At 37.8% G+C, this 72,089-nt stretch overlaps 1 long non-coding RNA gene across 2 annotated transcripts; it reads left to right on the plus strand.

Moving 5' to 3' along the window:
* Nucleotides 1-16,082: 16,082 nt before the first annotated feature.
* Nucleotides 16,083-57,588, plus strand: LOC148183154 (uncharacterized). Of its 2 annotated transcripts, none has more exons than XR_015773791.1 (3): nt 16,083-16,190; nt 56,608-56,722; nt 57,526-57,588. It is a non-coding gene; the product is annotated as an uncharacterized LOC148183154 (long non-coding RNA). The 2 variants fall into 2 exon arrangements; XR_015773792.1 differs by having other exon boundaries at nt 16,083-16,185.
* The last annotated feature ends 14,501 nt before the right edge of the window (nt 57,589-72,089 follow it).

Consider the following 72,089-nt stretch of genomic DNA (forward strand, 5'->3'; position numbering starts at 1 on the left):
AAAAGTGGAGACCTTTTGAGATTATTCCTCATTAACATTGCCTAATTGAAGCTCTTTGATCTTTAATTCCCTTGGCCCTCTCACCTCCTCTCCTCACTCCATTAATGGATGCTCTGGCCCTGGTTTGCCAAGGCAGGATGAGCCTGTTTCAAATGCTCAGAGCTGGCTGTTAACAGCCATCTGTTGCACACAGGACTCTCTTGAAGTCACTGCATTTGCAGATTGATTTTGTGGGCTTCAGGCCATACTTTCTGTACCAGACTTTGCTGCAGCCCTTTCAGAGGATGGGTACCAGCAGTACCAACACAGAAATGGACACATTCACATATGTATGGAAGTGTTCCTGGGCTTTTGTTTAATTAATCTACACCAGTGTCACAATATTAATGGTTTCATTTTTAATGTATTTGCATTCTGGTAGTTCCATAGGAACAAGAACAAAACAAGAAATTTATGTGTGCATTTATGTGTGACAAATAAAAAACTGTTATTTTTGGTGCATCTTCTTAAACTATAGAGAATCACCTCCAAGACCCATTCAAGCATTCCAGAAATAAATCCTATGATGACAGGTGACCCTATAAAAAGACTTCTAGCCCCATACCACCATGGTTTACACTTTTAAACTTTGTTTTCTGTTTTTTCTCTCTATGGAAAATGGGACTCAAAAAATGAATTAGTTGTTAATGCAACTTCTGTGTAAACCAGGGCCAAGGTCTAGCCAAAACTGATGGGAAGGTTTTCAGTAGATGTGCTTTGGTTTGACTCTGTCTCAGGTGCTGGAATATCACCTTACTGAAACAGGGTGATTTCCTGGGTGAATCCTCATAAAAATAATTGTTTTTACTTGTATTAATTCTTTCACTTTTATTCCATGTTCATTTCTGCTCATCCCAATCTTAAATCTATTCAGCATTCCAGAGGAAATCTTCTAATGCAGTTTGAGGAAAAACTTCAATTTGCATCAAAGGTCATATGCCGATTAGAGGAAATAATGTGACCTGCCTACTTATCATTTACAAACAGTTCAGCTAAACCACATTTCTAGATTTTAAAGGAAATTCTGCAATATAATAATTGTATCTATTCATGCTATTTGTAATTTCCAAATGGTAAATCATCATCTGTAAGAAATGCTCTCAATCAAGGGAGAAAAAGACATATAATTATGTCATTTATAATGAATTCTAAAGGAAACAAAGACTTTAAGGGGAAAAACTCTGGAGAAAACCAAGGAAGAAAATCCACACAATAATACCAGTTGCTCCTAAGAAGATGCATAGCTGATGAAAAAATTTGCATTTATTATATGAAACTCAACATCAAACACATCAGTGAGGGAACTGTCAAAACTCTGGAGTCTAGGCAAACAAGACCTGACTTTTATTAGATGAATTACATACTCTCCTTCTTTTGTAAGCATCAATAAAATCAACTTTTTGACAAATAGCTATCTCCTGGGTGCGAGTTCTGAGGATTGCTGCTAATCTTCACCTTTTGAAGCATCCCAAGGATTAAAGGCATTTGTCAATAACAGTGGCCCGTGACCTTTGTGTGGAAGGTACCAGTGTCTCTTTGTAACAGCTCAGTCTGTGATGTGAGATGATGTGTACAATGCTGAGAAACCATGGAAGAACCCTTGCTGTGCAGAAATCTGTAGACTCAGGAAAGATGTTTTCATACTGTAGGGCTCTTGAGTGGCACACGTTGTCTGGCAGAATTGGGCTTAATCCATTTACTTTTAATGACAACTTTAACAAATAGCATTGATTGAAAAAAACATATATCCTTTAAATAAAGTAAGTAGGAAGAGAAAAACAAAATAAAATACCCTGTTTTCTACTGACATTTCTGTCTGCTGTCTAGAATTACTGCAGACAGAATTAATTTTAGTGCAAACAGCTTCTGTGCAAGCACTAATTGGTCTTTATTCTCATTTTGTAGATATTTATTATATCTACCAAGAGGCCAGACTCTTCTCATGCTAGTATAAATCAATAACTCAGTTGAAGACAATGTGATTACATCATCATAAACTTGGTAAGGGAATAGCTTACTGGCTAAATGAGATGACAATAATAATAAGAGCAGTAGCAGAAATGAAGTGGAAACTCAGGGGTTAGGTTTTCTGTTGGCTGTGGATGTTAAATACTTCACTTTCTCCTGCCATGGTATGCAGGGTACGATCAGGGCAGAAAGTCAAAAATCCCTCTGAGGTTGTTGGATGGACCTGTATATTTGTATATGATAGTGAAATTAAGTCCTAAACCTCTCCTTCTACTCCTGCTGCTGACATTGATTCCAAAGGCACACATAGCTCGGATAAAGAGCAAAGATGTAACTGCCTTCTCTGTAGTCCCTGGGACATCAAGAAGAAGCTGCTCAAACTAGCAAAAACAAATTTGAGATTTCCTGTCCCTGAGAAAGGGGATTGGGTCATTCCTGTAAAGGAAAAAGAGAGAGTGAAGAAAGGGACACATCTGAGGCTGCAAACTGTGGAGCTGGTGACAGTGGATTTGCAATCTTTGCTGAACAGGGGTCCCACAGATGTCTGCACCTCCTGCCAGATCCTGACTGCTCCTGTACAGCGTCTGTACTGAGCCTGGTTCTGTAGGGTTCAACTCCAGAAGTTGTATTAGCATTCTTGTCCTGACACCACATGTAGTTTTCCATCATTCTGATTTCACCCATTATGCTGTTTTGGTGAAAGTGCAGTTGTCCTTTTCTGGTAATTCAACACATCCAAAATGAAAGTTCATAAAACTGAAGAAAAACTGAAAAAACACCTAAAAAACCAGCAGGAAACCTGTAGCCTACCTGGGTTGAACCTATGTGCATCCAGTGTCTTTCTTACCAGTGAATGGAAGTTCTTCAGGCCACCATACAATTCTGAGTGAGAGGAAAATGTTATCATTACTAATGCTGGGGCTGCTGGTTTCCTGATGTCATTAGAGTTCTGCCTATCAAGATAATTCATCCTGAGAAATTGCATATTGTCAGTGTTGGTTGATGTCCTGAGAAAACAATTCAGATTGTCAAAGAAAGTCTGGTCCCTCCTCATATCTCATGGCACACAATAAAAAAATGAAGCAGACATCCCATAAGGAAAATAAGTAGAATGAATTGAAGCAGGAGCTGTTCAGGTGACTGCCTATACTCTCAATCTTATCAAAGCTCTCATTCCTGCAGAATTACTGAGATGTGCTTTGCACAAAACTTACAATTATTAGATGTATGGAAGTTGGTGGATATTTTTTTTCCACTGCCAAATATCATTAAAAGCAATTAATAGATATCAAACTGAAGCATAAGGTCCTTGTTGTGTGCAAGAAGATAAAAGGGGAGAGAGCTTATGCAGCTGTGTCTGGCAGAGGGCAGAATGTAAGAGAGAGTTTCACTCAGAAGTGGGGAGAAAACGATTAATAAGGTGTAACCTGGATCACAGGCTGAGGAGTTTTTAAATATATGCAAAAAGTGAAGGGAAGTGAAGTCTGTGCATCTGGAACTTCATAAATATCTTTCAAGTTCTGCCCTCAGACAGTGATGTTACACAGTTTCTGCTTTGTGGAATAGCTTGAGCATTGGATAGCTTTTCACAGATACCCTGGTTACCTCTCCTCTGATAGCTGACAGGTTATTGACAGCTTAAGGAGGTGTTTTCTCTTATTTTGAAGTTTTAAGAACTAAGTTTTTGCTGTCCAAGGGTGCCATATGTGCTGTACAGGTGGAACACAGTGTTCTGTTGTCTTGGCACTTGTAGTGGAAGATAAAGTCAGTTCAAGGCTGCAAGCAAAGGCAGCAGAGGTCTATCCAGCTGCCTGAGAAGTGTCCTTTCCTTTGGGAGAAGAATTTTTCCATTAGAACTAAGTGGAATTCTAGAATTAATGAAGCAAAAAGCAGAACTTCACAGAAAATTGAATGGTTATTCCTTCAGAAAAAAAATATTTTCAGAATTTTTTTGAAACATTGTTAACCACCATAGTGAAGGGCATGCATGTCCTTAAAAATAAATGGTGAATCATAAATCAGTGTCAAGTGCTCACAGACATTGTCTCATTCTACTTCATCTGCCGTTAAAAAGATTCTAAGATGATTTTCTCTAGATGTGAATGGAGCCATGACTGTCTGGGCAGTTTGGTTCCACCTGTCTGGGTGATCCTGAAAGTCATGAGTGTGGAAGGTCACTGATATGACGTTAAATGAGTGTGCCACAGACAGAGTCTCTGAGAAAGAGGTGATGATCAGTGGGGATGTAGAACTTTTTGCAAGAGAGCTGCCAGAGGACAGCTCCTTCCCTTTCTATGGGATAACAATGGTGGACTTCCCCAAAGCATCTGCCTGCCTGAAAACACAGCCTTAAAGATCTTTGGGCCAGATATACAATTGTGTGTGGGTTTGTCACTCTTGAGCCCTCTGCAGCATATGCCAAGTGCCAGGGAGGTTTGAACTTCTGGATCCCATAACAGGCAGCAACTTCACAAAACAACACCAAAGACTATCAGAGAACATTTGCCAGCTTTTTTATAGAGTGGTTGTGTGATTTAGGGTTTATAGGGTGTGGCTTCCTTATTGCTTCTTGGTCACAGTGAGCCTGGGCAAGGATCTGACCCATAGAGGCAGAGAGAAGGAGGCTCTCTCACACAGTTTGTCTTCAGAATTTATCACTTCCTTTGCTCACTCTTCCCAATTTTCATCCTTTCCAGTAGTCTAAGATTTGTAATGACAAATATTATTGACAGAACGTTGGATTTGACAAACATTTTTTACTACTGTTTTTGGTCTGCACTGTAAATGAAAACACTTGTACTTTCCAGAGTTGTTAACTTGACAAGGATTTGGTATTGCTGATTTTAGCAATCCTGACAAACACTTTTCTTTGCTGAATTTCTTTCATTTTTGTATTGTGCATTAGTATTCCACCACCCAAGGGTTAACAGGCTCAGAATTAACTTAGTATTAACTTTGTTTTGTATATTGCTCAGGAATTTTTCACAATATATTGGTTTTGATATTGAGAATATTTTTGATAATTGAGCTCTAGAGTACAATAAGGATTTTTTTTCCCCCTCTCTCTCTGTTCCAGGCCTGCAGTATTTTTGCTTTGGCTTATCTCATTTTACACATTCTCTCACTGAACTGTATTCCAGTGGTTTTAAAAACACATCACTTTTTGTCAGGAACGATCTGGCCTCTCTTCTTATAACATGATATAGTACCATTTATTGTCATGGGTATGACAACTAGGCTAAGTAAGACTGAAGTCTGACAAAAAGTGGGGCCAGTAAAACCTTTAAGAACAAATAGAGCTTATGTAAGCCAACAAATATTGACTAAATTGTGATGAAATCATGCTTGATCAGGCTGTACTTGAATTTAGCTGTTATTCCTTTCTAAAATATATGTTATCTCTTTCTTAATTTATTTTTCAATGGGCAAGGCTTAGAGACTTTGAAGACTTTGAATTTACTCTATTTCTACCTTCTTATTTCCTCTAATGGAATCAAGAGCCTAGTATTATCAGGTTTTGCCAAATAATTTCTTTTTTTTTTTTGCATAATTGTGTTTCAAGAATAAAATTCACTTGATTTTTTCACAATTTCTGCAGTTTATGAGATTATTCATTTGATGGACTCTCTCTTAAGTGGATATATGTGTTTGTTCTGCAGTCTTCTCCGGAGGTGTGCTGTTAGCTTTTCATAAACGGCAAAAGTCCTATTATAAGTAAATACCTTTCTAGATGCCACTGGCTGAGACTATTTTGAAAACTAAGAAATGCAATAAGAAGTTAAAGTTCTGGGATTTTTTGTTTTGTGGGGCTGGGGATTTTTGTTTGTTTTTTTTTTTCAGATGCTAAACTCTTTTCCAAGGCTAGGATATGTTCTGTGTATGAGGACCTGTTTCAACATTTATCACAAGCAAACCACTGTGCTATTCCAAACATGATATATTTCACTTTAGTACTGCTGACTTCAGCTTACTAATTGCCTGACAGCATTTCCTTTGTTAAGCTTTAACTGTGATCATCACACTTTTGTTGTACTGACAGTAGAAATATTCAGTAACAGACGACCTAAATACATCATAAGCACAACTGTACTAATCTTTCATAATGGGTGTGCTTTTGCAATTATATGGAACACGTGCATATAATCATTGTCAGGAGCTACATGCATTCAAGTCTCCAAAAGCATCAACTGAAAGCATTATCTGACAAAGCATTCTGATGCTCAATGCACATGACTTACAAAAAAGAAAACTCAAAACACAAAAACCAAAAAAGCAAACAAAACAAAACAAAAAAAAACAACAAACAAACAAAAAAACCCCAAAACAAACAAATTAAAACCCAGACCTATAAAGATGCAGTTTTTATTTTATAGCCAATTGAAGCTGCTTATTATATCAGAGTCAGCAGGACAGCCCTATCATCACCTGCATATGGTCTGGTTCAAACTAGTCAATTCCTTTTGTGATGATATGAGCCCACAGAAATCCACAGGCCCTTTTTCTGCTGAACTGACTAATGTTTCTTGTTTTTTAGAAAAAAGGCAAACTGCATACATCACGTATGCTTGGGGAGATAGCGTCCGGAGAGATCGAATTTTGCACAAAGAGTTCTGTAGCTTTGGTTGAACAAAGACTGATTTGCTGCTACTATCACTTTCTAATTGTTTGAAAGGGAAGGTTCAGTTTCCTGGCATATAAGCAAAGGTGTGGAAACTCAAAGGCCTGTGCTACGTATCTGCTTCCACACCAGCTTATTTGAACTCACTTTGCAAGTTTTTGTTCCTTCATGTTCTATACTCAGCTAATAAAACTGCATTTGTGAGAGCTGATATCAGCTCCTATATGTCAGTGAGGAAACCTACATTATCAACCATGGTGTAATACAGAAATTTGGTAGTCCCTTAGCAGCTGTAGCAGCCTCTGGTCCACGTTCCCTCAGCTGCTCAGCAAACTCCTCTGAAGCAGGGAAGGGCATCTCTGTGACTTCCTGCACCCAGCAGCTTTAGTCCTTCACCAAAGGGCCTGCATTTGTCAGAAGATGAACTAAAAACTTCAACTATATTTAATAAACATTAATATCTCTTCCTGACAGTAATATTGTGCTAGCAGTCTTCCAAGGTTGAATTACAGAATCAATGCTGATTAGATGCAAAGGCTGTTAAAATGCTCAGGCATTTGTTGTGTTCAAGCACACGGACAGGGATTTTCAAAAGCACCAAGGATTTAGTTAGTTTGGAATATCTCATTCAGTTGGTTTATTGTGTCATCCTTGTCTATTCCTAATGATCTCCTGTATGATGTTTAATGAACTCTCAGAAATAGATATACACCATGGAAGATCTGCCATCTCTCTCTGCTGACTAAATATTTCCAAAAGGAGCACCTCTGTGTTCACAGACCTACCCTGTATATATATCAAAATAAAAGGGTTTTGGAAAAGATACCCTTTTCCAAAATATATGAGGAGGAGCTGTTCATGAACACCTCCTTCTGCCTTTGTTCTTTTTTTTTAAAAAAACTGTATTTTAGTGCCAATGGAATGGATAGAAATAGTAACTCAATTCTATGGTGACAATTCGTCAAGAATCTTTATTTTTATAAGGCCCCAACAACATTTTATGTATAAGATTCAGCTTGGTGTGTGATAAAAATGTCTAACGTCAGCCAGTGACTTCCATCTAAATGAGTACTGAAGGAACAAAGGAAAAATAAGAACGTTCATTAAATGCAACTCACATACAAAACTGAGCAGACTGAAATTAAAAAAATTGGGTGAATTTGCAGTGAGGTTCATGGTTTTGCATATATTGCATCACAATATTGGGAGACAATTTTTAAAGTGAAGATTTTTAGAACCATTATAAAGATGAGAATTATTTGTGCATTATAATGGACACAAAGCAATGATCCTTAGTTAGAATTACCTGTAAAACTTTGGATACAGTTTTACACTGTTGATTTCCCTCTAGGCATCTTATTTGCAGTGTATTATTAAATGAGCTGATTAATGATGTTTCTTTTTCTAAATATTTATGCATGGAGCACTCTAGTTGTGAGTTGTGCATATGTGTATTTGTTATGCTGTAGCCTTCTTTGAGAATAACTCTTTTCAGGTCCAGGTGTGTGCACTTCAAATCAGTTCCCTTCTGAAATAAAGTAAGTATAGATGTAAAAAATCATGATATTCCAGGCTGGTTTGACAGATCATCAGAGACCGCTTAGGTTGAGATTTTTAAATTTCTGTTATGTTTCTAGTTGTTTATTAATATTTTGTTTTATTTCATATAAACAATAATTTAATATTAATTTTTAACTTAGAGAAGAACTAGGAATTATCAACTTTGTAAGTAGTATAATTGACTTTAATTCTGCTGCTTATGAGCAGAAAAGACACAGGTGTCAAGGCAAAATTAATACCAGATTCATGGAGAGGAAAGAAGAGTCTCCACAATTATATTAGTGCAGGGGAAAAGAATAGTAATTTACCTTTGAGATATTTGTTATCAATTGATATTTCTGACTCTGTTCATTTGAACACTGGTAGATATTTTTACTATTTATAGTTTGCAGTTAATACCTTTCTTAGTTGATATTCAAAGGAAGATCTTATGTTTTTCATATGCCTTGGTCTTTTTATAAGAAAATTAATAATGGATAAATTTTAAAAATAGGAGCAGCAGTAAAGTTTTAAAGTTTACAACAAAGCGACTTCACACAGAAATGGAAATTTGTAGTGATTCTTGTGCAGTAGATCATTATGGCACTGGTCCTCTTGCCAAGCTTACAGAGCATATTTCAGTCTGTGTGACTTTGAAGTATGTGTTCTCTTAAGGCTTAACAATGTCAAGCTTCATAACACAAGAGCTAGTTTGCTTACTTCCTACTTTAAATTGCTCGTAATTTGAGACATGCAAACATTTCCACTTTATAAAGCAAGGCTACTAAACATATTATTGCTCCAACCTGCAAGTTTTATAGCCTCTGTATATTTAGAAAGCTGTGCTTTATTAAAATAAACTGTAAAGAGGCTTAACTCATTATGGAATCTGCAAGTGTCTAAAATGAAATATCTTCCATTTATTACAGGGATTTAGGAAAGTTTGAAGAAAGACTATAATACTGTTGTTGTAGAAATAGGATGTTAGCTATTTTTTTAGGCCTCTGAGGTTTGTAGCTGGAAGTACAATTTATCATGGGATAGGTCTGTCTACAGCTAGCCTGAAAAAATCACAATTTTGCTTTGTGCTGCCTTCAAAGCTTGAAAGGTGTCATCACCTTGAGTTTGAGCAGAAATCCTTTCAAATACTTCAACAAACTAGGTTTATGTAGGGCTGCTTAATTTTAGATTTAAATAGGTAGGGTACTCACTTTTTCATAAGTTTGTTTCTCAGGATGAATCCACCCTGGAAACCATAAATGCAATGTAGAACTCTTGACTCCACAAAATTTTGCAGCTTTTGCAAACACATACTTGGATGAAAACGCAAGACGATTCTAGTTCTGTCTTTATTCAAATAAATGGTACTTTAACTGTTGAGTTTTTGGCATTCATATTTTGCTATAACTAATTTTTTTATTCACTTTTGGGCACCGGATCTATAACTACTGGCTATAGATAATAGTTCCAAAGGGGAAAATTGCTTTTCATTTTCACAAGGATAATTCATGGTCTGTATGTTGTCTCTTTAGATGTTAACTTATGCTATCTGAATATGTAATGTACTCTTTATTTTTCAGGGCTGTTCCTATTCTGAACAAGAACTACCATTTCTGAATTTTGGTAGCTCTTGTGGGAACATCTCAGAACAATTTTTTCTTTGGCTTCACTATAGGAAGCTTGGCTCGTCCAACCAGAAAATTTTCAACAGGAAAAAAAAATAGAGCTCAGGCCTTAATGGTTTGTGAAGACCTTTAAATTCTTGAGTCTAATAGGAGCAGAACTGCAAGACCTTACAGTCTGCAGTGAGTTTTCCCAGCAGAGATGTCTTCCCTCTCTAATCTTCCAGTACAGCTGGTTGGTGGCACAGAAGTAAAAGCACCGATGGGATTCTGAGGCTGGGGAGGGACTGTGCATATATGCATTATTTTGTTTAGACAGACATATGTTTTGTGCTAGCCAGAATAAAAAAAAAGTGGCTGGCTTTTAGAATTGCTGCAAAGTGCCTGGTTGTTCCAAATACTGTATGTCCTAGCAGATATAAACAGTAAATCCAGCGTGCTGACACAGCCAGAGATCTGGAAAAGGGGTGAGGTTAGAAGAGACCTGCTTTGCTCTCGTGGGCCTGTGGCAGCTGGACTTCCCCAGCTGCCTGTGCAGAGATGGACAGTCTGTTGCAAGAAAAGCTTTGACTGGATCCAAAGCTGCTGCACACTCCTACAAAAGAAGGTTTAAATCTATGTGGGTGGTGCGTAAAGGAACACAAGCAGCAGCCTGGAAATAAAGCAAGGCCTAAAGGAAGGGAAGAAACTTTGTCTTAAGGGAGATTGCAGAAGGGTGACAATTTTAGAGACTGAAAGGACATGGGAAGTTGTCACTGTCGTACATGAAATGATCCACACGGACGCAGCTCGAGGTGTGGTGAAAGAGGAAGAAAAGTTTATTTATTCTTTCAGTATTTATAGGTTTTTGACAGCGACCAGGGATTGGATAATCAGGTCACCACCTTCCCAACCACACTGGCTGTGAGAGATGTCCATCAAAAGGCATATCTTTAATGGAATGTATAAACACCTATGTTTATAGTGACTTTCCTGGGAAAATGGCTAGAATTTATGAAAACAATATTGAAAGGCCTGATTCTAAGGACAGAAAGTTCTTCCTTTGCTACTTGCTACAAAATCAAATACGTGTGAGAAAAGGGGAAAGCATTAGATATGTTGCAATGGAATACATAAAATATGTAGCTGATACTTAGTGTTGCTTCTATTAACCTTTTAATTACATAGCTCATGTAAATTGGCCAGAAAGGCCAATCATGTACCAAGGAAGTTGGATAAAATATATCCATAAAAATATTTGAAGTAGTGTTTACTACTGTGAGATGCACAGACTTCCATACATTTCTGAGCTGCTTTTTTTTGTTAAAATCGATATTTCCTATTTTCTTTTCAACCTCTTTCCTTATGAATGTTGAACAAATCTAAGTAAATTAATTATCCTAAAGATAAGAAAGCTGCAGGTATCAGCCAGTTTCTAGTGGGCATAAAACACCATTCATCTGTCCCACTACCAGTATTGATTTACATGATTGTTACAGGTGCACATATTTTACGTATTTTAAATCACTCTTAACTGCCACTTTTAGGGCAGTTTTAGAAGGAAACGGCATCTCCACAACTGTATTTCCAATAGCTTTTTCATGACTAAAAAACTGGAAGACAAGAAACTTCTTTGGATTCTCTCAGATTAAGGAAGGCTTTGAGCATGAGGTCATTAACCTATTGTATAAAGATTGAGATGTGTTCCTCTTTGATCACCTTTCTCCTGCAGATGTGCATTGGACAGGTTCTGATAACCCCTGCCAGGCTGCTGTGCTTTGGAAGCCTTGGTTCTTAGGGAACATAAGACAACTTCCTTCTTGTTGATCATGTCATTTTTAGCTGCTCAATAACCTCAAGGTACCTCCTTCTGCTGGTGAGAAGGCAGTTTCATCAAGTGTAAAACAGACCATTAAGCACTCAGTAAACATTATTAAGGGACTTGTAACCAATTATAGACTTCTAGCAACTGTGGGGTCAGGGAGGAGTTTGAAGAATTCCTTTACTGGCTGTAGAAGCCCGAAGAAGTCCTCTCAATCTCCTTTTAGATGCTGAAGTTCCTTTGTAGATTTTAGCATTAACTCCCCAAGCATATGGAACTTAGGTACTTAAAAAGAATCATCTGTAGATTATATTTTGTATATCCTTGAACATATCCTAGCTCAGTTACCCACCAGGATGATTTTTAAACCACCAGTTTCTTACGCTTTGAAGTGGCGATAGTGGAGCTAACAGGCATAATTAAGAAGTTATTCCAACTATAACATACATGCAGTATTTCTTTGTTTTGTACTTGTTGCTCTTTGATGGCTGTTTTAATGAATGGCATATGCTAAGCAGTTAATTCTGTACCACTTTACACCCTTAGTCATAAATCAGCTGAAGTTCTGTCTGGCTCCTTTTCCACCCTCTTTCTCAAATACTTATTACAGTTTCCCCTCTATTTTCCTTGTAACACACAGTGAGGTGCATAACCTGATTCAAGGGCTAAGTTTTTAAAAAATAATTAAATACAATAACTATTGTTATTTAAGCTTGTACTTTCAATGAGAATCTGCCACCTAACCCAGAGCCCAGCAGCAGCTCTCTGCAAAGTCTGAATGACACTGGCTCTGAAACAGGGCAGTTTTCACTACCTTTACCCCATGTGTCTCTGTAATTGGGAAGGAATTGATTGTGGCCCTGCAGGGATTGCAGTTCCTTATTCTGTCTGGAAAAGACAACCTGGTTAGAGTGGTTCTGGTGTGGGAAGTGGTAAAAGCATTCTTGGAGACAGGGAGCACTTAGAAGAGCTTTTCATGTGGTGTGAGCAGTTCTGGAAAGTTGTTATAAACCTTCTTTAGAATAAAAAAAACTTGGTTCATGGTGCCAAGGGAGTTTGGGTCAATAGAAGATGGAGTAGTGGCCAGTGCTACTCTTAGGTGTAAGAGGTAACCAGTCTTTTCTGTCCCTGCAGCCCCCGTAGTGCCACCTTCAGATCCTTACCTGTAGCCATCTCCTTTGCCTTTCCTTTTTCTTGCCAGCCACTGGTTAATACAGCTGGTAATCACACTGGTTAATAACACTGATTATCAGATTAATCCTCCCTCCAATAACCAAATTAGGGAAGACTCTGTACTTTTGATATGCAAGAAATTATGTGTTCCTGATGTTTTCTAGTACACCTGAATATGGTTTCCCGACTTTGGCTGGATGGGTTTGTTTGTTCAGCTTCTCTTCTTTAACCATTAATTTTCTGTTCATTTGCATGCCTTTTTCAATTTTCACATATGCTTAAGCTTTTGCAGCTCTGGTCAGGAAGGGGTCAGAGAGGTGACTACAAGTTGTAAGATGACCTTACCAGTAACTCTTTAAGCATAAGTAATGTTCTGAAATTGCCTAAAGCAAAAACTGCCAATTCAGAGCTGATTGTAATGAATCAGGTTCTTCTATACAAAATAATGTGATCAATTTCTCATTTCACTGAATAAATAAGCTGGAAGATAGGGAACTATCTATGACCTGCTGTTAACCTTTTCCCTCATTATTCATATCAAACCTATGACATGCATGTAAGAAATCTCTGGTTCAATTTTAGCTAATTATTTGTTAGAAGTGAGGGTTCTGTGAAGTGTTACTGATTGTACAAGTACCCAGGGACCTTATGACATCTGATGAAAATAACGCCAAAGCAGCCACTCAGGCCTGTATGCTTTTTGTCTGGCTATCATTATAACTAGAAATACTCTATTTCTAGGCAGCAAAACCTGTGTGTCTGTCAGTCCTGCTTCCCTCAGGTACAAGATACTCTTACAATTCATTATAGCTCAATTATCGTTGCAATAAGGGCATCAGAGAAATAAAAAGTGGGGTATGATTGGAACAAATTCTAAATTTGTGCATATACTTTGTTAATACTTTGCAATTTAGTGTCTGAAGTGCTTTGTCTGTAAAAATTAATTTTCGTTAATTAGCTGCTTTTATTTTATTGGCTGGCTAGGATAAAACAAAAATCTTTGCTAGCATGTGCTGAATACAATTAATTTCACATGATCTTTTTGGTGTAACTTATTGCTATTTTTTAAAGGTTGATTTAAAAGCTTGATTTTCAGTGCAGTGCAATGTCTTATAAAATGCAGGACAGATTTATAAATATAGGGATTTGTATAGAAATATAGAAGTTAGTAGCTCAGACACTGTATTCCCCATAGGCACAGGGTTTTCAGAATGGCCACTGATGTCACCAGTCAGGTGCACAGAAATTCTGCACCAAAATCTATACACAAGGCAGAATTTTTCATCACAGTATTCCTAAGAAATTTCTGACGTCCATCCTGCAGGTGGGAAAGAGAAACCTGGTGAGTTTCATCTCTTGCTGCAATTTACATTAGAGAAATATGAGTGCTGGAAACCTTCTAACTTTAAAATACATTATTTTTAAAGGACAGAAAAAGAATTTATTCTGAATCAATGTATTAAGATCTCACAGAAGAAAAAAACCAACTTTTCTAATGCCACACATAAAACATCTCTCCTTACTGATGGAATAGATACCAGGAAAATAGAATTTAAAGTTGGTTGACAAAACATGAACTGTTTCATTTATAATTCACAAATTTTTGTCTTTCTAGAAATCCAGTTTATATCATAAAATATGATTCTCTGTGATACAACTTTTACATAATTTCCAGTATCTGCAGCTTGTACTGAAAACTCAGTCTCTCAGGCCAGCAAATGAAAACTTCTGAGGTCTGGGGACTGGGAGGAGTGTTGAACACTGTCCAGAGAAACTCTTTGGAGTCTTTAATTTATGTATTTATGTAGGTTTATTATTAAACATGGCTCGTTGTGTTAGCTGTCGTGGCATGAAGCAAAATGAAGTGAAAGAGAAGTGAACCCTCTCAAGTAGGCTGGATGCTACTACTGTGTGTATTTTCAGAAGAAACTGGCAACAACAGCATCAGGAAACTTTAGAAGGAACATCATGGATGATGCCTCTAATGCCTGGAATGACACTGTGTTTGATTCCAACTTTTCTCTAATTTTGCACATTATAAATAATGTCACAAGCTTCGAGGTATGGAGGTTCAGCCCCATGAGGTTATAGCCTTGAGGGAATGTTTACAGCTCAGAGAAGAAGCCCTCAGTACATGGGTTTATCAAAAAAGTGGTGGCAGACTCCTGGCTGCGCCCAGTGCCACCAGGCACAGTTAAAATGAAGTTAGAGAAAAGACAAATGAAGGCTGCTCTCTTTTCAGAGAAGTCGGTCCATGGTCTTCCTTGACCCTGGGGCTGGAGATTGCTGACTGGAATCTCAATGGCTATTTTCTAGTGACAATTTCAGTGTCTGAGCTCATTAATCAATTTCTATTCGGCAGAATCAGTTTGTGGAAAACTTGCAAAGGTTACTTAATCCAGAGGGAACGTGTACTGTTAGACAGAAGACTTTTCAGGCACGGCATTAAAACAAAATTTTCCAAATCTCTGTCTTGTATCACATTTTCCATGGCCATATCAGTTACTGATAGCAAAGAGCAAATCATCAAAATCATTCACAGTGATGTCAGGAAAACACAACCTCTGCCTGTGTTTTCCTTTAGAAAATAAGTCTTTCTGCATCATAAAATCCCTCACATTTCTTTACCCCATGGCTCCAGCATGAAACAGGAAACAACAGCCCTGAAATAGTAAAAAATGAAAATGTGAGAGGGTTTTCTTTAACTTTGTCCAGTAATATCAGTTATCATCCAGTCTAAGAATAGGATTTCAAAGCAAATTATAGAAATCCACAATCTGTTTAAGTCCTTGAAACGTTAATCCTTGCAAACACCTGGCATAGGACTTGAGTGACTTAAAGGAATTCCCAGGACTTTGCAGCCTTGCACAAGGGTGCACACACACTATAGCAGGACACCCAGGAGGGAAAACACATATAGTAGTGGCTTGTGGAAATAAAAAGTGCTTTAGTGTTGAAGAAATTGGCTTAATACTTCCAATATGAAAGAATAAAATACTGCTTTATTTCTTAAATATGGTAAAAATATTTTTAAAGCAAAACTTCAAATATTTGGGTTTAATCTCTGTTGCCCATTGTGTGTGAACGGTTATTAGCTGGCCATGGCAATACCTGGCAAACTGCCTTCTCAGTGAGGCACAATGCCAGTGTTTGGTGTGATTCAAAGCTCAGTACTGTTAGTAAAGTCATTTTGTGCTCAATGTTTTGGTTTATTTTTTCTTTTAAGGTTTTAAATTTTTTATATTTTAATATTTTCTACTTTATTGTTTCCATGTGTTTTTTCCTGTGCTTATATGGGCCTTCTCTTACAAGGGATGATGAACTGCTTTGTGATCTCTCTGGAGTGTGGAGTCTGATGGGGTAACTGGACAGTGTCAGACACAGTACAGCAACTTTGTGCTCTTCTGCTCAGACCAAGAAATGAGGTAAGGTGTGTACCACAGCCAGCTTTCATAATGCAGCTTTAAAAAAAGTGCTGTGGCCTTTCAAGAATTGAAGGGGGTGTGTAAGAAAGATGGAGGCAAACTTTTTAGCAGGTCCTATTGTGATAGGGAAAGGGGTAATGGTCTTAAACTGAAGGAAGATTAATTTAAATTGGATATAAAGGAATATTTTTATAATGAAGGTGATAAAACACTGGCACAGGTTGCCCTGAGATGCCCCGTCCCAGGAAACATTCAAGGTGAGGTTAATGGGACTTAAAGTAACCTGATCTTGCTGAAGATGTAACTGTTCATTGCAGAGAGGTTGGATTGGATGAGCTTTAAAGATCCCTTTCAACCTAAACAGTTACATGATTTTAAGACCACATTGGTCATTAATTTTGTTTTCCTTATGGAGAAAACCCCACAATTATTTCTTTCCTTTACCTAAACTTTTCTTTGATTAATTTTTTTCTGGGGCCTGATCAGTTTTTCTGCCATTCTGCTACTTAGCAAATCCCAGAATCCCAGAATCACTAAGGCTGGATCACCTCTGGAGACCACCCAGTCCAAGCCCTGCCATGGCAGGGTCACCTGGAGCAGGTTCAGAACATGTCCAGGTGGGTTTGGGATGTCTCCAGAGAGGGAGGCTCCCTGCCCTCCCTGGGCAGCTGTTCCAGGGCACTGCCACCCTCAGGGTCAGGAAGTTCTTCCTCATGTTGAGGAGGAATTTGCATTGCTCCTCACCTGTCACTGGCACCACCCCCTCAGCACCCTGGACATTTGTTCTCAGCAGAGCTGATTTGAGAAGTGTGGTCAGAAAAGACAAAGAACATGGCTGGAGTAAGTCCCAGATTTACTCACTCCACAAGATGGCAAATTTGTGGGGTTACCTTTGTTTATGCAAGGATCTGGTCTGAGGTCACTTCCATGGAAGGTTGTGTGTTGCAGAGGTTCACATCTGCCACAGGACATGCCTGGGTCCCTCCTGATTATTTAGCATGGTATGAAAATGTGGGGAAGGGAAGGACTTTTCTGTACTAAGGACCAGTGTAACTTCTAGGAGGTGCTTAAATGTTGAGACAGTAGTGAATTTACAGAGGAGTCCAGGCACAAAAATGGAAGTCTGGTCATGAACTATCCAGAGAAGAATCCTCTTTAGAGCTGATAAACTCTTATACATCATTGTGTGATTTCCATAAACATGTTCTTCTATCAGGTTGTTATTTTTTTTTAACAGCTTACTCAGGTGGTTGCTCAGTCATGTGTGTTTTTCATGGAAAATAATTCTTTGTTTTGCGAATTTTTCAAGTATATTAACTAGTGGAAATCTTAAAGTCAGGAATATACTCCTCTTTATGTCATTTCCATCTGTACATTCAGTTTCTGTGGTGTCCTGATGGACTCCCTAAATATTAATAGCAATGAGCTGGCACAGAAGTTGGTGTATTAGTGTCTAGAAAGATTTATTTTTCATGGCAAAGTTTTACAAGGAAGACTATTCTGTAACTCTCTGCACAGATACGCGTGGATGAGTGGATTGCAAGTGTTACTTCCACAATTGGTTCTGGAGGCATTAGCTAGCAGGGTGATTGTGCCCTTTTCCCACACATGTTAGCAATGATCTAGTTGCAGCAGCATTGCTGGAGATATTGAAATGAGCTGACTTTGGGAGTGTTTCCTGAGTTTAAATTCCTTGACTGTAAAGCAATATCCTAACAGTTATATGCTACTCAATGACAGAGGGAAAAGGGGAAAAGTGATTGAGAGATGCATAATGATTCTGATTTTTTGCCACTGTCTTGATAAGCTGCAGCCACATCCCACAGCTGTATCTCTGCTGTCTGCTCAGAAAGATCCTGATTGTGATGTTTATGCAATTTCCTGTTAGTGGTAACAGTTCTGTTTTCTTGCATCTACTTCTTACCCTGTTTTCAGCAAAGCAGTGTTGATTCAGAGGGTGGCATGACTAGAACTTTACCTGTCCTATTGTTACCATAATTCAGCTGTAAGCATACAGGTTGTTACTGCTTGATTGGTAATTTTTGAATTTAAATTTGAAATTAAAATTCCAGCCAAGATCCCTGTTGGTCAGTGCATGTTTAAAGCAGTCTAATTCTTCAGTATAGGAAAGAGCAGTTCCTGCTGGCTGCTGCTCAGAAGAACCAAGGCCTCAGATTCCCTCTGGCCCTCTCCATGCTTGAAAATGCAAGTTCCACCACTCCTCCATGTAATAAACACAAGGCATACCAGATGCAGACTGGAAATTGGCTTTTAATGATTGATATTGCTTGTGTGAAGCAAAGATGCTGTGCTGAATATAGAAGTGCTGTAAGAGTATCACCAGCAGCTTTGTACTATCACAGACATGTCACTGATGTGAGTATTTAAACTCAACTTAACTGAGAACTTAAGTTCTGGCATTCCATTCCCTCGGATGTAGGTACCACCTTCATCAGTGGCAATTAAAATTAAGTAACAGAGGAAGAATCAAAGAAACCAGACTAAAACCCATCTATTTCTATCAATTTATGTTGCCTTCCATAGGTGGGAAAACTATTACTTTGTTTACCCTAAGAATGCTGCTGAGGAGAAGCTGAGCTAGTGCTGTGCCAGCAGGGTTCTGTGCAAACCCTGTGGGGACTGCTTTGATAGCAACATTAAAGCCACTTGCCTGTTGATAGCTATATTAAAGGCATGTGCTCCATCAGACATTAGGACTTGTTGATCCAACTATATTTTAAAAGTCATTCTTCAATATCTGCAAGTATCTGCAAAGAGATTCTTGCCTTTCTCTGCTCTAGGCAGAGCATCCTCCTTTTGAATGAGTGTGGGGCATTTGCTGAAAGCAGCATCTATTTTATTTTTAGGCAGACCACCCCTCTCTAAAATGAAAAGTAATTATTTACAAACAGGATTGTACCACAGCTGAGAGTCAGACAGGATTTTGGAGAGGTAGTTAAAACCTGGCTTTGTAATATATCTGGCATAATCAACTCCATTGCATAAAAATACCCAAATGCTTCATTTCTTTCTCATAGACTATCTTAATATGTAAAGCCTTCCAAAATTTTCCTGTTCAAATCCAAGAACAGAATCTAATTGCATTTCTATCCTATGTCTCAGTGCAATCTGGAATGAATAAAAAACGAGAGAAAAATTTGACACACAGTATTGAGATGCCAGGCAAAGCTCTGGAGGGCAGAACAAAAGGAGAGGAAGCCCAAGCATTCCAGCCATGGGAACATCTGTACAAAAGCAGTGCAGCAAAGACGTGCCAGGTGGTGCTGTGGTGGTGCTGGACATGTGGGTTTGGGGTGCACTGGTGTCTCTGGGGCCCTCACATCCCACAAGGCTGGTTAGAGGAAAGTATAGATGTTCTTTATAGTTCTCTAAAAGTACTTGCAAATACAATTTCTGCTTTACATATAAGATAATAGCATTATATATAGATCGATGGTCCGTGTTTGAATGACAGTTTTCTGAAAATGCAAGTTTTGCACGTATGTTCCTTGGCCTTTGGGGCATGTTTAGAATGAACCTCTTTACTTCTACTTGTTTCACTTGTCTTTGATAAAAACACCTCATGTCTGAAATGTATTATTTTAGAGTACAGTTTTTATTTGAATTCTGAGAGTGTCATTTACCCCTGGTACTCGAGTATACAGTGAGGTAAAGTCACACTCCTGACTGGAATCCTGTCTCACAAAATTCTTAGCCAAGTGCTATTGCCATTGCTCATAAGATTCATATAAAAAGTACACAATTGTCATCTTGATCATTCTATTTGCTACAGTGGCTTTTTGGTCCCACTGTACCCTTTAGCTGGAGGAGGTGGTAATTTTATGAAGTATTTCCTGGACTTGCCTAGGGCACAGCCTCAGGCCCTAAAAGACATTAATTAAAATAGCAGATTCTATTCCTGTTGAGACAAACAATGTGTCTAGACTGACTAAATGGCACCTATAGCCTGCTTCCTAAACAGCACTCGGACAAGTAAGAGCAGTAATTTGTAAAATTGGAATTGATCTCTGAAATATAATCCAAGAGTAGAAAATCTCAGCATAGAAATTCTGGATATACTGTGTGTTGCAGGTAGGACTACTTCAGAGCATTTATTCACCATAACTGCTTTTGGTGGACTAAATATTTGAAAATTCACCTTGACTGCAGTATCAGGATGTCATGCAAAGCTTTAGACAGCTGAGCCAGAAAAAAAAAATCCAAAAGTACAAATGAATGGTTTTTAAACTTTTTCAGTGTCTGAAATAATGAATGTCACATTTTCATTTGAAAACAAGAGTTTCAAAAACAAAAAAGAAATAAAAACAACCAAAACTCCAAAACAAAACAAAAAACCATACCAAAACAAAAGCACAAAAAGCCCAAACTAATAAAAGAGGTAAAATTTAATTTTAAAATTAAAATATCTTTGCTCTCTCTATATAAGAACCATAATTTAATCATATCATATATATAATTTTTCTAGAAGTTATTTTATTTTGCTGAGAAAACTGGTGTTTCAGTTCTTGTTGACCAGTATCTAATGGGAAACTCAGTGGCTCACACAGTTGCAGGCAGAGGAGTGGGATGTGACTCTCAGTACGAACTGTTTTAATAACCAAAATTGCTCTTAACACCATAATGCTGTTTGATATTTCATGAAAATAAAAGCAAATATAAAGTGTGCTTGAGTCACTACCATCACACAAAATTCAAAAGATGTTCCCTGATACAACTGCCACTAATGATTTAAATCCCGTTTCTCTGTGCTCCTGTAAAGAATGAACAATAACTACCTACTGTCACTGAATGCTGTTATACAGGTGAACAATAATTCCTGGGCACGTGCTGGGCTGGAGAGAGATTTTAACCCTTTTAAGGCTTGGTGTGGGTGATCCATTTGTTTGCTACTTGTTGCACACACAGCAGCAACAGAATGTCAGTTTTCACAAGCCCTGAACTCTGGTGGTCTGATGTATCAGAAATATCAAATATGTAACCTAAGTAGTGTTTAATTGTCAGAACACTTTGTTTATTTTCAAATAATTGCCTTAAATTGTAGTGCCTAAAAGACAGTTCAGCTTTGCTGAGCTCTGCCAGCCTATCAGCAGCAGGGGAATTGTTTCTGCAGTAATAGGCAGATGTCAAAATTAACTGTGGCAAAGAAGCCTGAAACAATTTGTTCTAATATAGTGGATTACTAACTTCCCAACTTAATGGTTTTTTTGACATTGGTCAGTTCTAAAGGAAAGAGTCATGGCCCAGATTTGGGTCATAGATTTAGGTCTTTAAAGGATCTCCTATCAGAGTTTTATATAACAGAGTGAACGAGAACGTGCAAAGAGGGAATTGTACAAATTGTACAGATCTTTGATTATCTGTGGGCAGATGGTTATTTGAAGGTATTTACCAAACTAGAGAAGTTTTTCTGGATTCATGCACTTCAATTTCATGCCTTCTGGCTCATGAAAAGAGTAGGTGTGTTCTTCATGTACTCACCCACCTAAAAAAAAAAATCTTTCTGGAAACCCTTGTTCCCCAGCAGAAGTAAGTCAGACTTCAAAGCAATTGTGTGATGAGCATAAGGTCAGGGCTGCAGTCAGTGCCCAGAGTTAAGCAGCAGTGCACTCATGCAGCCAGCAGTGCAGCAGGCACAGCCAGAGCTGGCTCCGAGATCGGGTGCAGGACAGGAGCCCCACGCTGATCCAGGGTGACACGTGGGGACAGGACATGGGGGCCACTCAGGGTCACTGCACAGCCTGAGCCAGCCTGCAAACCTGAATGTTCCATCATTCATGAATTGTGCAGCTTTAGATAGCAAAGTGCCCGTGGATCCTACAGCTTTCATTAATGTTTGGTAACACCCAGTAACTCTTACCTTTTCAATCTCCAAGAAGCATTCCCTGTTTAGGTGACATAACAATTTCTATACAATATTAAATATCAAAATTTTTTTTGTGTGCTTCCTGTTGCTTTGTCTCAGTGTAACATAAGGATTTTCAAAGGAATTTTTCCATACATTTATTTTTATTTTAACAATAACATTCTAAAAGTTAAAGCTCATAATAATTTGAAGTCAGTCCTGTATAATTGACTTCTGTGATTATTTTAGTCCTATTTGTGCCTACCTTATGCTCATTCTTATTTTCAGTGTTATTCCCATCTATCATCTGCCCATAAATCTTTTTTTAAAATTCCATCAGAAAAACAAAGTATTATACGTGGTAAAATAAAACATAATCTCCTCACAAACTGCTTCCTTTCTCCCCACACTACTGAAATATTTTTACCAGATGTGCTTGGATGAAGGGCCAAACAAAGTAGATGTTGATCACATGGTCACAACTGGAATTAACTTAAAAATTTTTATTCAGTTGGTATTACCAGCTTGTTTTATTTTTCCCCAGCAACAAAATGGTAATGTAGACATCTGTCTTTCCAGCTGTTCCCTGGGCTCGAAGAACCACTCCTCTCTCTCAGAAGTTTGCCAATCATCCTCTTAAAACTGAGAAGCCAGAAAAGTGTAGAAACAAACTGATGTGGGAATAGATATAAAACTAATCCAAACAAGATCATTTGATGGTACATTTCCAACTATTCCTTCAGTTTCCTCATATTGAAATAAATTCCAAAAATTATTTCACGGATTTCAAAATTTGGTTGTAAAATAAAAGACAGTAAAATTGCTTTGATAGAATTGTTGATCTGCAGTAATACACCTTTCTCAACAGCTCAATGCTCAGCAAAAGCAGCCATTGAGAGTATCTCAAACATTCCTAATTTGCACTCAGTTTTGCAATTCACCACACCACAGTAACCTATATTACTTTATGTAGTATTTGAACTTGTACAAGTGAAGGCTCCATATTTGACAAGTTTTCCTTTCACACAAGATTTCTTTGTGCTCATATTTGGTGTCCTTTTTATCATCTTGTGTCTGCTGTCACAAGGTTGGGCACCTGCACTTTAGAAACAAAGATCTCTACTCCTTCATTAGAAGAAACTGGATATATTTTGGCGATCTTTTGTTGGAGAAGTGTATTCTGTAGGTGCTATAGCACCTGACTGGTATTTAGAAAGGATTGTGATTTTAAAAAGCAATATTTTCTACTAATTTGTGACATGAATTGCCAATAGGTAAAATTTCTACAGTATATCTTAGTAATTACAGCAAGAAGCTCTAGGTCTTCAGTAAACCGGGGGTATCCCTTGGATTTTATTTTTAAATTCTTAACAAAATAATTATGTACTATGAGGCATCAAGGTTTTCAAAAGCATTTTGATGTTTGCTTCCTCAGAGCAAGGAAGCAAAAGCTCTTTCCAAACTCCACTGAAGATGCAGATGGTACATACTTTCCTGTACACACATCTCAGTCTGTCTGTCCATCTACACTGAATATATTTACCAAGGTAGTGCAGAGGATTCCTGTGATTTGTCCTTTAAGAGACCTGATCCTTTCACTGCTGCAGCTGTTTATTCCCATGTCCAGCAAATGAGAAGAATTTTCCAAATGAGAAAAAGCAAAATATTATTTTTGCAAAATATTTAGTTTTGTACAGTACAAAATATTGCTAATGTTTGGGCCACTACCTTCAACTGCTGTATTTAAAAAATTAATATTTTTCTTGTACATACTGAGAAACATGGATTTTGCACATAAGGCTTTTTTCCCTTTGTTTTAAGTTGGTTTGATTTTCTGTTGTGATACTTTTTGAGTTTTGTTGGTTGGTTTTATGGTTTTGGTTTGATTTTTTATCTTTTTATTTTTTGGTGACTGCTACAAATTGAGAGGCTTCAATTTAACCTGTTTGATTTAAATTAAATTCATATTTGCAAAACAAAGAGAAAGAATAAATTTCAGCCATTACGAGGGTTTGCATTGTCTGGATTTCCATTACAAGCCAAAATATGGGGCAATTACCAGTTTCTATATGCAGTTATGTGTGGGAGTCTGCTGGAAAGAAGCAAAAAGTGGTTAGTTTAGTAGCTTAATTTGCCTTTAAATTCAGTCATGTCTCAGCCAAGCCCCTGAATTTAACTAAAACCCCTCTGTTTGCCCAGCACTTTGCCATATTTATTTTGAATTGATAGTCTCAATAACAATGCTGGGATAAAAAGGAAGTTTAGTGTATTCCCAAGCTATCTTATTGTCCATAAGCAGTTGGGAACTTTGTGCAAGCAGATCACTCTCAATGTGCCTTTTTAAGCAGCAGAATTTGCAGGAAAGGTGGGGAGGGTGGGAAGAGGCAGGGAGGGCTCCATGGGCTGGCACAGGAGGGGCAGGCAGGGCACAGCGTTCTGCTGTGCCATGAGGTGCTGGGTGATTCATATCTGCACTCAAGCAGGGTATCTGCAGAACAAATCTCCTGTTCCAGAACAGCCACAGAGTTCAGTACTTTCCTATGCTGGGCAAACTGTTCCACGCTGAAACTGCACCTATCAGATAGCTCTGCTGCTGGAGCACAAAGGACTCAAATGGTGCTTAAGCTTGCTAATATATACGCTTTTAATTCTTTTTTTCTTAATTTTACTTTACCTTTTTAATGTCTTCTACTGCTTCTTGTTTCTGACTGCTGTCTGGGATTGGATTTCTGCCTTAATGTTTGGCTTGATGTTTTATTTTCAGATGTTATTTTTCCAAGAGTCTACAATCCTTGCAAAATAAAAGAATATTGATTATTTTTCATTTTGGCAAAATACCAAATAATGATGGTGAGATTAATTTAAAGTTGCCTCTAATCCTGAGAAGATGGGACCTTTTTCTAGAGGTGCGACCACTTCTGTTGCTTTTTTGTTTTTAATTTAGATGCTATTTTCATTTAACAAAATATGGCTGTATTTACTTCTGTCTCTGACCTTATATCTAGCCACCCTCATTTTGGCAAAGCAGAAGTTATGGAAAATGTTCAATCTCGTAGATATTTAACATTCAGTCCCAGAGATATTTAATGCCCATTTTAAAGATTGAGACTTAATTGGAAAAGCAGTAAGATTTGGGACAGGTTCTGCAGCTGCTAATACATTTTCCAGAGTGAATTCCAAAAGTAAATTAACTGAAATAAAAATGTTGACTCAAGGAGTAGGATATTTCTCAATGTGAATAAGAAGGGTTATCCCACCTTTAGTTACTTTCCATAAATGGTTTTGCTGTAATTATAGCATGTGTTAACTTTGAGGCTGGGCTGGATAGGAATATTTATAAAAGCTGACATTTCAATAAATTGACCTGGTTTACAAGTTTCTAAAGGAACAGCAAGAAATATGGAAAAACCACCTGACATGGCTAGCATGTTAAAACAAATCAAACAAGCCCTGATTTGTGAGCCCATGAGCACTCTTATATATTCAATGGAGAAAACAAATCAAATGCTTGTAAATGCTGTTTAAGGGCTTACACACAACTTGACTTGATTAGAAAACTAAATATTTGATTATTTGTGGTTTTGATTTTATGAATGTTGCTTTCCTTTACTTGTGCTCTCAAGATGTTCGATGTCTGGTGAGAGAAATTGTGGGTAGTGTTTCCATGTGTGGTGCCCATAGAGTAGATTTTAATCCTCATGCATTGCTTACAGAAATGTCTTCATAATGCTGTCCCCATCAATGTCTGTGGGAGTTTCTTAATGAAGAATACAGTAACAAAAATCCAAGATTAGATTTGGCTGGGGAGTTCAATCCAGGTTCTTCCCTTCAACCAGTATGATGCCATCATCATTTTGGTCCCCTGCTGCTTTTAAACAATGTAGGCTTAAAACAAACCCAGATTCCAGTGCCATCCTGTCAGTGTGACCACATTTTGAAGGTCCCTGTTAGTATTTTGTTTCGTTCTTATGCTCTCCCTTTTTTTCTTCCTTTTTTACATGTTTTAAATTGCACATGGGACTGGTGGTAAGATTGTCAAAAATATTTTTAAGATCCATTTGCTATTGCAAGATGAATGGGTATATTTGAGACACTCAGAGCAATCAGACATGCCAAGCAAATGGCAGAAAATTTATGAGAGTCTAAAATGTTTGGTGAGACAGACTTCCTGGGCCTTTGGTTGCAGGTCCAGAGCTGTGCCACCGTGAGAAAAGCATGTGCATCCTTCTGTTCACACCTAGGTCTCACTGAGGAGAGATCCTTCATACACAGAGTGCACTGTGACTTTCTGTAAAGCTGTCGTGGCTTAAAGCTTTACAGTAACTGAGGCTTTGTTCTGGTAATGCAATGTGGGTGGCAAGGCAAAACCAGGAGTGGTCTAAGGCTGTGACATGGGCTTTGACTCTCAAACTGAGAGAACTATAAAAAGGCAAAGGAAATATGTGGTTGTGTAATAGGAGCCTGGTGCTGTGAAAGAGAAAATCCTTCCACAGGAAGAGCAGGACACTGACTCAAGGGTCTTGGTGGGTCTGCCCCACTGGAGGGGGCAGAGCAGCAGAGGGACACTAAGTAGGAGGGACCCAAATGTGGGAGGATGAATAGGAAATGTTCCTGCAGGCAACATTTCAGTCTCTTCCTGGTATTGATAAAGACAAAAATCCTTGATCCTCTCCTTCCAAGAAAGATCTGGTTTAGCTCTCACTAACTCCAGGTGTTCTGCATAAATTCATGCAACAATCACCATGACTTTGATACTTTTCTAATCAGGAATGAGTTTAAGCTTCCATTTGGTATTGTATGCTTCAGTAACACTTAACAGGTCTGAATATCATACAAAGTTTAAATATTTTGCATTTGTGCAGGAGATATCCTTGTACAAGAGGAATTAAGATACAGTTTTGAATTTGTTTGGCGCAGAACATCCCATTGATTTCCCCTAAATCCACTGGCTTCTGTGCTCCCCTGGAACAAAATGGCAAAAGAAACCAGTGCAGTAAGTCACACACTCGGGCAAAAGGCTGCAGCTATTGCTGCATGGATCCTCAAGTCTCGAAATGAGCTTAGGGACACAAAAAGCCATTCATATTACAAATTACCCTTTGCTTTTGAACTGTAAATTATCTTTATTATTAGGCTGGCCATGGTACTGCAATTATTAGGTGCCCTGTGTCTAAAGGTTTGAGCAATTAGAAGTCTGGGGTGACAGTCTCATGATACAGAGCGATAAAATATGTCCAGTCAAGACAAAGAGATGGTCTATATTTGTGTCTTCAGCATGTATCACAGGGAGCCTGGAAGCTGTGCTGCTCTTAAACATTTCAATTAGCCCTGACATGGCCACTGTGAGCCCACAGATTATCTCTGTGTTGCTGTTAAGTTTTTATGAGGCTTTCCCCTCAGATTACCCATTTTCACAGCAATCTATAAATCTGAAACTGCAACATCTGATTAATTCTCCCAGAAGAGAATAGTGAAGATCCAGATTTTTTTCATTAATGAAGTTTGTGCTGTTCTGAGGTCTCATATATTTCAGCCATTTTTTTACAGTTTTTCCCCATTCTCATCTCTTTCCTCAGGTACCAAGGGAGGCAGGAGCTTCAAAATCACCCTCTTCTTTGAGCTAGCAAATTAGACTGACTTCTCTTGTAGCACCATTTTTCAAGATGATGGCCATTCTGCTGTTTTCAGAGTGAACAAAGCTGTAGTGTACCAATATTATTTCATTACTAACAATTGCTTGGCATCAATTTTCTATTGAGTATTGTGCACTCTTCTTTTTATGCACTATATTCCAAATGTCATGTGGCTTTGCATATTTTTGAGCTTTGAGATCAAAAATGTAAAATGAAACTGAGCTGAATCTGCTACATATTTCCTGTTGTCAAATAGAAACTCACTCTGAGAACCAAGTACTCACTCCTTCACTCATCACAGATAGGGAAGCTGAAGCACAGATGTCTATTTAAAGGTATTCTGGTGGCAGACAGAGAAGAAAATTTCCTTCTCAATGTCTGTCTTATCTGGTGGAGAAAGCTGGATGATATTCATGTGGTATTTTCTTCAACAAAGAAATTCTTTCACTGTAGTATTAGGTAAATTAGCTGAATGATAAAAGAGAGATAAGAATCCAGATGTCATGTGTAGCAATATCCTTTCAAATAACTTGTGAGCCCTTGAAGTAAAGCTTCCAAGATTCTGTATCATAAAGGCCATCAAAAAGGTGTTGGAAGAGCAATTTGATTTGTATGCTGGTCTCTCTGAGTCTCATGTAGAGATCAAAAGACACATTGGCTAGATAACACCAGCCCATAGAAAGTATTTTATGAGTATTTTAAAATGCTCTTGAGATGTGGCAATGGTGTTCAAATTTCTGTTGCTTGGAATTCTGTTGAAGGAATGACACTGTCCTCCAATTAACCTTTGCTGTTCTTAACCTGGGCCTGCTGCATCCTGAATTACCCAAAGAAGAAGCTCAGAGGGGAGATCAAATGGGTCTGTTTGAGCCATTGTAGGCTTGCTCTCCTCTGCCCATTGAGTGGATACTGTATTTCCTTGCCTTTTGTCTTACCCTCTCTATGGTATCCTGCCAACAGCCTATACAGGAATGAGTCACAGGGGTGAACCAGATCAATGAAAGAGGTCAAACTGTGGCCCACAGATCATTCATGAGCCCCTAGAGAGGAAGTATTGAAAATCAGAAGTGTTGTCTAGGAGTATGGTCTGTGAAATACCCTTTGGGTTCTATATAAATGTTGCAAACCTCTGGTCAAAGGCAGTGACTCATCTTCATCTTTCTGTTTGCATCTAGTCTGAATCCTTCTGCTTTCATGTTATCCATGTGTATTTCCACTAACATCTATCCTGAGACAACCTGAGATTGTACTCTGCCAGAATACTGAACACATCTTGAGATGCAAGAGCACTTGAGATAAATATTAGTGCAACTTGAACAAGAAGAAAGTCAGATTTGCTGCATTTGTAAGCAGCTTGGAAATGTATTAAATGTAGACAGCTTTGTGACCATTTTAATAAGCTTTGCTTATACTTTATAAGGAAGAAAAGAGCATATTGAGTTTCAGTCATGTAGGATTTGTAGGATTCTGGATGTTTTCTTTGCTTTTACTATTCTATGAAACAAGGTAGATGAGCATTTCCTTCTTGTGTTGTATGCAATTAGGGGCTTGTGTTTCTTTTTGTTATATGTCTTTATATGAAGGATATTTACCATATTACTTTACTCAGCAGCAGAGAGCCTGAAGCAGCCTGCCATGGTTTTTCAACCATGTTATGCATATTGGTAGGAATGCCTGTCACCTCACATCTCATACCAAATCTACAACTGCTTCGCTTAAATTCAGCCTCCATTTGTTGTTCCTTCATATTTCTTTTACATCCTAGAAATCCATGATAGTAATTCAGGATGTAAATAGGGGCATGTGAATGTTCATCTCTCTAAAACTGTATCAACTGCTCAACAGACATAATGGGCATATATTCAGTATACAGAATTCAGAATATGAAATGTGCATCATTATGTTCTGACACATCAATATCTTCTGCACAACCCATATTCCTTAGCATTCCCTGATTATGATCATATACCTCTCTCTGTCAAACAAAGCCCAATTCCTTTATCAGTCTCTTCCTTGTTGGCATTTTCCTCTGCAAATTCTAACAAGACTTTTGTCTCAAATTGCCTAATAGATTAACATAATTAAGATAAATCACAGGAATTGTTTGCAGTCTATATTTATCTCCAAGTTTGCTGGTGTTGCCTCAGGTGAGAAGATATTCATATGTGCCTGAAAGAAAGATCATCCACTTTTCCCCAAGCACAGCATTAGTCTTTAAGATGTGTTCTTCTTCCTTTCAGATTTTGCCTCTCTTTAAGACATCTGAGATTCTTTCCCAAACTGAGGATCATGTCAGACTGCTCTGTACTTGAGCAGTGTTTTATGGCCATGATCATCTCAGCAGATAGTGCTGTCTCAACTCTAGAAATGTATGCATTGTGAATGATATCATTGTTAGAAAAGTTATCCTTTGATAAAGAGACAAAAAACCTTCTCAGTTTATTCAGGGGGTGGAAGGGAGATCTGCATCATTAAACTGATTGGAATGCTCCAGAGGGTCCTGGGTTTTGTGAAGGACTTAACACAGCCCTTCTAAAAGAGCTAGTGAGTTCCTCTGTCCCTTCCTCATTTCTGTTTAATTCAACAAATCTTTTTTTTTTCCTCTTTATTTCTTTATCCCTCACAATCCTTTGCTCCTTTCCCCTGCCAGCTGGCTCCCTCAGCTGCTCCATTGATCTCTCAGCCACTCTGGCACTCCTGATATCAGACACAGTGGGAGGCAGAGCAGCTCGGAGATCAGTAGACAGACCATTATAGAAGTGAATCCCAGAGCCCCAGAAAAAACCCTGAATTTCTTCTTTTGCTCTCTCCCTGTAGCAACCCTTTTTTGAAATGCTAGATTGGCATTTAAAAGTCTGATGTGTTTAGTAGAAGCAGAAACAGCTACTTTCTGCAGTTGTTTCTGTAGGGTTTCTGACTAAGCTGAAGAAGCTGCACATTGTATTGTCATGAAAGAGAGTCCCGTGTCTGTCACCAGTCTTGGAGTCACTCTGGGCACTTCTGAATGGCACATGACTGCAGAACCAAAGTCTGCAACTTGGATTTGAGGGATACTTAAGGATCAGTATAAGGTAGAGCAGGAAGGTTGTGAGAACAGATTTTGGAGGCAGTCGTGATGAATCATATCTCAGTTTTTTTCCGTTTTGTGGACTGATTGTTTGTGCTGTGTAAAACAAATGGCATGACAAGAGTGAACTCAGACATGTCAGAATGATTTTACATAACTATGTATGCTTTCCACCCCCTAGAACATGAAAGGAAGAGATGGCAGAGAGAAGCTGCAGCAATTTAACAGAGAGAACTGTGTTTGTTTCTAGGGTCATTGATGATTAGGTACTGCAGGTCCATGTCCATGCTAAAGATCAGGATGTCAGTAGCTCTTGTTTTGTCAGCTCTTAAGAACAGGCAGCTGAATTTATTTTTGAATTTGGATTGTAATGCACAGTTTCAGTGGAGGTACCACCACTGTGACTGTTTATTGAAAGTAGCTCTTGTAAGCCTGCCCCTAAGATTTTCCAGCCAGTGAAGGTTTTAGGTGCTCTGATGTATCAGTCCATATTCTCCCTCCTCTCCTCCTGTGTCTCTCCCTGTCTTTCCTCTCATGCCTACACCAGGTTGTTGGAGACAAACTGGATAAGGCACTTTATTCAGTAAATACATTTAAAAATGTCTTTTACAGACATTAAAGTCTGTAAAAAGCAGTGAAAGATCACTTGTTATATGACATGCACTGATTTACACTATAGATCAGGATAGTATTTTATTCCTTTCACAGGAAGATCTGAGGATATTTCACAAGGATTATTTGTATCATTACCAGTCTTTCCAGATGTAGGACCTTGCTCAAGTTCACCCAACAGATCAGTGGCAGAATCAGAAATACCTGAGTCATCATCCTTTGCCCTGTGCATTAGTGAGAAAACTATGAGCTGAGGAATGCCAGGCTTTGGGAATCCAAAATCTGCCTGTGGATGCAAAGTTGGCATGTGGTTCCTTTTTCAGGGTGGCCTGAATTGGGTAGATCTTAAATATCCATCTAAGTTATCAGCATCTCAATATAAGGATTTCACTGATTTGTTCTCTAAATTAAGGTTTCCCTGGAATGGCAAGAAAAGGAGTGCCATTAGATTAAGCCACTTATTCATTAAGAGCTCTAGGAACAGGGTATGCTGAAAGGGAAGGAGAGTAGCAGTACACAGTTATAAATGCTCTTAAAAAACATTAATATTGTATAAGTGGTATTGGTAACAGCTTAAGTATATTTCCATAGGTGTATCTTTATATTTACATATTAATTAGTGGATACCTAAGATCTTATGTTACAGGAATGTCTGTGGTGTTCATGTTTTATTGACAGACTATGGTGTCCAAAAAAAGTTGCCAGGCATTATGGAAAACTAATTTGCATGGGATTAATAGAACTCAGAATTTCTTCTTTTGCAGAAATTTTATTCTTCACAACCCTGTGGCAGTCAGGTGTGCAGGGCCAGAGTAACCCTGCCACTGCTGTGCCAGAGGCTGCTGCAGGAGCTGTGTCACAAACACTGCAACAGTTTTTGTAGAAATTTTGAATGAGATTTTTGCAGTTAGAAAGTTTATCTTTCCTTTGGAATGAATACTGAAAGCTGTCTGGGATGAGTTGTAAACAGAAGGTACAGTTTGGATTTTTCTGAGTTTTGAGTAAGATTTTATATATCTGCTCTTGCACATAATTAGGATTCCAAGTGTTTGGCTAATTAGTATTGGCTTGGACCTGTCTTAAAACTGGTACTGCTGTCTTCAGCACATTCAAAAATTTACTACTGTGTCACAAGATATTGGCACTGAAAGTTTGATTCAGTTGCCAGACTGTAGCTCCCTGTATCCCTTGGAATGTCCTGTGTTATCAGAGAAATCCATACACGTGCAGGCCATGAGACTACCCTGTTTTGTATCAGGAATTGGGGAGCTGATGGAATCCCCAAGTGTGTTTGAAATGACACTGGGTATCTCTCTTAAGGCACCTTAATAAAGTTCAGCTTGGCTGAAAGTAGACCACAGGTGTGGCCCAAGAAAACCTTTTATTAGGTTTACTATCTGGTAAAATTCAGGACAGGGAATCAGGATTTTCCTCTTACCTTCTTCTTCCTCCCACTGACTCAGCCGCATCTCTTTCCTCATATGAACAGAAATAGGAGTTCCTATCATATTTTCATTTATAGTCCTTGTACAGTGCTTTAAAGATACAAAATGCATCATAAATATTACATGCAACACAATAATTTATGGCAGCTGAATAACATAACACTATGAAATTGTCTGATTTTCTGTGCAAAGCATGGAATTAACCAGGGTGATTAATTGCTGGGGACTCTGTGCTCCACATCAGTTGTGTTAAAGGGAAACTCTGCTGCTGGCAGTGAGCTGCCTTTGTGGAGATGTGAAAGGAGAGTCTTGATCACTGTTATTAAAGAAGGGGTGGTGCTTTCAGTTAACACTGGTGTTCAGGCCATTTCCAGCTGAGACAGTTGGTTATTTCTATGCACCTATTTTCCCCATGGAAGTGCTAATTTCATAGCTGGTCAAATGAAAGAAATCAAAAATTATGAGGTGTGATTTAGACATGTTATAAATTAAATTTTGTTCTTCTTTCCCCACTACGAATTGTTTCTGTACAGTATTAAATAGTCCTCATGTTCAAAACAAAAAGGATTCTAATTCCTTTAGCTGTATAAAGGGCGCTTTTACAATTATCTTGGAAAGTTTTGGAAGGAAGAAGAAAATTTTTCAGCATCCAAAGAATTAGTAATAACTCTCAAGTTTGACATGTCCTTATCTTTACATGGCAGGGATACTCAGTTTCCTTGCTCAAAAGTTGGAGTCCTTTTTGGAAAAGCCTCTTTAAAACAAAAATAATGTGAAGGTTTTTCTCAGGAGGATGTAAGAAAGATCATGTACAATTTACTCTCAGTGGGTCTTGTGGTTTTCCTTCTAACAGCATCTCAGATCATCTACTTATTGCAAAAATGCATTGCAAAGTGGACCTGGCATAATGACGTGTAGGGAAGTAGGTCTTAATTAGCTGGAGATATTTTGGGGCAGCTGATAGTAATTGTCTGGACTGCCCCATCTGGTCACTGAGGTCAGTATCATTTAGCACTATAGACTGTGTAAATATTTGTCCCTCAAGCTAATGCAGCCAGATAGAGCTGGTGGGATTATGCCCTTGACTGATACAGCTATTTTCTAATGGCACAATCCTTACTTAAAATGGCTGACATAACTCAACAAAAGTTTTCAGATTTATTCCAATTAAAGTTTAGCTCTTTAGATTCAAATACTAATTTGTCGTTAGACGATACTAATTTTATTTGCTTTCCTGGCTGCACTTTATTTTAGTCTACCATGTAAAATGGTAGAATACATAAAATGTAGAATACATTTTACACAACCCTCTCATTTCACAGAGGTGAGGAAAATTATTATTTTCTCTTGGTTTTTTTTTCTTTTCCTTTTTTCTAGTTACATAAAAGTTACCGGCTACAGGCGCATCATGCTCTAACTCAGAAAACAAAATTATATGTTTCCATTTTCATTATAAATTAAACAATCTGGAAGAATTACATTGGAAGCATATGATTTAAACCACCCACCTCTCTTCACAGATCTTTGGATTACAGGGGTCTTCATATTCTATTAAGGGAAGGTCAGAACAATGACATCTGAATGAGATTTAGCTTGAATGCTTGTGCTTTGTCTATGCCAGACTGCAGCTTTTGGTATCTTTTGGCTGCTGTGAGAAAAGAACCAGGTTTTCCATGGGAGACCAGTGAAATAGGTATTTTCTAGATTACTTTCTAAGAATCTGCTCCAAATATATCTCTGAGCTGCAGATGAATCCTTTGTACTCTTTTAATGTGGCTTCTGTGTTTCACTGAGATTCTGTTTCATTTAAGCACCAAAATCTCAAAATGAAGTTAATGTAATGTTAAGATTGCAATGGAAGTTTTCTAGAAGGTAGTTTTACTTAAATAAATAACATCTATTTTTTAGCAGCATTTGCAGGCTCCTTGGTTTTCTGGAATTCATCTGTTCTTAGTTTTAAAAAAAACAGGAATGGGATCATACAATTTCTCTAATCTCCAATCTCAACAAGCTTCAAGGCATCTCCACATGAGGATTTCTGCTGATGATGGGTGACAGCTTAATGTGTCTACCTCTGTTGGTAAAACTAGAGATGTGGAAAGTTCTGATCCTCTAAAATAATGCACTGAAATTTCCATAGAATCCTGCACTGTAAAACTGGAGCTATCAGGAGAATTTTTCAGAACGTAATCTAATGCAGACGCTTTTTTGAAATCTATCCAATTTGAAACTCTTGACCCCAACTGTATCCAGAAGGAGATAATGTTTTGAAGAAGAGAAATAGAAGTAAAACCTGAGCACAGAGTTGAAAAACCTTCAAACAAATCTATTTTAGTTTTTCTTAAACTGTAACAGTAGGAATTTTCAATAGATGAACACAGATTATGCACTGTGAACCAGAGAAAGTAAATTGTCTAAGGTAAAATTCAGAAATACCTACATGGATTTTTTTGTACCTTAAAACCAACAAAGATAAACCAAAAAAGTTGCTTCAGCATTAATTATACAATAAAAGGAATAATTATTTGGAAAGTATAATCTCCTCAAACCAGTGGGATTTTAAAATAGAAAAAAGTTAGGAGGCTTATCATACATACAGTGACTATTCTGTGTAACAATCCCATTCTGAAACCATAACAAAATAAATGAATAAGCATAAAGAGGTGGTTGACGTTGAGGGAGTTTTGGTTTTTGTTTGTGCATAAAAGTCATTATTCCCTTTTTAATGGAAATACAGGCTATTTTCTATTGCCACACATGTAGGCAAAAATAAAATACATAATATACATAATAATATATACAAAAATGGCACTTTAAATCCAAATAATATGCTTTGGCTGCCTATGAGAACAAGTGACATAGCAAACATGAGGTTGATCTTCACTCAGTGCTCAGAATGTGCTCTGCCTTCCAAATAACTCAGCAGCAAAATATGAGTGCTCGGAAGGCACGGGGCTGATGGTTTGGTTTACAGTCTTTTAGTTTATTTAGCAAACTAAAATAACAGTTGCTTTGTAGTCAACTTTGTGGAACAGATAAACAATAGTGACAATTTCATATGATGTACACAGACAGAAGAGGTTATCTGCACCCTCTGAGTGATGGAGCTTGTCATATTCCCTTCTCCAGTAATGCACAAGGTTAGAAATCAATGTCTTAATCATGGGCAGCTCTGGGCAATTCAGATATATCACACACAAACAGGCTTCTAATTACATTTAAGAAATACATATCATACATATATAAACTGACATAAATATCAGAGTGGTGTTGCTAGCTGTCAAAATGGATAAGTATAATTCCCTCAGTGGCCCTTGACAGGTTCAATACCTGCTCCGGAGGTGCTATGAGCAGCATTATACGGCTGATTGAGTTATGACAGCTCCAACCCAACAGGGAAGCCGGGCAGGAAGGAATAGCCTGGGCTGCAGACAAATGATGATAAAGTGATCACTTTAAAGAACAATCTCCATAATATTTCATGCTCACTGCACGGTGTAAAGGCAGCCTTGACTGCGGGGCTAACTGCTCTATCAATTGATTTGATTCACTGCTGCAGCTACTCCCAGTCATAATATTTCAAATAAATGGTACCGTGGATAGAAATAATATCTGCATCAATATTAACCCTGAAAGGACTAATGGACACAAGCTATAATTTCCTGGACACCCTTATAATGCATTTTGACTGGGCTTGGCATAGAATGATTTTTCTTTCTTTTTTTTACCCTTTTTTTATTTTAAATAAAAACAGTGTATTGTTTACTTAAACTTTCCTTTTATGGCCATAAAAGAAGAAGCTTTGCAGCTCAGGCCTCATTCCTAGTCTCAAGTTTAATTTTAAAGGAAATTCTGCTAAATTTTAAGTGTTTGTTTATATCTGAATATATTGTATCAAAATTACATGAAACATGTAGATGAGAGAAAAGGCATTTTTTGAATGTGTGTATTATATATAATTTATATGTGCATGTGTGTAGAGACAGAGGTAATAGCGCTCAAATTATTTACTAAGTTTTATTTAAAGCAAACAGAAGAGAATTTTAAATTACTTATAAATGAGAATGAAGTCAACAAAGTATTTTCTGGAAACACAAGGAACCAGTAAATTCTAATGATTATACAGGATGTTAGGACCTTTTTTTTTTCCTTTAGAAATAATAAGTACCGTATGAGACAGGCTTAACACATAAGTACAAGTGAATTTATGGGTTCATAATCCTAAATCAAACCTGATTTCTATTTTCCATGCAGTTTTTCACATACTCTGTAACATAATGGATGTTTATTCTGTTCTTTCATTCATAACACCCTGTTGACATTTAAGTCTCTTTTAAAGATCTTCTGTGCTTATTGTGAATCAAGTTGACAAGTATAACTTGTATAATTTTATTATTGTTATTCTTTTTCCACTACTACTGACTACTTGACTATCATTGGATTGTACATTTTAAGGTCAGAGCCATTTCCAAATATTCAGAAACTGTTTGAAGAAATACTATCAATGCATGCTAACAAGAAGAAGACTAAATGTGTTCTTTCTCTGATTATTAGTTTGCATCTGCTCAAGGATTGTCTTTATCAGATTCTCTGTTTTTTCTTATTTGTCCCTTAAACATTTACTATAAATCAGAACAGGAGATACTTAGGTTTGAATCTCATGAGGCTTGTTTAAATTTAAAGCTTAAACAGAGAGAGGTATTTTATGAACAGTCCTTAGTGCATGCTCCAACTGCAACACTTCACCAGCCTCTGAAGTGGTCTTAAACAGGCTTCAAAGGACTTCAATTTATAGTTTTCCAGAAGATCTGGGGAATATTTGTATTTCTTAGGAGGCAGAATAAAAACTGAGGGCTCCAAGTGGGTTTGGAAGGCTGGCTTGAATCTCAAATAGAAATTGAAAATTATGGAAGATTGGCATTGGCCTAACTCCACTATTCCCACCAGTCTAATAAGCCACAAAAACAGAGTTTTCCTCCATTCTAGATCTGAGTAATCAAGCAAGGTCATCATGTTTGTTGCTTGTTACCTACAGATCAATATCAAGTTTTACCAGAAATGCAAGCATGTGACTTTCATAATATATTCCTCTTTAGGTCTGATTTTTTTTTTTTTGGAGCCTATGCCAACAGTACAGGCCACTGTTATGTTATTACTCCTCAAAATCCAGCTGGAGTTCATGTTTCTACAAGAAAAACCAAAACTACTTCTTCGTCTTTCCTGCTTACTTTCTCTCTCCTTCCTGAAAAATTTTCTTCCTCCTTGCACAGACTGCATGAGAGTGGTTTTGTTTCTCCATTTCAGTCCATTTCCTCCAACTTCATCCCTGTCTGGTGCTCTTTTTACACTCACCATATCATAGAATCATAGAATGGTTTAGATTGGAAGGGCCCTTGAAGATCCTCTGGTTCCAACACCCTGCCATGGCCAGGGACACCTTCCACCAGACCAGGTGGCTCCAAGTCCCAAACACTCCCAGGGATGGGGCAGCCCCAGCTTCTCTGGGCAACCTGTGCCAGGGCTGCAGCACCCTTACAGTAAAGAATTTTTTCCCAATGTCTAACCAAAATGTACTCTCACTTTGAACACATTCCTCCTTGTCCTGTCAGTAATTGCTCTTGTAAATTGTTTTGTCCCACCTTTCCTGTAAGTTCACTTTAGCTACTGGAAGGCTGCAATTAGGTGACCCCAAAGCCTCCTCTATTCTAGGCAGAGCAATCCCAATTCTCTCAGCCTTTCCTCACAGGAGAAGGGCTCCATCCCTCTGATTAACTTGGTGACCCTCTGGACTCTAATATTTGTTTTTATTTGGACCATATCTTTTCAATATAACTCTATATGTGTGTAACCTGTCATACAGACACAATTTAACTTTGTCAAAAAATTGTTCTGGACTGTTTTCTAGAATAGTGACTTTCTACTTATTGCTTTCATTCTCTTTCTTTGCTCTATAGGTGTTGAATGACTTTCTGATGATTTTCTGTAAATAAATTTCAAGTTTCACCATTTGATCAGGATGATAATTGACTAGAGTCAGAATAGCTGGGGTTGGAATGGGCTTTTTAAGTTCCCCTAGTCCAGTCCCCTGCAGTAAGCAGGGAGGTTGCACTAGCTCCTCATCTCCACCAGCGTGTCCTTTGCTTGCACTTTCTCTTATTTCTGTATGTTATCTCTAAGATATATCCACAAATACAAGCACAATAGTTATCCTTCCTATGTTTATTTCTACCGTCTCTGAAGTATAATATGCTGGCCTGACACCATCTAATGTTTCTCTATGGATCTTCAAAGTATCACAGTTAGAGCAGAGTTTTAAACTTTTGCTGAAAACTCTTTACAGCAACCAAACTTCTTTTCAGTATATATCTGCTGTTGACTGCAGTGTCCAACATCTTGGTGCTGTCACTTGCTGTCACCATCCAGTGGTCCAATATTTGATGTCTACACCATGTCTTGGTCCTGTTGATTATTTTAGAAAACCATTTTTGAAAGAGAGTCTGTCCTGTCCCATCTGTAGCCTAAACTTTTTCAGATTCTCATCATCCTCCTTTAATTTATTGCTTGAAATAGAATATTGTTTCACTTGCGCGTGATCGGAAACCTTTTGTAAAGTCTGTTTACCCAGACAATTTCTTTTCCTCCTCCCTTGTTTTTCTTCCATTAGCTCCATCACACTTGTAGTAAAATACTTGTTTTCATGTTCACTCTTTCCTTTCCTGTTATCTATCATCCTGCTCTCAATATCAGGATATCATATGCCTCACTAATCTTGATGAGTAATGATTGCCCAGTTTCCACCTCCCACTTGTTACTTCTTCCTGTGAGCATTTCTCTGCTGTCAGCCTTCCTTGTGCTTACAAGGAGCTTGCCATGAACATTTGCAGAAGTATTTCATTGTTGTCTTACAAAGCCCTGCTAAAATTTCTCTTTGGCTTTAGGTCCAAAAACTGATTATCAGGTTTCCAGCCTGAAATCTTGCCAAAGCAAAGTTTATTATATACGGGTATTTTATTTCTTGTCTTTCTCATCAACATTGTTTTTTGTTTTTTCTTCCAATACTCTCCAATCTGTATCTCTTTTTATCCTGGGGTGATATGTTATTGTGGGTGAAGACTGCCTTTTTCAGTATTTGCACAGTAACACACACAAGAGCACTGTAGTAATACAAGTATTAATAGCAGCAGCAATAATAATAATGATAGTAATAATAATAATAATAATAATAATAATAATAATAATAATAATAATAAAGGTAAGCTGTGAGACAGTCTGTAATTAATGCAGCCAAGGTGTGCCCTGACAGCCAGGAGGGCCAAGAATGTCCTGGGGGCTATGGGACACATGTGACTCTTGGGGACGGTCCTGTGCAGGGCCAGGAGTTGGACTGGACATTCTTTGTGGGTCCCTTCCAACTCAGCAGATTCTGTGATTCTGTGAAAATCAACAAAATTTTAAAAAAAGTAATTAATTTATTTTCAAATATTAATTATTTAGGAGACCTAACTTCCGCAGTAGAGTCTGAGACTTAATACTGGTTTCAGATGTGACAACACAAAACACAGCTTCCAGATTGGGCCAGCAATGTGCTTTTTAAGACTGATAAATTATAGAGTTGCATCCATTTTCCAGCTAATGTAGATGAAGTGTAAATACTTGATGATAACTGAAATGCATCCCTTTACAGTATTGTAAATGAGGAGGTGGAAAGACCCTCGATATTTTAAGGGCCAAAGAGAATCACGGGAGCAGCTTTAAAGATTAATTCCTTGTGTCTAGTGTAAAACAAGATTAAATTAGCCTGTGTGAGCTGCTGTTAGCAGATGCACTATTACATTATGCATGATTCCTGACTGCTCGTAGCATGAACAAACTGCACAGTGTTCCATTAGTGATTTTCAATGCTGTGCTAAGCTTTAAGTCACATAGACAGGCCAATGTATTGGGTTTACTTTGTGGATGTGTTTTCCAGGCAATTTCACAACCTACCTGATCACTGTTATTGATTGACCGCATTTGAAATGGATAAAAGAATTAACCTGTGTAAGGGTAGCAGAATGGGGTATATACAGTATCCTATATACTTAGGAAGATCAATAGTACTCTAATGTAGAAAATTTAACCAGACAAGACAAAACCGTCTTCCCACTTGCATCACCCTCATGCTCCCTCCCAGAGTAAAACATTATAGTTATACCATATATTTTTAATGTGTTTTATCCTTTGATTCTTCTCTTTTTACTCTCCCCTGTAACCTTGTGGATGTACTCGTGTACAAACTGTAAAACCAACTGAGGAGATCCTGAGCAGGTTCATTTTATTCTGCTCATGCCCATTTTCCCTTGAAGTGAAAAACAGGCAGCCAGACACGCCTAGAGACTTGTTTCATCTCTCAAGGTGTAGGCATATTCCTGCTTTCTGACACTTTCCTTCTTGACTTACATCTTGTCCCTCTGCTCTCACATTCATTGTGCCTCAGCAAGTTCCATCTCCCACTTATGACATTTTCCTACCCTCTCCTGCTTTAAATGATGATGAGATGCACACAAACACATTCTTTAGTGCCTTTGCCTCATCACACCTACTTTTCAGGCTCTCCAGCTAAACAGTGCTGCTTTTTGTATTCGAGTTAATCTTTCCAGTACTGGCTAATGAAACGCTTGTCACTGAAAACTGAACAAGTCCAAGCTTGTAACCCAAATATTTTTGTGGAAAACCCTCTAATGTTACGGCTACTTGAAATCTTTACCACAAGCATGACTGAAGCTATCATCAGAGTTGTTATTTATCTTCACAGTGAGTTTTTATATTTTGTCATATAACTAGGTTCAGAAATAAGCTTTAGTATAACTTCAGTTGTATTATGCTTGTTCCTCCAACACTGAGAGAACATTAAACATACCAAACCTTTGGGTGTCTGGGAATTCCTGCCTTCTTGGCCAACTCCCTTTCCTTCTTGGCTAACTCTCCCTATTCACAACCTCCTCTAAAGCAATAGCCACCCCGAATGGCATTTCTGCCTCTGCTTTCAAGAAACCCAGGATACTTCAGGAAGAAAAGAGTGAGAAGCAGTGGTGCTGCTTAGGCTGTGCTTATTCCACAAGATGGAAAGAAAAGGAAAAAGAAGGGGACTTGCTATGCAGTTTTAGAATGTGCTTCCAGGCTACTGCAACTGTCTTTTTTTTTTCTTGTAAAAACTAGGAATCTCAAAATTGTGTTCTGTTTTGGAATAAATGTTTCTCTGAACCCATTCCTGGAATATGCAATAAATTAATCTGCAAGCTATATTAAAAAGCTGGTTATGAGGAATAATACATAGCTAGCTGGTGCAGATACTGTCTTTTGTATAGAGCTGAACCTAAACTCTATGCCTATCTTTGTATTCTGTTGTACAGCTTTGCAATATTTTATTTTCTCTAGACCTCTGAGCTGTGACTTGGAGTTCAGAAATTTTTTACTAATTTCAGCCCTGATGGTCCCTCCTGCTACAGCCTTGTTCTCTGTAGACTTGCCTTGTAAAATGGTCTTAGAGTGGTTGCTCACTGAGCTAATGTTGTGTCAGCTAATGACTTTAATATGAACCAGTAAAATTACACAAAACTGGTAACATTTCTTGGAGGTGAAATTTATTGCAAAAGTTACTACATGACTTCAAAACACCATTATTATTGTTTAAAAGAACCAATAATTCAAGACCCGTTTTTTTCACGCAAGCCAAAGGGACGTAGAAATTAGGAAAGACAAATCAACCACAAGGCTTTATATTTGAACTCTTTCTGCAAGAGTGTCTGCCCAGACAGGATCAGCTTGGGTGGTAAGGTCAGCAGGGTGACAGAGCTGGGCAGCAGTGTCACTGCTGTACCAGGGCACGCTGGCCAAGCACTGCGGAGCCGTCGCCAAATCCCAGCGTGATGACAGCAGGACTTAGAGCAGGGTTAGCAATATACCCAGGAGTACTGCAAACACAAAAATAGGCTTCCTTCAACTGGTAATGCTCCTAAAAGAGAAAACAATATTCTGGTTCATGGACGTTTAAGAGATATCTGTGCAATTTTTAAGCAGTCAATGTAAACAAATATTCCCTCAGAAAGAAAATACTTTGTAACAAAAACCTCACTATGGACATCAAGCTGTTTCAGAGCAATGCAGCAGATACTGAATCAAAGACCACAACAGTTCTTTATTGCTGGGGAGAAAAGGTCCAAATATTGCTTGGCAAATTACTGTTTGCTAGGGGCACTATTACCAGTTGACACAATCATTGGTCAGCAAATTGGTCACATTATCGGTTAGTAAATTTGAGAGTGCAGAATTATTTATTGGTAAATTAGAGATGGCAGAATTATTGGTTGGTAAGAAAAGAATTGCAGTGATTGGTTAGCAAATTAGAGATGCTTGGTTTTGTCTGTGGATAAATCAAGGTTGGTCAGATATTGGAGGCCAAATTGAAGATGGCCATGTTATTTATGGTTGCTCTGGTGAATGTTGAAATCCTGCATTTTTTGTTACAAGCAAATAAACATTGGGAGGGTTTATTTCTTAATTTTTTTTCTGATTTATTCTCTTGCAAGAATTTCTGTGGGTATTAATATGGAAGTAAACATACACTTTTGCTCTCTTACTTTTTAATTGAACTATGTGTTAGCTGAAATTGTGCAGAGGGCCAGTAGACTTCTGAAATTGTTTTTATGAAGTGAATATTAAAGAAAGGTGTTAGATTTCCAGAGCTAAAAGCTGCAGCCGTTGCAATTCCAGCTCTGAGCTGGTGCAGAGCAGGCAGGACAAGCTATTCCTCATGGGCTGATAGCTGGCACCAGGAGGAGCTGGTGATGTGAATCCCTTCTGGAGAGGCTTCTTGCTGCTGCTTAAGAGCTGTAGTCCTGCTTTATTTGTCTGTGGACTGAAAGCAGCAAAGATATAGAGGAACAGTGCCTTCAAGGCAGTAAATTCTGTGAGATGTGGGGATTTCTGTGGGCAGTGACCTCCAGCTGTTTACCTTCCTTCACAAAATCTAAAGTGCTGTACAGAGTCAATGTCCAGGTGCTGTTACCAGGCAGGGATGGTTTTCTGCTGAAGAACTGCAGCTGAAATCACCTTAGGATCTCTAGGCAGCTCTGCAAGCAGCTTTTTTTTAATGTCATGGATATCACAAATGATACAAGCTTCCTATTGAACTACAGAACTGCAGCAGAAATTGTTTTCTGGCCTTTCCACATTCTCAGTTGTTCTGAGTTTTTTCTTCTGTCTTTTCCTTTATGTGCAGAACTTCTACTTAAAAGCAATCCTGCTATTGCATACGGTGTTGGAGCAATTCTGAAGAAAAAGTGTGTTTCAGTATCATCCTAGAGCACTGCAAGAAAACTTCTGTTCACTTGATTAACTTTGCAAACAATGCACAGAACACAATGGTTCAACAATTAAATAATTTTAGATTTTAACAATGCTGAAAACAATAATAGAGTATGTGTTAAGAAAAATCTATGGCTGTTGACATAGCTGTTGAATTCTACAATGGAAAATAATGCTAATTAATCAGATTTACTTTTCCAAAGGGACACTATATAATGCTTTTGACAATAGTACAGATGGAGTCAGGGAGGATGTATTTTGAAACTTTAGGAAAGTCTTAAATTTTAAAACATTAAAATTTGCTTTTTATATGAACTCCTATAACAACAATGCCCCTACCTTTCTTGTCTACTAATTCTGCCAAAAATGATGTGTTTATTTGGAAACAGTAAAGTATGTCTGACATTTTTAAGACACAGCAAAAGGGGATTTTTGCAAAAGTGAAGGGGGTGAAAAGGAATTTTTATCCTGCTAAAGAAGCAACACAATTACAAGATATCTGAGTTTTATAAATCTCCTGGATTGAGATAACACATGCTGCTCATTTTTTTGTATTTTCATTGAATCAAACATTTAGGACTTGGAATACACCAGAGCACTTCTGTAACACGATTGTTCAGTGTTGGGTCCAGCTTGAATTGTTCATCTGGAAAGTTTTAGCTGAAACCATCATAACTAATTAGAAATGGTTTAACTAGTTCAGAAAAAAAAAAAAAAATAATTGTAGGGCTCCCCCTTACCCTGGGTAGATGCCTGCATGATCTCCTCTCCAAAAATGAAATAATCCTGATGGTGCCAATCTCATTCTGCTCCCAAGTCCCAAGCTCAAGTGGGCTCACACTGTAAGACATCCCAGACTGGATTGTTGCATACCTCAGAGTCTTTACACCAAATTCAGATCCATAATCAGACTTTCCCAAAATCTGGAGCTATTCAGCAGGAACAAATTGTCTTCAGTTGTTATTCAAAGGCAGCATGAGACAGGGAATGCAAATGAGCAAAAGAACAGCCATGGTAATGGGAAGAAGTGAAGATGGTATGGAAATAAAATAGGATTTGTGGATGGCATTTTTTTTCCCTCCCAACAAAACCTAATAACTTGTAACAGAAAACAGCTCAGTGCAGGAACGGAGAGGCAGGCCATTAACCTTCTGTTAGAAAACACCAGACTTTTGGTCTATCACTATTTCAAACACAGATGAGCACAGGATTTAACAAGAAATCACTGGTTGTAGTTTCAGCTGGTAAAATCAAATTTAGAGGTAGGCTGATTCCTCAAGCCATTTATCTGTGCTCTTTCCAAGGTCAGTGCAGAAGCTGAAATAAATAATTTTACTGGGACTCAGAGGGTCTACTTCTCTTTTCAACTTTTTATAAGAGACAAAATAATATTTCTTAATTTGAAAAAATTGTTATTGTCAGGTTAAAATCAGAAATAGTATGCCTGCCACTATTTATTAATTAGTAAAATTAGGTAAATTAAAATTTAGCTTAATAGTGGGAGTCTTCACAAAAATGTAAAACTAAAACTTCTAATGAAAAGCTTGACAACTTGTGTGCAGGAAATTTTTGTTCTGACTGTGACATTCTTAATTTCCATTTTGCTGGTATTCATTAAGCACTGCATAAACAGACAACTCTGGCTTTAAATGTAGATATTTCTAATCAAACCTGCACCCCTGTGGTTAGGTGAGATATGCCCTGTGATATTCCTTGTGTCCCTTGATTAAATAAATTATATAATTGCAACTCTTTGAGACTTCTCTGTGCTAAATGTAAATTTTACATTTTACAGTTCTCAAATTTTACATTGTTGACTGATTTATGTAGTGTTTCTAGTAAAACTCTAGACATAGAATGTTTCACTTACATTACCAGCAAACATTATATAATTTTTTTTCTTTTGCAATAATTTGCCTTTTGCACTGATAAATCCTTGGCAATTCAAGGATTACAATCCTTGCATTTCTAGAAAACATTTGAGAATTTTCAAAATGTTTGTAAGACATTTCATGAAATGAAAAAAATGAAAATACGTTTAGATAAAATTTACATTTTTTCTTGCCAGAAATTTCCTTTTTGTAAGAGTACACAAGTAATCATTAAAAACTTGAGGCAATGCTACATTATTGTGATAATGACCAAATAGCCAAAGTTCAAAATCTAAGTGCCTGAGATGATGAAAAAATTTTAAATGCCTCATTTGAATGGGATAACATGAATTGTCTTTGTCTGGCACACATGCAGATCATAAAATAACTTCTAAAAATAAAAAGAAATGTAAAACTGTATCCTTTTTGCCAGTTGTGGACATTGAAAAGCTAGAGTCTATTCAAATTGTACTGTGAATAGACCATTCTCCAGTGTAAGCAGAACAAGTTCTTCCCAGGATTCAAATAAAATATTTTTCATCTTCACTGTGAAGAGCTTTTTCCTCTGCTTTTCTTTATAGGAATAAAAGGCCTTTCTGTTCTTTCAGTTGAGCGACCTCTGCCTTTTAGGGGGAAATGAAGTTTCTGCTCCACTCACCCATCACCACCACCCAGAAATTCGGCAGCTTCTGTGCCTGAGCCAGGTGAACAATTGGTACAGCTGGGGATGGGAAGGAAGAAAAGAGAAGTATGTGAGCACACATTTGTACTTTTTCCAGCAAAGAAGGCAGGAAGATTGATCACCACAAGGAAAAGATCTTAAAACACCTCTCAGGTAGAAATGGATACATTTTGTAGTACAGCAATGTGATTGGGATTTAATTTGAAAGCTTACTATTAAATGGCTCAGGCAGCTTTGCAGTTGCCAAAAGAATACACTTCAAGCATTCAGATATGAATATCCAGTCTGCAGCATCAGTCACAGTCATTTAGGTGATTTTGTTACACTGCAGTTTGTTGGAATTTCACTATACTGACTCAGCAACTCATAGAACAGAGCTTTGGGATTTTTTTTTTTCAATTTGTTGTATTTTCAAACTGCATTCACTAGGTATTCTTCAAGTTTCTCTGGACATACCTTGGGCTTGAATCTTGAAATTGGAGGTCTGAAGATATAGGGTGTTCTTAAGCCCAAAGCCATCCTGGGCAAAATCTATCCCAGCTTGCTGTGATTTGCTGGCAGCTGGAGATTTAAGGGCTGAGACCATTGTGGTGGTACACTTGTATTGTCCCTGGCATTAGATGGGGATAAACAAATTTAAAAGTGGCACAGTTTTGACAAATACTTATATAAACAATTATTCTTTCATATCTAACAAGTTCTTTAATATTATTTTGTAGATCCATCACATCTGTTATGCAGTCTATGGATTTCAGTTATTGTCATTATGGATCTGGCGTCTTTCATAAGTATTGTAAATTGTGTTCTTTAGTTCAAATACACCTGTCTACACTAAGTTATTAGAAAGTTTTAAGATGCATATGCACCTTTTAAAATATGTAGATATATTACTCCTATCCTTTTAAAAACCGACCAATGATTGGCTTTAGACAATGGTGTATCAATGCTCCTGTAATCTGTGTGTTTTATTTAAATTTAATTTAATTATTTTCATTTTGTAAAGTAATAAGCAAATGAAAGGGAAAGTCTTCACTGGCTGTTTTTATTATGTCCTAACCTTAAGTAGAAAGAAAGAAAGCTGGGCCAACTAGTGGTTCTTGCTTTTATTAAAGTTCCTGTTGGCAGCACACTGATGGGACACATTAATCTTAGTACTAATGCTGAGGAAAAGGGGCTTAGAAGCCTAGGATGAATAAATCCTTCCAGAGCCCATTTGGATCTGTTGGCACCTTTTGTTGCTGGATAAAAAGGTTTCTGTAAGTGTTAAAGGGTTGGATAACACAACTGGCTTTTTGCAGAATGGCTCTCAGTAATTTGGGAGTGTGCTGAGTGGGGGTAGCAAGCAGCGGGGCAGGGTGGTTTGAGCATGTGGCTGGCACTGAGAAAACTAAAGACACATTTTCTTCTGTCCTCAAAAACCTGTGCAGTCTTTGTCACTGGGCCAGTGGTGCTCGTGCTGCTTCCAGTCTTGCTCTGAGGTACTTGTTGACACTACAGAGGAAGAACAGTGGTTGAAATGCTTCCTATTTGTGTTACTTATACCCATCTCAAATCACTTCATTAAAGTTTTTGGAGCCCCAGGGAGGAGCCAGTTATTTTGCAATTCAAAAGCCTCATTATTCATTTATCTTCCCCTTGAAGGCTGTAGCTGAATATGCAGAAAGGTAAAATCATCATACTCCAATAGTAACATTTTGCTTCAGGTCCTTCATATCTTGCTCTTTCCTGGGCAGCTTTTGGGTTTTTTCAGTCTGTCTGTTTCTACAACATGCTCATCTATTTGTGGTTGGATCAGAAGCCCCTCACTTCTCTGTTTCACAAAATTCCCTGCTCTCAGAACTCTCCTTCATAGCACAGCCTCAGAAATGGTTTTTGGCTACCAGTCTCCTTGGTCACTTCCATGAGGTTTCTGGGGTGGCCAAGGTGAAGGAGCTCAAGGAAGGAGGGAATGAGCAGTGAAACTAGAAAGTTCACAGCCTTTTCACCACCCAGCTCCCAACACCAATAAATCAGTGACTGCTGTGATGCAGTTTCACTGGCCCCAGGTGGGCTTTTCTGTCCTCTGGAGCATTCTATGCACTTCAAAATTAACGGGATGGGATTGGTCTCTGGGTGAGTTTTTCCCAATTTCCCATAGCTTCCATTGCTGTTCCATGAAACAGTGGCTGCAGACAGCAGAGGAAAGCTGTCACATGGCACAGGCTGCACATTTTCAGTAGCAGTCACTGAACAATTGCATCCCACAATTTACACTCTCTTCTCTGGTCTGTTCTTCAACTGTTGAAGCACCTATTATTAGCCAGACAATAATCAAGTATTTGAAATAGGCATATAAAAGAAGATTTGGAGAATAATGCATGCTACCATCTATTAAGCATTTCATGCCCTCAAGAGATGCTCTGAAGTGTAGAAATTCAAGCTATATCACTGTATTTTTACCTGACACATTTGCTGTCGAGACAGCTCTATTTTCTCAGTGCATTTTATTCATAAAACCATCTTGTTTTATAAACACGGTTAATCTTTAATGCCGTGGATGTAATGTACAACAATTATTTTGGATAACTTTTAGTTGTTAGCACAAATCATAGTTAAAATAATATTAAAATAGAAGGAAGATGGAAAACAGCATGAAATGTCTCAATACATTTTATTTTCAGTGAAATAATAGAATATTGCTTTACCAGTTCTAACATAAATGGAATAATTTGAAAGCTATCAACATGTACATGTGCTGTAAGAGTTAGAAACCTGCTTTTTCAAGTCAGCTGGTTGCCAGTAGACTTGAGAAGGAAGCATTGTTTTTCCTATACATGTGGTCCTTGTAAAGCTGTTGGTTAGCAACAGCTTACAGTTTAAAAACTCAAGCAATGAGCAGTCTGTGGTAATGGAACACCAGAAACAGGAGGGACAGGACAAGAGTCACTCGTGTTTGTTCAGAATGTGATTTTCCCAATAAAGTAATAATAATTTAACTCATTTCTTAAGCAGGGGAACAAATCCGGTTGTGTCTATCTTGATACAGCATCTTATTCCTTTTCTGCTTCCTTTCCTGTCCTCTCCCACTCTCCCTCTCCTTACCCAGAGCTGTGCCAGGTACCAGGGCTTGCACAGTGACCTAATGCTGGTCTCACTTTCTACAGCACAGTTTGTGAATAAACTCTCTATCTAGTTCTGTTCAAATGCCTCCAAACTGAGTATTTATTAAAATTACTGAGTTTAGAACAACAGTGACTCAAACTTTTGATGTTAAAAAAAGAATCCATAATTCTGAATTGATTTATGAGAAAATGTTATTATAATAAAAAATCCCTTTAGAATTCCTCACTTTTTGTCTGCATTGTCAGAAATGCAGGTCCTTCCAAAGGGGTCTCATCCCATTGTGTCAGAGAAGGCATGGGAGCCTGGGTGTCTATGGAAGGGCCAAGTCCTAATGCTGGCACCTTTTATCTTTTATTAGAAGAATGTGATATCTAGTGCTTGGTCACATGCTAACAATTGGAAAAACAGAATTTGCCCTAACTTGTAATATTAGTTATTATTAAATTGCATGGTGGGCTTGAGTCTAATTTTACTCTTATTTTATAGAGCCATTGACTTTAATGGACTTGCTCCAAAATTTTCACTGGAATAATTGTGAGCAGAATTAGGCCCAATAACTGTCATGTAAAACAAAGTCATTCCATCTTGTAAACCATAAAGCAGGTTACATGGTAGTTAAGTGTGGGCCAAAAACATTAATCTTTCAGATGATGTGTTTAATGGCAGCCTTGGATGCTTGCAGTCAATTAAAATTTCCTGGCACATTTTCATAGGACAAGGAACGTTTGTTACTAATCATGTCCAAAAGAAATTCTAGCTGGTGTAATTGTATTTTACTTAGCTAAAATTGCCTTTGTGCTTATAGTTAGATTGTTATTCTTTGCTCTGTTTTTTAGAAAACCCACACAATTGTGCAGTTATTTTGGTGCAGATGATATCTGTGCTATCACCCAGAAGCAGCATGAAGAAGAGTTTCTCTTACTCTGTGCTCTTGAATTGCAAAGTGTCTCTAAAATCTAAAATTGTGAGGGGAAAAGGAAGTGTCAAGACTGCTGTTTTAATATTTAGGGACAGAATCTCAGCTAATAGAAATTACCATAGATGGGTTGAAACATCATCTTAATTGATCTGGCTTTTATCTCTCAAAACAATGTACGTTTTAATTGGCCATGCCCCTCTGGTTTTATTATTCCTACCTATAAAATACAATATTTTATAGCACTTTGGTCTAAAAAAATAAGAAAACAACATACAGGCTATTACCCTTTTTCTTTTGTTTCTCCTTGTGTAAATCCTGAACTTGGTCTGAAGTGACTCTGAAACACTTCAGACCAGCTACCAGAGCAATAAAAATCCTTTGAAAATACCTCTATCTCTGCCTGTTTCTGTGGGCAATCAAATCTGTGCTTTGTTTAATGCTCATCAAAGATAATGTGAATTTTCCCAGTCATTGGGAAGGTGGGGCAGTGTTACCATGCTAAGGGATTTATGCCAGATTAAAAAATCTCTCCTAAGAAAATGTCTCATGAGCTTCCAATGAATACATGTGTGTTCCTTGCATGCCCTGTGGGAAAACCTGTCAAAAGTGTGGATATGAGAGATCAGGAAAGAGTTTAAGGGAAAGAACAACAGTCAACTCCCAGAACTACAGATTGGCACAAGAAAGTGTGGTGCTCTTCCTCTCAATGAGTTATATATTATTTCTATATAATTTTTACTTCACTCTCTCTCTCAAAATGGCGTGTGCAGGGAGGGAGCAGCTGATCAGTTTTATGAGAATATGTTGGGAGTATGAGTCAAAATGTTCCAGCAACCTCCAGATACATCACAGACAGAAATCTTCATTGTACTCTATTAAACAAATAAAACCCCAGAAAGTGATATTGCTGGTACTAAAGTCTGGTGGTGTTCTAAAACATTGTGCACATGCTTATAGGCACTGGAAAAAGCCAAAGGAGGTGCATGTGAGGTAATACCTGCAAATTTTAGTTAAATATATCAGAAAGCAAGAATGCTTGTGACCAAGCCAGAAAATGCAAAGAGTGGCTTGGGTGTACCAGCTACAGGTCCCCTAACCTGAAATATTTTATTTTTGGATTTCAGTTTCACAATACTATATACTTGGCTTCTCCAGTTCAAGTCCATAACAAATTATTTGCATGCTGTGCTGGGATTAAAAAAAAATTAAAAAATTGAGAAACAGCTCTGTTGGCTCTTTATTATGACTGCAATTTATTCTCAAACTCGGCCAACAAACACAGTCCTCCTACACTTGTAGAGCTTCTGGTTTTTCTTGGCCCATACAGCCCTTTGTCCTCTGGCAAAATTTCACTGGAAACTTCATACAAATACTGTTTGATCCTTACCAACTCAGCTCAAGGAGGAGTACTCATGTTTTAGCTTCTTTTCCTTCTCTGCAGTGAGGAAAAGAGGAAGGTAGAAATTTTATGTGAGGAAATGACTATGTAGAGGTCTTGGGCAGCTGTGACTGTGGGCTTTCCATGCTCCTCAGTGAGGTGTTTACCAGGATACCAGTGGCTGTAATAAGTGTAATGGGGTCTTACTGTATTTTCTATCTGTATTTTCCATGCAGTTTATTCAAACTCTTACCCTCTCCACGTAAGAGGACTCTGAACACCTCCTCTTTATTAAGTTCAATTCATTGTCTTATATGAATAGAAATCAGTGCACATCTATGTAGGAAAGAGGCCTAGGGAACTGTGGCACTTAGTTATTGATCACTACCACCCTTGCTGATCAAGTTATGCTTATGTTATTCTTTCACTCTTTTATAATTTAAAACAAATTCTCTAGACTCTCACTCCAGAATGGTTCTGAGGCTAAGGAATAGAGGAAATGAAGGAAATAGAGGAAATGAAAGAAATTTAAAAAGCCAAAAAGATAGGAAGGATTGATGCAGACACACAAGTGTCTCTGACATCAAGATTAGCAATGAGACTTGTCCTGCTGCTTCTCAGCTATTCACACTCCACAACCATCTACCCAGTTTCTGCCTGGAGTCACAACTCTGAATTAGAATGCAGCAGTGTGGCTGATGGCTTCCCTCTTTGCCTTCTTTCTTTTCCTTCTGCACCCTTTGGCAACAGATTTTAATTGGCTGCAAGACTTCAGGTTACATTCTTCTGCCTGTATTCAACTGATCCCTAAGTATCTGCTTTCATTTGCCTTCACAGCATCCTTGTGGTCTCACTACTCTGACTTCTGCTCTTGCTCATGCAGAAGTTTTGAATATGCCAGATTAATTATCCAATCTTTTAATCACAGGAATCTGCATGTCTAATCAACCAGGTTTGTTTTTTTTTCCTGATATCAAGGTGGCAGAGCTATTAAACAGCAGTGTCCAAGAAGAGAAGAGGAATAGTTTGGAATAGTTTGGAATTTGTTAATAGGAGCAGTGAAGAACTTGTGCTGAAAGGGGTTGTGGCAACTTAAGTTTACCTACACAGAAGCAACATAAAAAATGGGTTAAACATCTTTAAGAGTAAAATCAGGATACTGTCACAGGTTGTATTTTCTAAAATATGAGGTAATTGTACAAGACAAGAACATTAAAAAGCCTACTATTAATTATTAATACAAACGAATAAATACACAGATTACCAGCTCTATTCTGAATTCATCTTTGTTTAAGGCTTAGAAGGGTCTGACTCAGACACAAACACCTCCTGTTAGTAATTCAAGCTATTTTTAATAGGGCAAACTGAGTTCCTTTATAAGATTGTTTTAAATTTCTCTTTGATTTCAGATATCTTCATATATCACTCTAGATATGTATCCCAGATATCTGAGCTGTGTGGGAAATGGGTATGCTCTAACTTACACAATGTTTTGGAAAGGCAACCTGACACAGGAGATTTTAAGATATTACAGTGGCAACCAAAGGAGTGTGGGGAGCCAGCTAGGCAGAAGTACTCTTTAGTTCAGTGTCTGGACTTAAAATGAAAAAATGTCAATTTTCTGTTTTAGAGAGGAGAAAAAGTTATTTGCTTTTTGTTCACCTACCATGGGGAAATGGTTTTAAAAAAAACAAACAGAAACCAGCAATCTACAAATAAATAAATAAACCCCAATTTGCTATCCAGTATGCATTTGAAGATAAAATGCATTTCTCTTTAGACATCTTGGCAGAACAGGAAATGGTTCTACAAAGTTCTTTGGTGACTGAAGTTGTCTTTCTCTTGAAATATTTTTGCAAGCAAACTAATTTGGCAGTTTGGATTGATTTAGATTGGTGCTTTTCAGTTCTGAGAAATAATCAGATCCTTACTTCTGAAATGTGGCAAAGAATTGTATGATTCAGGGCTTGGACAGCCCAGTCCACAGAAGGACATCAAGAATGGTTTGTTCCTTTCATAAACAAGTTATTTGCTCCTCTTGTGCCATTGCTGATTCATCTGGACTATTAAAAGGCTTTTTTAAAACTATTAAAGCCTCACCACTCATCTTCAAAACTGCCTCAAAACTGCATCTTTGATTTGTGTGGTCAGGATTTACTCCCTAAGGTCTTATTGACCTTGGCAGTGTTAGAAATCATATTTTCACATGCATGAACTGCCCTTGACTAATTTCTCCAGAACAGTTTGAACATAAATAACCTTCCTTTGGCAGTTGCATTTTTTACTTTTCATTTCTTTACTTTTAAGAAACATGGTGTGAATGTGTGTATGGAAAAGAGTGTATGTATTGAAAAGTGATTCTCTATTGAAGTTTGGTTAAGAATGTGTGTTTTTGTTCTCCTTGAATATGTTAATGCTAGGCTGAAGGATTTTGTGGTTTTTGAGACCTTTTTTTCAAACTTCCCTTTCCTAATCATACAATTCACAGTGACTTTTGATGTTATTCTCCCCCATAGTCGTTAAACATTTCTAAGAACAGAGTGAAATTAATATTCACACTGTGACATGAGACACATGTCACCTATAATAGCCCTCCCTGTCTGATTAGCAAACATAAAAAAAGGTTAAGGCTCAGAAAGATCTGGAATTTGTGAAATTTGACTTCCAGTAAAAAGTCTGACAAGGCTGCAGGCACATTGCAATGACTACATCATTGCAATGACTACAGCAGCCCAGGAGAGAAATCCAAGAACAGAACTTCACTATCAGTACCTGAGCGTCAAGAAAATGCTGTGTAACCAAGTGGTTTCCAGACTGGGAGCATGGAATTTGAGCACTACACACATTTCCCACGTTTGTTTTAGATGTAGGATGTGGTCTGGCAAGCCAAGCAGCTTGACATCCACTGGGAAGATAAAAAAAAGGTTGGAAAGTGAAATTCCTCAGTCCAAAGTCAGGCTCTACAGCTGAGCCATTACACCCTGGTGTGTAAAGGAAAGCATTGCATTGGAGAATGTGTTAACTGCGCTGCACAACTCCTGTGATTTGGGTACTTTCTGAAACATTTAACAGTGCTAGCAGAAAGCAGGTAACCCTTTCGTTTACTTGATCAAGGTAACTTACATAACTGTAAATAAAAAGAACATGGTAAGGTGAATATAACAGCAGGTAGTTATTATTGAGTCATTCAGCTTTTTGAACCTGTACTTTTTACTGGCCTGTTAGAAGTGTGATGAATAATTTGCTGGGTTTCTGGTACAATGTTGGCAGCCATCTGTAGATACAGTGAATATTTCCTTAGTGATGCAACTACCAAAAACATGGGTGAATGCACTACAAGCTTGTCACAGTTCACAGAGCATTAGCTGAGGTACAGCTCTGTGATGTGCTTTCTACACACAACTGTGGAGTAAAAATAGAATTTTTCCTTCTCACTTGCAGACATGTTTTCAGTTCCCTTTACAAAGCTCTCACCAGAAATTTTCCTAACCTTTGGCCAAAATGTTTTTGACAGCAATATGAGTTCCATTGTCTGGTTCTAGGACTGTGCTTGAGATGGAAACAATACCTTCATTTTCTGGCAATATTTTCAGAAAATGTGGCATCAGCCCCAGCACTGCCTCATGCTCTATGACAGGGACTGGCAAAGGATGCACCTTTCAGTGCTGTCTGCAGTGGTTCTGGGAGTGCTGCACTGCAGAGTGCTTGGGCCTTGGTGCCATCCAGCTTGGGACTTTGCTGGGTGACTGACAAAGTCATCAGAGTAATTTTGTCAGTCTCAGAGTGGTGAACTGGCATCTGTATAACACTGGAATTCTACAAAGAGGCACAGAAGCCATACTTGATATCAATGACCTGAGTATTTCAAGCAGAAAAAATCCATGAACTATGAGCCCTGTTCAGCTTTCATATGAAGAGTCCTCTTTTCACATTCAAGATTGTTCTTACAAAATGTTGATGCCTTTTTCCCCAAATGTTATTCTGTGGACTTTCTTTTGTATTCCTAGCTATCATTTCTGCTGATAATCTTTCAGAGATCTTACTTTTTATAAAAAAAAAGCAAAAAGCCTTTTCTGTGACAATCTTATAATAAAGAGTAATCTAACAATGGGAGCCTGGAGGCAAAAGTCCCCTGTGTTAATATGCTTGTTATAGAAATACAACTTTCTATGAAGATTGAAGCCCTGGTTTATGGGATTGGAACCTTCAGCCTAAGATAAAAGTGTTCAGCCTAAGAAACAGCTGTTTTACTGTGATTTTCACTGCTTGGGCTGTACACTATGCACACTGGTTATGTGTTCCTTAAAGGCCTTATTTTACCTACCATATCATAATCTGCTGTTTGTTATTTATGTTGAAGATTGCTGGAAATTCTTGAGAGCTTGTATTGCCTGTGAGGTGTTGTCAGTGTGGCACACCTTTTGCTTTTTTTAGAAAATCCATAGGATAGTAGCAAGTTGGCAGTACATAATTTTCTAATTATGTGGCTTGCTCCTCATTTCAGAGGCTCACTGGCAGTTTCAGAGTAACAAGAGTAACAAGTGATGATGATCTTTCTCCACATAATGACATCTTTAAGGGCCAGAGAGAAAATTACAGTCAAAACCATGTGCATTCAGGTAAGGATCTTTTGTAAATTTTATTTATAAAACCTGGACAGGATGAATGTTATATGGAACACTGGTGTTAGAGTGAGTTCTGTAGCTGCACACTTGGAGTGATACTGTTCTTCACTCCTATCTTCTGGCTGAGAATCCTTTACATACATATCCTCCTAGCCCAGATAAGCACACAGGAGGATTGTCACACTTTTTTACAGGTGGGAAGTTAAGTCATTGCCTCGAGCTACTTAGGAAGTCTTAAGATTCAAGAGACTTCCCTCTCCCATCCCACACTCTAAATTACAGAACCATCTTTCCTCCCTCATTTTTTGTAGCTGTCCAAGTCATCTACAAAAACAATCTACTTGATTTCTCAGTGAAATTGATTCCATAGATATACAGTAAAGGACATTTAACAGTCTCTCTAGAGTTTCACCTAATTACTCAGGCTCTTGAATATGCATTGCAGAAGTGCTCAGCTTTAATTGCTTTACTTTTTGCTGTTTGATTAATTTGTATTGTTGTAGCATTGATGTTTTCATTGTTCTACTTAAAATAATTGAACAATGAAAACTTAAAATTCTTTGCATGTGATGTTTGTAAATTTACACCTAAAACCCCTTGCATAAAATGTTCCCAAGCCACCTAAAGAGGAGCAACCCTCACATGCCAGTGCAAACATCATTCTATTGTAGTGTTTCCGACAATAAAATAGTGAGTTTTTCACTGAGCTATGTGTTCTGAGCAAGATGCAGGAGAGCCTGAGGCTGTATGTGATCAAAAGCTTCACACAATCTGACTGGGTCAATGACTTTTTCCAGGCAATTTAGACAATTTTCTGTGTGCAGACAAAATCCCTGGATTTCTCCTCAGTGTTTATCAAGGTAGGCTTCACAAAGTATTTCAGAAATTCCTTCCTTCCTTCCTTCCTTCCTTCCTTCCTTCCTTCCTTCCTTCCTTCCTTCCTTCCTTCCTTCCTTCCTTCCTTCCTTCCTTCCTTCCTTCCTTCCTTCCTTCCTTCCTTCCTTCCTTCCTTCCTTCCTTCCTTCCTTCCTTCCTACCTTCCTTCCTTCCTTCCTTCCTTCCTTCCTTCCTTCCTTCCTTCCTTCCTTCCTTCCTTCCTTCCTTCCTTCCTTCCTTCCTTCCTTCCTTCCTTCCTTCCTTCCTTCCTTCCTTCCTTCCTTCCTTCCTTCCTTCCTTCCTTCCTTCCTTCCTTCCTTCCTTCCTTCCTTCCTTCCTTCCTCCCTTTCCTTCCTCCCTTTCCTTCCTTCCTTCCTTCCTCCCTTTCCTTCCTTCCTTCCTTCCTCCCCTTCCTTCCTCCCTCCCTCCCTCCCTCCCTCCTTCCCTCCCTCCCTCCCCTCCTCCCCTAATTTATGACCGATGAACACTCCTACCCCTCTGTGCTAAGGTCAGCATGGTCACAAACCCTTATCTGGTTTAGGCAGAGCAGCATTAGCTGAATCTCAGGTAATCTTTGGTAACTCCTCCCAGAGTGGGAATGCAGGATTTGCAGAATGGCTGCCAGCCCTCTCTGCAAACAGTATAGCAAAAGTTCTCCCAGTTGATGAAGACAACTAAATTACAATTAAGCCTCACAGCACGACAGACACTGCTGAAATGAATTTCACATAAACTCTTTCTTCTAAAAGTTCACCATCACAGCTCCTCGTTAATCCCTCTTTTGCTCCTGAAGTGTAGATTGAATTTAGAACTTTCTGATGTTACACCTTTCCATGTTCCTATGTTTCAATCATTTTTTGGGTTTTTTTTAAGTACATAAACCTGGCCAGAATTTTTGTGAAGTACTTGGCATTTTGGTACAGAGCTATTAAACATAATGAGGTTTGAAGTACAATTTGGAAGCCACACCATGTTTGCAAGCCTGATTTGTACAGTGCATCAATTATTTGTGCATCTGAAGGGAAGCAGTGCAGTGTGTAGAGGTTTTGTGGGACATGGGGCTGTATCATATCATATTTTCCCATCTTACTAAGATAGCAGTTTTTTTAGTTTTGATATTTAGGTTGCAAATTTTCTGAGCCTGAGTTCAAGTCAGACTGTGCTGTGATGGTATTGGATTTAGTAACATCAATGAGATTGAAAAGAAACAAATAGGGCTTCATTTGTTGGTAGAAATCTGCTTAATCTTAGAGTCAATGTCTTTATGGTTTGTATGAGAATAAGGGAAACAGTTAAATTCTTTATGGTATCCATGAAAACTCAAAGTGGATTGCTAGAGGCTAAACTTCTATTCTTAATTCCGTCACTGTTATATTGTGTTTATATTATATATATAAATATTATATATATTATTATATATAAAATATATTTTATTGTAGATCAAATTAGAGGAATAAGTTATTACTATTACCTTACTTAAGGTAATAATGATCACTGAAATTACTAAATGGACTATTTTCAAATTTTTATTTATAGTTCCAAATACAATCAGAGAGCAAGTGTTTAGGGGCTGATGTTCATTCATTGGATACATCCATAGATGATAGATGATGTATTTCATGAAAGATGACAACATTCTTACAGCTGGAAAGTTTGTGAGGAAAGGGACAGGTTAAGGTTTGCTCTTGTGACTTTAATACTGTCATACTTGCATCTTGAACTGTTTAATTTGGAAGCAATATGTCCTTCGAATGCAGTAAGAATTTAGTATGCTGTGCATCTTCTCTTAATACATCTGCTGTCTATACAAAGCAAGGTGGAAAAAAAGCAACAAATAAACCCAAAGAAATTGTATCAGTAGCCCTTAGTTTTAATCCCTTTTAGTGCAAAGACAACGCAAATCAGCCCATAACAGAAATAACCAAAAAGAAAATGAATGGATCTAGAGAAATGGCCCATCTAAAGCACTAAGTGGGGTATAAATAAGAATTTCACTAATTTCATAGGAGGATCCTAGAAACAGTCCTTTCCCAAGGTAAAACTAAGTTATCAGGTATATTTCCTGTTAATACTGGTATCCATAACTGAGAACCCAAGTATTGGAAAGCTGGATAATTGTGACAGTGTAGATCACTATTCTTCATTGTAAATAATACACAAAAAGCTCATTATTTCTTCATTTTAATCACCCTTCTCTGTGGTCAAACTCTTTTTTGAAGATCCTTCAGAAATGAAAAAAATAAAACAGTATTTTATCTTGAGTTGTCTGGCTGCAATAAGCTTTAACAAAAAGCAAAACAATGATAAAAATATAATGTATCCTCAGCAGAATGAGAAGACTGTAAGAGGGAATTCACTGCATGTCACAGAGAACCTGAAGCAGGTTTCCATCTTTCCACCCAACACTCAGAGCATATCCATGGATCTCAGAGTGTAGGAGGTGTAATCCAGGCATTTCACCCACAGCTCTGGCAGGAGCTACACTTGTGGGATGAGCTCACATATGAGCAGCCACACTGGCAGAAGTGTGCTGGGAAGTGCCACCATTCATTTGTGGAAGGTTTGGAAGATGACCTTACCAACAGGCAAATTTCTCCCTTCTCACGTCCCCTCAGTGTTGTGTTTTCAGCTAACTCAGGTTTGGTCTCTCTCTTGCAGCCTTGCCCCAGCCTTCTTCACTTTCAGAGCAGTTCAGTTCTGTAAAACTCTCTTGCTAAATTATGCCAAGACAAATACCAGCAGAACTGTATCCATGCTAGGAAATTGCACCAGTGTAACTATAAACTGAGATAGTTAAATCAGCACTGTGTGTAGACATAAGTACTTTGCTGGATTTTAGTCAAAACACTTTAAAAGCAATGTTAAATTTTGGTTTTGTGCCAGCTGTGGGTCAAACTGAACCACCTGTATTCATATTCTATGTTTAGCCATTAGTACACTTCAAGTACATTCAAAATTTAAGACAAGACAAAGTCCCACTGAAGTAATTTAAAGCTTAAGGATATACATCTGCTTAACCTCTTTCCTGACTCAGGAGGGACTTAAGCATGTACTTAGACTTATATGCTAGCATTTTCTGCTGAATAAGAACCTTTATTTTTTTAAATGGCAATCAAGAAATTCTAATTTTGAATGTAATAGGAAAATTCCTAGATTCATCTAGCCAAGATAATTGCTGTTTGGAGAGCTTTACACAGTCACAGTAAGAAAAGTACGTTTATCCAAGGAAAAATAAAACTCTTTAAATTAGTACAACCTACAACACAATATTATTTTTATTAACATGTATGCTGTAATGCTAAGACTTGTTACATGTTTGACTCAACCCAATAATCACACAATGTAAATGATACTCAAACAAGAGCTTGAATGAATCTTTGCATTGCAAAGATTAAATAACCAGAAAGTTATTTCACACCATTCTTCAGGGCAAAACATACCATTTGCTCTAAGCCCACAGCATCTTTGCCTTGCCAGAGTACTTTAAAACAATTTTGAAATTTCTTTTTTGAGGAGCAACGCAACGAATTATTCCTCAGGACACGTTAGGTAGTACAAATTCTGCCAGTAGAACAACTTCAAAAGTTGTGAACTACACGGCTGCCTCTTGCTGGGCCACAAGCCCTCCCAGGATTATCCATTTCAGTCACTTCCATTGCAGGAAAATTTCAGATTCATACACTCACTGGCCAAACAGATTGCTGGTCTATTCCCAAATGGGAGAGATTTCTGTCCAGTGCCACACCCTCAGGAATATTCCTTCTTCATCTCGCGTTTTGTGTTTGGAAAATTCTGTTTGAGACACAATAATTAAGCCTGTAGAATCTGTTTTATGACATACCATTAAATGCTTTTTATTCTTTCCATAGGATTCACTGATATCTTTCCTGTGCAAAAAGGGTGTTCAACAGTCTTCAGAAGAGAGGGCTTTATGAAATCAGCTTCTTATCAAATCATAAGATTTCACGGTCCAAGCTCTTTGGTAGGCTCTTGGGAGTAATATTTGTGTAGTACCAAAGGAATTCACGTTACTGTGTTTTCATCCCTGTAGTCTGGATGTCTCAAAACTTGGTTTTTAGGAGTGCTGGAATTTGATTCATCCTGCAGCATGTGCTTAGACAGATCTCTGTGAGATTTCCCCCTTTCTGTTCAAAAGGCAAAACAACTTTTCTTTTCAATTTTTAGTTTTCCTTTCCCACAGCTCTGTTCTTCACTAGAAACATGATAACACATTTAAGCAATGAACAACGTAGCATTTAAACATTAATCCTTAATGTTACTGAAATGTTTAAACCTGCATATTTTTCACTGTCTCATACACCATTCTAATTTCTTTTACTCTGTTAAATTCAGACATAATTTAGGATGGAAAAATACATTTTAGAATTACACCTGCAGCATGTAGTATTAGTATGACTTTTTCATGGCATGACAGTGATGTTTCTAGAATCTATACATATTGATTTAGGCTGATAATAAACAATTTGATTAGGCTCTATCTATAGGCTGTCATTTCAATCACTGTCACTGTTCCAATAGAGTGGAAGGCAGATAGCAGACACATATGGCAAGATTTCTCAAAATAAAAACTCTGGCCTGATTAGAGCCCTAGGTTCAGTGAATTGGACAAGACAGCTCAGCTGCCAGGTTATTAACTCCCTCAGAAAATACTCTGCCTTTTCCCTGGGGCCGGCCTGAATATTCTGATCTGGATCGATAAGCAATCTCCGGTGTGTACAAAATGCCAGCTAGAATCATTTGTCTCAGTGCAGTCTCCTTACAAAGGATAAAACACCTGCAGTATGTGCCTTCTCTCCCTCCTCCCCCACCTTCCCCTCTTAACTAATGACCCACAAAGAAGGAAGAAGTAACTGAATCTGTTCCATCATCAGGAAGGCTCTCTCAGGTTTGTTTTAATGATCACAATGGCTACCTTTCAATCTTACAAAAATTATATCAGTCATGGTTTCCCTGTGGCATGTTTATGTAAGTAATGCGAACCACAATGTAATGACAAGTGTACAGATGTCATTGTAAGAGGGCCCTTGGCAAGAAGATATCTCAGAATGTCAGAATTTTAATAAACCCTGGACTGCTGGTAGGGTTCTCTTTGGTGGTTGTCTTTTATATTTGTAATGTGTGCTGTGATCTGTTGCTTGGGCCTGAGATTTTTCAGGAGTGTTTAGCAACAAAGGATATTTTAAAATTGATTAGAAGAGAATAATTATTTTCCAGAGTGGTGGTGTTTTCCCAATCCATTACATATCTGTGGTTTGGTTTGTAGCAGTGCTGGCTTGCAGCCATATAACTTGTACTTTCTTTAGAAGCCAAAAAGGTGCTTATATCTGAGCGAATTCAGAACCATTTTGGATGTTTTTTCCACATGTTGACCTATTAATTAGCACCCCTTGACTCAAAAAACAAATATTTGCAAAGAATGAGAAAATAGGCAAACCTCCAAGTTTCTCTCCACTGGTTATTTATTACACCTGGAGTCACAGGGGAGAACCTCCTATTGCCTAACAAGTCTGTAGCTTCACATGTCCCATGTTGTCAAGAAATAAAAACTGAATATCCTCAGTAATCTACACAGAATCTACATAGAAATTTTGCATTTACTCTCTGTCCTTGTTTTCTACGTGAGGTGTCTTGCCCTCATAATATCAAGAAATTAGAATATTGCCTTCCACACAGTCCCCTTCATATTTGCTATCCAAAACTTCAGGAACTACAGATGTTTTTAAAAAAGAGCAATGTAAAGAACAACTTTAGTGGATTGATTTCTCAATGTAGAAAACATTTCCTATTGAGACACTTATCAGAATGTTTATCTCAGAGAAAATGCACACAGTTCATATGAAAAGCTGATGTTATGTTAATTCCCATTATTATATACAGATGATATTGGGGAAGATGGAACAAAGTGCCTTTAAACCAAAGCTGATGACTTTTTTTTTCCTTGTTTGCTACAGTTTTATTGTAGTGAAATATGTTCATTTTAGCAGTGGAAAACTGCCCTAAATAGACAGCATAAGAGCAATAAGATGTCACATTGCAGAGCACAATTTAAAAATGATGTGTTCTAGAAGTAAGGCTTTTAGACATTTTGGTTTATGTATTAAAACTTCCCACAAATTTGATTGAGAATGAGCCTTTGATGGATATTTGCTGCAGTTATGCTGCATTAGACTCAATTTATCCACCACCTCTCATTGTTGCTATTGATTGATTTTTAAATTAGATGAAGGCAATCAGTAAATACCACCCAATCAAGTCCTAAAAACATACAGGAGATTAGACAATTTAGGGTAATCAATGAAAATATTCTGTGATTTGCTACCACTCAATTTTGACCATAAATTACGACCATAACTTGCAAGTTAGTAAGCCATAAAACAAGTGGATGTGACAGGAAAAACTACAAGAAATGAATTAAGGAGACGAAGAGGAACCACTAATGTTATCATTTAATGAGACAAAATTACTCTTTATACATATCTGGCATTTCTAGTCGAGTCCTGCCAACAGTATTGGAGTACAAGAGCACTAACACTTCTCTTACTTTTCTTGGGTTTTGGTTTTGGGGGTTTTGGTTTTTGGTTACTCGTTTTGTGTAACAACTCAGTTCGAACAACACCTAACCTACCTAATTTTGTTGCAGTAAATAAATTAATGTAATTTTAGGTATAAAGCCTGCTGCTTGCTAAAACCCCTCGCCCTCATCTCAGGCAAAAGCTAATTTTAAAGTCACACTTTGAGGTGGTGTTATATTCTACAAACTAACGTTAGAAATGTAGCAAAAATTTAATGATATTTTAGACCAACACTTTGAAGAAGCTGTGCTAATACACTTTCTCTGTGATACATGTCACCCATTTTCTATATTCTCACAACAGCCTCACTAGGAACTAATTCACAGATCTTAAAAAAAAAATTAAAGCTTATTTACTGGTTGTAAATAGGTGTCCACATTTTTTCTATTTATGAACTATTTGTAACTTCCTGGCAGTATCTATGTGGTTCTAGGCTGAAAAGCTGCTTACAAATATATAAGCAACTATTAACAGCTATAGGCTATATTGGTATGAATTGGTGAAATAAAGCAAAAATTTATCATAAATCTGCTCCCTTAAAAAAGTAGTACAGATGTGATACTTCTGAGCAGCATGGAAAAATCTTCCTGGTTAATGCCTTTATGATCCTCTTTAGAATAAGAGAATAACACTTGGAAAAGGAAAGCAGAATAATTTTTGTGAGTGTTGATCATAGAAAAGGATGAAATTAAGATACATTTGACAAGAGAAAAGTTTGTGTGCCTTTTTCTACATTAAACAGAAATCTGAGAGACCTGAAAACTGCCCAGGACACCTTGAGTGGTGAAGAGATTGTAACAGGGCACAGAAGGAAAGAACACTCTCACTGCACTCTAAAATACACTAAAAAACAAAAGTGATTTTTGTAGAGTTTGTTGGTAGAGCAGCTCCTTTGAGAGCAGATAAACACAAAATGCACAGGCACAATATTTCCAAATATTGAAAATAATTGGATTTATAGCTATCGTTATTTAATTAATTCTCAGTAAAGACAGATTTCATGTTGCAGTAGAGAAGGCAAAACCCCCAGAGTCTGAGGAAAACATTAGTGGTGTTTCAAACAAAAGATTAGTCAGCAAGTACTGACTCTGTATCAGCAGGTGGACTCTGTGTGAGATAATCCAGAATTAGAACTTTGCAAGGGTTTCATGCAGAAATTCCAAATTCTTCCTGTAGCAGACAAATGTCTGGCACTAGCATCTACCAAAAAAAAAAAAAAAAACCCAAAAAACCAGGAAAAAAAAAGTAGTTGTTCTTAGCTTGTTCTTTTTTTAAAAAGACATTTTCTTTAGCCTAGGATTTATGAATCAGGATTTACTTTTCTGTGCAGGTCTGAGGAAAAGTATAACAAAATAAGTCAATGTAAGTGCTGGACCCCTTACAAAAACACATTTCTCTCTGTTAAAAACACTCCCCACCTGAATTCTGAATTTAACATTAGAAAATGTCCAAGTCTGGTCTTTCACATTTTCTGTGTTGTTAAGCACATCTGTCTAAGGCAATCCAGTTTGAAGGACTATGTGAATCCCTAGAATACAAAACCTATCCCAGCTTACTGTACATTATTTTTAAAAATATCATTGACATGCACTTTTCTTTAACTCCTGCATTTTATCAGTTTCTACACATTCATAACATTTTAAGAAAGAAGTAAATTCAGTGCTGATAATGCCTTTTCTTCCTTTCACATAAATTTGGTACTAGAGGAAGCTTCTGTGTCTTTTGTCAGTGGCATAATTTCTACCAAGTATGTACAACAGGAGGACACATAGTTCTCAAAAATAATATTCCTTCCTCTAACATTATTTCTGAAATCTGAGATTTTAGTTTAATTTTAAATCTCTTTTGAAAATACATTCCCATCTTATTTCTAAAAGATTCTTCGTGTGATTGAAGCTGTGGTAGAAATTTGCAAGATACACAATTAAATTGTAGAGGCAGGAAATGAAACAGCTCAGGATCTGAACGAACTCTGAAGCATTTGCATTCCCATATTTAAATATTTGCTTGAATTACATGTGAGCTGTAGCTTTTAAAGCACAGGAATTTTTTGCATTCTCTGTGAGGAATAATTCTAAGACAAATCAATGTTTATATTATTGCAATGTATGATCATATCATGTTCAGGCTCACATTTGAATGAGTTAAAAAACATACAAAACCCCAATAATCTCTAGTAAAGGAGGATAAGAGAGGGAGAGGAAAAAAGAAAACCCCTGACTTAAAACAAAGACAGGGACCTACTTGCAGTTCCTGATGGACTGATGCAATACAATGAAGCTGGTGTATTCAATATAACTTTTAGAATAATTGTCTGGGAGGTAACCAGAAGAAGTACATTTTACTTTATCATGGTACATAAATAAAAGGGCAGACTAATTAATCATATAGCTTACTAAAAGTGCTTTTTATTTTGCCATTTAGTATGCCAGAAAGATCATTTTCTTTAATGTATATACCCGGTATTAACATGATTTAATCCATCATGTTCTGTATTATGAAATTACTTTGTTTTACTCCCTGATCCAGCTGAAGATCATTAACCCACACTATTTTCTAAGTCATACATCATTTGAGTGTATTACCTCATATAGCAAAAAAGCTACTTCCCTCGGTTATACACTCCAACTAAGAAATCATTTTTTCTGGATACTGCTGACAAGAGGAGATGTTTTCATTAGAAAGCAGATGGTTCACCATTTCGACTCTGTTTTACCTTCACATTTGCTCCAGCTCAGAGTTCTTTGCTGCCAGTCACCACATTACCATCCATGTCCTGTATTCCTGACCCATCCATAAAATGTGCTAAACAAGCAAGTGCTCTGCCTTCCCCCAACACCTTTTTTTACTCTGCATCCTCACCTGTTGTAAGTCAGGCTTCAAAAAGCAGTGAAAGTGAATCCAATCATCTGAACAGGAGGTTCAACTCCCACAGTTCTGCAGGTGTTTGTTAGCTGAGAGTGCCAAAGGTGTAATTTTCACATTCAGATTTGGAGCATGGACGTGAAGTCACACTGCTGATGAATTTGCCTCACAGAGCTTTAAGGCAGAATCTGGTCTTCTATCATTTTGTGCAGTTTGCAGTTTTGATGTTTATGATAGTGATATTTTCACTGTTATATGCTCTGAGTCTGTAGGATGCACTTTCTGCCCTGGGTGCCTGGTAACTCAATAAATAGTGGTCAGCAATGTAAATGAAAGGTGTGCATAACGGAGTAATGGATCCTTTCAATTCAGAATGAAGAATGAATAGTTCCTGGAGATATGTCTTGTTATTTTTAGAATAAAAGAGTATAAATGATGTTTTAAAATAGAACACTTCAAGTAACAGAAGTAGCACTTGTTAAGTTTCAGACTGGCTTTAGTTATCTCTAAGCATTTGCCTTGAAAGGCAGAATTTCATTCCTGTTAGGCAAGGAGACCAAATGCTTTTATTGCTTAAGCAGAAAGCCACTTACTAGAGATTAAATCCTTAGAGGTAAACCCCTCACTACATACCTTCATTTCCTCTACATTATGTTTTGGTTTTGATCTTTCTATACTGAGGATAATACTCAAACAAGGTAGTAATAAATTCTACCTGTTTTGTGTAGTTTTTTTCTGGTTTCAACAATATCCATCACAAACTCCACTTCTATTATAATTTCATGAAGTTTCCAGGGGGACAGTTTCACTTTTTTTTTTTTTTGCACATACTTCATGACTGATGTCAAATTTACCTTTTATTATTACCTCTTAAACTTGCCATTTGTAAAAATATTATCTTTTTAATTGCCACTGAAAACTAACACAGAGCTTGACAGAATAAGAGGGTATTGGGAGGGGTATTTGACTTTGTTAATTTGAAGGACAACCTGTTCAGTAATCTCAAAGTGTATCATAGGTAGGATTGGTTTGAAACAATGATCTCTGTAGAGTTTTCACTGAAATTGAGGGAAGAAAAAAGGCTGGTATGTGTTGAAAAAATTCAGGGAAAAGATCACAGATTTGGAATTGTTCCAAAGATGTATGAACACCAAGGACAATGTTTAGTTATCCTTTAATAAACCACTCTGCAAAGTGTTCTGAATGAGCTGTGGGAAAAACATAAATCTGCAATATTAAGCAAAGCCAAAGCTGAAGGTCAGCCTGCAGTTAATAACCATGCTCAGTTACACTATTTTTATGATGACACAATATTTAAGCTACTGAACTTGGCACCACAAGTAGCAATGCATGTTGTACAGAGTGAAGAATAGGTTGAGCTTGATTTCTACTTCTCTGTTTATAACATCCATGGATTCTGGATTCTACTCTCTGTTGAACGAAGCCTCAGCATGAGGCTGGTTTATCCACCCTGAATAAACCTCACAGCCATAATTCAGCTGGAAATAAAACAGAGCAAAAATAGGAGGTGCAGGTGTTGCTGCTTGCACATCATGAGCCAGAAAGTGAAAAAGGTAAGGCATAGAGACATATTATCTTCTGCAGGAGAAGCTGCCCCCGGGGCTTTAAGGGCAATGCCTTTACTCAGTGAAGTCTTGGTTGCAGAACTTTGAGCTTCTCTCATTGGTGTGGACAAGATTGCCAACGTGATGAGGAAAGAAAAGACAGCACAGGCTTCTGAAGGGACTGGATTATCCCACACTGAAGTATGTGCAGTGCCACAATTGACTTCAGTAAGCAAAGATGGACTTTTTAGTTTATGCCTCTAAGTGCTCCCCAGAATGGTATTTATTATAGATGTCACCCAAACCAATTTTTTTCTGTTTAAGAAAGGATTTGAAACTACCAAATTATGTTGATGAAAGTAATTATCAAAACTGGAAAAGGATATAACAACAAAAAAGTAATACTGTGAACTATTGGTATGAAACTGTTTTCAGTATAAATAAGTTAGTGGGTTTTGCTTTAACAACTGTGAACTTACTTAATAGACACAAAAGTTCATTTTCTAGCCTTTATTTTGTGAATGCTGACAGTATAATCTCAAAACATTATAAACTATCATACCCTGGTAAAATAATTCCAAACAAAACAAATGAGAAGCCAGGGGGGAATTATAGCACAGGATCTTGAGAAGCCAAAATAGAAAACTGTAAAATACACCAGGTGTCATTGTAGGATCTGTGTATGAGTGACTGTACAGAGTGTACTGACACTCATGATGTTCAAATAAATCACATGGAGAAACTCCACCTGGTATTCTATGGGAGTAAGTTAAGCACACTCTTCAAAATTATATCAAAAGCAGTTAAAAATATAAACCATTAAAATGTGATAGAATAGCAATTTATTTATAAAAGTGTCATTTGCACTTTTGAACACTGTTTAACTTCCATGCTTATTCTGCTGTTTTCAAATAACAAATTGACCATTTTAAATTCATAATGAGGTATGAAATAAATGAGAGGGTACTGAGGGTGAGTCATTCATTAATCATAAGCAAAACAGGGACAAAATCAAGGACACAGGAGCACAAACTGTAAAAGTAATAGGTTGCATAATCTTTGTATTTAATATTAACTACATTATGTTTTTCACATGAGTTCTGAGAAGTTGGGGTTTTTATGTTTACATGAAACTAATCCAAGGTAAATTTTATTTCTCAATATTATTTTATCCTAGAGGTTGCCCTTTTTTTAATAAAGTAGAAGACAACAAATCCTAGCTTATCATACTGTTATGAAGATTTAATAGAAGGGTTAGTAGGAACACTGAATCCTCCTGCAACTTTTAATTTAAGATATTCCACTTTTGCCTAGAATGTACCAAACCCTTCTTGTTTGTCATGGCAGATCTCCCATCAAGAACATAAATTCACCTGGAATTAGTTGTTTTGGCCAAAATAAGTGATTCTTCATATTCATCTGTCAGAGGACAGAACAAAAACTATTATTCAAGCCATTTTGTATCAAGAGTTCAATCCACAAGGATTACACAACTTGCAACAAGGTTGTTTACAATTTGCAAGTGATGTGAGTATTTCAATAGTAGGTGTAGCTCAAATAGACATAATAAAAATAATCTGTTACTCAATGTCAGATTTCAACAAAAAACCACAAAAATAAACCAGATTGTAACAAGGCAAGGTGAAGTGGTGCCACAGCAAGGAGTCAGCTCACCTCAGAATCACTGAACAGATGCATGTCTGTTCTATATCCATTCATTTGGATGGAGCTCGTATTGATGTTACTCTTTGTTGTTATTTTGGAGTTCACTGGACAGAGAAGGAGAAAGAGAGGAGGAGAATCAGAGTGAGAACAGATAACTTGCTGTTAGAGCTGTTGTGTTTTGCAGGGCCCAGAGTGGCAGCCCTGGCCAGCCCCATGAGTGTCTGTCAGTCTGTCTGTGCAGAGCAGGGCTGCTGGGGGTGACCAGCACTGCTGGGAGCCATGGGCTGGCATCCCAGCACAGCTCCCAGCCCATGGCTCACACCAGGGGCTTGATGGTGCACACCAGTTTGTCCTGCACACAAAAAATGGAGACACTGAGCAGATCATGCCTCCCTTCAGCCCTGTTGGGATCACAGGGAGCAGTGCTCCAGGCACATGCTCACGTGTGCTCCTGATGGAGGAGCTGCTCACCCTGTGTTCCTGATGGAGCTGCTCACCTGTGCTCCTGATGGAGGAGCTCACCTGTGCTCCTGATGGAGGAGCTGCTCACCTGTGCTCCTGATGGAGGAGCTGCTCACCTGTGCTCCTGATGGAGGAGCTGCTCACCTGTGCTCCTGATGGAGGAGCTGCTCACCCTGTGTTCCTGATGGAGGAGCTGCTCACCTGTGCTCCTGATGGAGGAGCTTGCAGGTGCCCTGTGCTGTCCCCCTGCCCAGCCCTGCAGCGAGGGACAGCCCCAGCAGTGCTGCAGCCCTGGCTGCAAGGCTGGGCCCCCAGGGTGGCAGGAGCTGCTCTGGAGCTGGGCTCTGACTCTCAGCAGGCTCTGCTCACACTCCTGCTCAGCTGGAATTAATGCACGCTGTTTCACTGCATGGCAATGTCTGACTAAGCACTTGCCTGCATTTAGACTATGAAACGTGAATTAATACAGCAGTGGTTAATATTTAGATAAAAATCATGATTCCTCAATATTTCCATTCACAATTTTTGCAACTTGAAGCAAAGTTCTGTCTGAAATTCTATATTCAGAAGGAAAAAATTCTGTTGGTTAAAAGTATGTATTCTACCAGCTCTGTTTTCCATAAGCCTGGAAGAAGAAAGTATCTTAATTCTTAAAACTCTCATTTGACTAATTTCTTGCCTTCTCTGCTCCAACATATCTACATTTTTTAAATTGTATTGGTGCTACTTTCACACTTTGCTTAAGGTGTTTCTTCATTATATGAGAAGCTGTACATAAGCTGCAAGGCGTTATAGCCAGTAATTGTTAGTGGTGTTTTTCTTACTGAAAAAATATGAAGTACATGATCAATGTATAGATTCCAGAGTATAGACTGATATACTATCAAAACAGAGGAATTTGCCCAGATCTCTGAAAAACCATACATTCCATTAAGGCCTGTGTAAGTAGGGAGATCCTCATAGTATATTTTCCTTCACTGTAGGTGCAGGTGGTTTAAGTGTGGTGCTCTGGTTTAGATTCCAGAGCAAATAGGTTACCTATGATATTATCATTCCCAGGAATATATTGCCAAGCAGTGCCTTTCTCAAGCAATATGGGTAAAGGGTTCACTTTGTCCCCCGTGGTCCTCTGCTTGAATGCTTTTCCCAAGCTCCAGATCAATCTTTAACTCCTCACTTTTAAATTAAGATGAAATACCATGAAGAAGAAAGGAAACATTAATACTTCCAAAATTCTAGGAAATATGTTTTCTCACTCTTCCCTCTCCATAGCAAGACACTTAAATGATGGAGCTCATGAAGTCTTCTCTCTGCTGGACCAGGTATTTCCAAATT

This window comes from Pseudopodoces humilis, chromosome 14 (assembly GCF_049639895.1).
Source record: "Pseudopodoces humilis isolate 2021_Gansu_Grassland_sample_001 chromosome 14, ASM4963989v1, whole genome shotgun sequence".
Taxonomy (NCBI): Eukaryota; Metazoa; Chordata; class Aves; order Passeriformes; family Paridae; genus Pseudopodoces; species Pseudopodoces humilis.